General features: G+C 44.5%; 1 long non-coding RNA gene across 1 annotated transcript; it reads left to right on the top strand.

The window, feature by feature from the left end:
- Nucleotides 1–31,047: 31,047 nt before the first annotated feature.
- Nucleotides 31,048–60,568, top strand: LOC140468753 (uncharacterized). The gene is made up of 4 exons (XR_011955820.1): nt 31,048–31,204; nt 37,250–37,376; nt 59,039–59,173; nt 60,175–60,568. It is a non-coding gene; the product is annotated as an uncharacterized lncRNA (long non-coding RNA).
- Nucleotides 60,569–72,089: the final 11,521 nt, after the last annotated feature.

Raw genomic sequence — 72,089 nt, 5'->3', positions numbered from 1 at the left:
TGCAAATGCTGGGAAATCAGGAACAAAACCAGAAATTGCTGGAAAAAGTCAGCAGATCTGGCAGCATCTGTTGAAAGTGAACCTTTGGGTCCAGTGACCGGTCAGGTGACAACCTGCAGCTGACCATTCTGCTTTTTTCTGTAACACTCTCTGGAATCGATTCTGGTGCGAGGGGAATGAGACAGTCAATAACAACTGAGAAAATAGGAGGACGTGCTCAATCAGAATAAAACACATTTTGGTCTTTCACTTTTAATTCAACTGCAAAAATTATTCATTATCATTTCAGAAATAAGATAATAGGCCAGAAATCATCTCTTCATGTCATTGGGTCTGAGAAACTGTTAATTCTGACCTGGTCCAGCCTACATGTGAATCTAGACACTGAGTAACGTGGTTAACTCTGCACCATCTCTTGGGCAGTTAGAATGAATGACAAATGCTGCCCCAGCAAGTGATGCCGTGATCCCACGAACAAACAAAACAAATCCAATCGCTGTGGTTACTTGTGAACTCGCTGGTGTTATTGGAAGAGGACGAATGGGAAGTTTTATGGGGTAAAGGGAGAAGAATGGCATTCAGTGAGGTGATCCTTTGGAGAGCTGATGAGCCAATCAGCCTCCTTTTGCGCAGTAACAATTCAGTGAATATTTCATTCTGAGCCCTCTAAGGAAATACAGAGCAGGGTTTGTAAAGAGGTCAGATTGAATGAGTGTCTCGGTGAACACAAGTGAGGCACAGGTACAGAGAGGTTTTGGGATGGATTAAATTATATTTTAAACATTTGCATAGTCATCAACTTTACAGCAGTTAAAACTGGGAGTGTAATTAGAGCAGCAAATAAATCTTATACATTTATGCAGCTAAAGGGGATGCTGGGTAAAGATACCGTAGTTACTGCTTATTTTATTCCAGGCACACCAGCCTAGGAGCACATCCTTCCTGTATCTATCCTCTCAAGCTCTTGAAGATTTTTGTTCCTTTGAAGTGTTTCATGTTTCGATACTCCAGAGAAGACAGTTTCAAGCTCCTCAATCTCTCCTGCCAGGGAAATGCTGCTGTTAGAATTCAATTCACTGGTGCATGTTCCTGGCTGCTTCATGGACTGGAACTGACAATTGAGACTGAAAGGTTACTGTATAAAATATCTTCAATGGTATTACCAGAAGTGAGTGGTTTTAGGAAAATGACCTTGGCTTACAGGCATTGAGTGTCAGAACACTTCCTGTTGTGGGGCATCCTGTTTAGATTCAATCTATTGATAACTATTCGAACTGACTTGCACTGGCTCCGTCAAAGTGGTCAGAGCATTATGGCTGTCATTGAAGCTGGTAACAAACTTTCCATGGGTTAAAAATCGTAAATGATAGAGTAGGTACGAGGTCTGATGACACTGTTGGAGTATTGATGTTATTGTTAATCACATTAACTCGGCTGGAGTTGACTGAATTTATATTGGCTCACTCTGAATCTCAGGATATCACTCTGGGCAGTAAGTCTCCACAAACAGCAACGTGACAGTGAGCAAGGATCATCTGTTTTGATTTAAATTGGGATTATAGCACTGCTGCTTCACAGCACCAGTTACAAGGTTGGAGTCCAGCCTTGGTCAACAGCCTGTTTGGTGGTCCCATATTCTCCCCAGGATAGTGTGGGCCCCCTCCAGGTGCTCTGGTTTCCTCCCACAGTTCAACGGTTTGTGGGTTAGGTGGATCAGTTGTGCGAAATTGTCTACAGTGTCCAGGATTGTGCAGACTCGGTAGATCAGCCATGGGAAATGCAGTGTTACAGGGATGGAGTGCTCCAGGTGGGATGCTCTTTGGATGGTTGGTGGGGTTTCATGGGCCAATGCTCTCCTGCCACACTTTTGGGATTCTATTCTATGATTGAGGATAAAGGCTACACAGCAGGGTGTCCTTGGAGAAGGAGCATGTCGTATGTATCAATGTTCGCGATGCCTTTAGATAGGGGTGGGCATTGCAGGGGATACAGTGCTTTATTTCCACTGCTGCTCCCTCTCCCCCAACTCTACTTTGATTTGGTCCCTTCCCACTCTGTCATATGTAATAGTTTGCTTTGCCCGTAATGGGCTTTGTTTGTAAATATTCAATTGGTTACATGGTTTGCTTACTGCTGGTGATTATATATTAACAAAACCCAAAATGGTGTAATGAGTATTTTGATGGTGGGAAAGTTGCTCAGTTGTGTGTGATAACATGTCTGGGTAGGAGAAATGGGGGGGAAAGGACACTTCACAGCTCAGAGAAGAAGAACTGAAAAGCAGTTAAATCAAACCAAAGGTTCAGACAGAGAGGGAATATTTCCCTGGAGTTTGAGTAACTGGAAAGTGGTGGTGTCCGGGAATAGACAGGATTTTGTTTTACAGGGCGTTTGAAATTTTTTAAAAAACTGTTATATTCAGATAGTTTGATTTCTTTTCTTTCAGTTTTATTTATTGTGGAATAAATAGCTATAATATTTTAGAACCAAATTAACTAACCTTCTTTTAAATAAAATCCATCAAACCATCCCTCACTGAAAACTGATGTGGAGGTGCAATCTCCTGTAGAATCCCTGTCCACTTCTTCCAACCCGGGCTCTATGGTTATATACATACCTGGGAGATAGCAGCAGGAGGCCATTCGGCCTTTCAATCCTGCCTCACCATTCAGTGTGAGACAGCTGACTAACCAGCTCAAGTCTCCTGTTCCTGCTGCGTTCCAATCCCCTTTCATGACTTCACCTCAAAGAACTATATCTAAGTCCTCCTTTGGTTTCACTGCCTTTTGCTCTAGTGATGTTGCTGTGTTACTGTGTGGGTGTAGGCGGGGGTAATGTGGTGGTGCTGCCTACTGGAGGATGTACTCAGTATCCCTCGTCATCCTGCAGTAACATCAATTGGGTTTCAGCAACTAGAGATAGAAACCGTTTCCAGGATATGGGCATCACTGGCTCAGCCAGCATTTATTCCCCATCTCTCGTTACCCTTGAGAAGATGGTAGTGAGCTGCTGTCTTGAACCATTCACAGTCCATTTGGCACAGAGAGACCGACAATGCTGGGATGGAGAGTGTTGCAGGATTTTGGCTAAGTGATTCTCGATCTTTGGTTCTTCAAATGCTGGTTAACTTAATCACAATCTGCACATGATTTTGAGATTTCGGTCTGCAAATCTTCACATTCTAGCACCCTGAATAAATGAATATGTATAGATTAGAAATTCAGAGCAGACAATCCTGGTTTTGCTGGAATATCTTTTTCCCCTTTCTTCCCCCAAAGCTGTAACCGTCCAGCCCACTTACTTTCTCCAACCATTCTGACTCTGCTACCCCTAATGTACACCCTCCCCATTCTCATGGAGTTGTTGATAAACAGATCTATGCCACCACTTCCTGTCCCTGGTTAGACTCTGCACCCTTTCTGGTTTCATTTCCTTTCCCTTCAGTTGCTGCAAGTCAAAATGTAACAGCAAAATGAAACAAAAGGAAACAGAAAGGCAGATAGCAGATCCTGGACAGAAGAGGAACCTTCAGTTTGGGAGAATGGGTCACATCCTTTTTTGTTTCTCATTGGTCGATTCCACTGTTAAGACAAGTTGGGAATGGAACTTGGTCCCATGTGGGCGTGGTGACACTTTGACCCTCTAACAGATCAATACTACAAGCAAATACGTTCCTCCTCCAGACAATCACAGTGTGAAATACTTCCCAGGAGTTACCCCAAAGCACACGCTCCAAAACCCACCCACATTCCGTACATGTGCAGTGCCAGGTTTCCCCACAGATGTGCGGTTCCTACCTCGGAATTTGGGAGTTGCAGTCGTCATGCAGCCACTGGAGACATGTCTCTGGAACGTGAATGAAAAGTGTGGGGTGGAGGATGTTGTGTATCAGATCCCCATTCAGACACACGGGACATGTGGGCCGTCACTGGGATTTACTGAGACATCCGCTTAGACAACCTGATTTCTGACGTAAGGAATATAGATTCAGCCAATTGCGGGATAGGGAGGTTAATAAGGCGCAGTAGGTTTTAAGCAGAGGTGGCTTAGTGGGTAGCACTGCTGCCTCACAGCGTCAGGGACCTTAGGCGACTGTGTGGAGTTTACACATTCTCCCCATGTTTGCATGGTTTGGTGCAGTTCTCCAGTTTCCTCACAGTTCAAAGATGTGCAGGGTAGGTGGATTGCCCATGCTAAATTGCTGATAGTGTCCATGCACATGCCGGTTAGACAATTAGCCATGGGAAATGCAATGTTACAGGGAACGAGTGGGTCTGAATGGGATGCTCATCATAGGTTGCTTTGGACTCGATAGATGAATATCCTGTTTCTGCACTATAGGGATTCTATTGTATTCTCATGAAGAAGAATGAACCTGTCTCGATGTGTTGTGAATCTATCGAATTCCATATTCGAAATGTAGTGGATGCCAGGACAATGACCAAATTTAATGAAGAGATACAGATTTTTCATTTGCAATGAATTGAAGTGTGAGAAAGAGCAGGCGGGAAAATTCAGCTGAGACCGAGGTGAGCTCAATCATCACCGTATTAAATGGTGGAGCTGGTTCATAGGGCTGTATTGCCTCTCCTGTGCCCAGTGATTATCTTCTTACGGTAATAACTGGAAAGCTGAATCCAAAACTCACCACCTTCAACAAAGGAGATTTTCGTTAAAAGCAGGATAGTCAGGTGGATTCGCATTCCAATCTTAGATAGTGAGGAAGTGTGTAGGAGATAATGATTTTGCAATTTTAAACTGAGGGGAGACAGTGATTTATGGTTTTAGATTGCGTTGTACTTTTACACCGTCCAGAATACTCTGTTGTGAATATATATCCTGTACTTTATTACAAAGCCAAGGTCTCTGACAATGAAAACCCAAACACCCAGGAAACATCACCTCACCTCATAATCTGATAAAAGACTTGTGATAACTCTGGTTGAATTTAGAATTCAGATGGAAAGTGGGAAGATTAAATCCAATCCGGCAGGGTTCAGGAATATGAGTACACAGCAGTCAGTCTTCACAGTGGAGGATATGAAGAACATGCCAGTAATTGATAAGGAGACTAAGGAAGGTGAGTACCAAGAAATAACCATTATCACAAAACCGTTAGAGCTGGGCAAGCTAATGTATCTAAAGGTAGACAAATTTCCTTGCCTTTATGGAATACATCCCAGGGTGCTACCAGAGATAGTGGGAGAAATAGCAAATGTACTTAAAATTATAGCGTCCTACTGCAGAGACAGGCCCTTTGGCCCAAACTGATCCATGCCGACCAGAATGTCCATCCACGCTAACCCCATTTCCCTGCACTTGGCCCATCTGCTTCTGACTCTTTGCTATCCATGTATTTGTCCAAATGCCTTTCACATGTTGTTAATGTTCCTACCTAACCACTTCCACTGGCACCTCATTCCATGCATGTAGACCCTCAGTTGCCCCTCAGGTTCCCTTGTATTCTTTCTCCTCTAACCTTAAGCTGACGCCCCCCGTCCTTGATACCTTGGGAATAAGACCGAGTGTATTCACCTTACCCAAGCCTCTCATGGTCTTATACACTTCTATAAACGATCACCCCTCTGTTTCCTCTGCTCTAAATAAAAATGTCCACGCTTGTCCAACCTTTCCCTATAACTCAGACCCCTGAGCCCGGGCAACATCCTTTTAATTTCTTCTGCACTTTTTACAGTTAAATAACTGAAACCTACACTGCATTCATCACATTTCCAGGGTTTCCCCACGAGGCTAGAACCGACGTGACAACGCCAATGGATTACAAGCCAATGATCAATAATTCACTCCTTTACAAAATTCCCATTTTCATGGTTTTTCCATGAGACAGGTATCGTTGTGTCTTTCTGGTTGCATGATTAATTAAAACCTTGTCCGCATACAAAATAAATCTGAGGCTTGACTGTTCCTGGGAAATGTGCCATGTTTTTTCAAAATTTTACAACCAAATGAACTGTCTCTCCACACTCACCATACTAACATGGACTTTTTCAGTCACACTGATATTTGAAATATTTGCTCATGCACAGAATAACCATTTCATTTGGAAGGAAAGGTGCAATGATATTTACTTGATCCGTGCCGATCTGAATATCAGATATGAACATGACGTTCAATCTGAATTTCTCAACCGCAAATTCACCCTTTCTGTACCCAATAACAGAGAAAACAAGTCACCACTGTTAATACAGGATTCGTAAGATAATTGCAATATTAAATTGTAGATTCCTTGTTCCCCTAAAGCTTTAAATGACAGTGTCAACTGCTTTCTTCCATGAACTGAAATCCAAACCAGTCTCCTCACGCCTTTCCTCCACACCCAGTTTTCTCTCTCTCTCTCTCTCCTCTATTTGAATTCAATTTCCTAGCTCCTGTCTACAGGCTATGAACCAAATCAATGATTCTGACTCGGAGCCTCCTGGGTGTTGGAGAATCCTGCCCCCACCTCCCAGGATTTCCTTCCTGGTCAGACCGACATTGTGGAAAAAGAACAATCTGGAACCTCTTACTTATTTTCCCCAGCCCACCTCTGATGAGAACCATCCTGCACACACTGGCCAAATCATATCTGGTTGAACTAAAATGAACTAAAATTAGCACTCTAATTGCATGCCCATCCTTATCCTTTTCCATTTTATTCCTGAATATTCACACGAGTTCTGATAACTTTCTGAAAAATGCTCTCCCACTGATACTTTGACAATTCGTCAGGATACCAGGAGAGGGGCCATTCCTCTGGGTCCTGCTCTCAGAGGGAGCTGCCAATGACAGATTAATCCCACACGCCCAGAGCCTCCCTCCCTGGCACTGAGCCAAACTGCACATACGCCAATAATTGCGCAGCACTGCGCCCGTGCACTGGTCTCCCCTCCGACAGCACATGCTCCAGATCACACAGGAACCTGGGTGATTGACAGCAGCTGCTGCCCAATAGGGTGGATGGGGCGGGGCTGGACTGGGGCAATGGGATTGTAAACAATGAACGAATGAGGAGGACATTGGGGGATGGGCAAGTCAGTGAGGGACAGGATCAGTGCAGCAGCAGGAGGGGATGTTCTCAGTCTCACTCATATGGAAACTCCATGAGCTCCTCCCACTTTCTGTCTATGGTGGGGATGGAGGAGACAGAGCAGGTGGGAGGGTCTAGGGATATAGGGACTTCCTTTCAAAAGGAACTCACCTGTGTTGGCGATAATAACAAGACTCAAGACACAGTCACTAACACAAAGCTGGTGTATGTGAACTTTATACAGAATAATAACACCTATGCAGACCCTAATATATAGAGTTCAGTCCTGGATATTCATAACAGCTTTGTGCGTGGAAAATCATGTCTCATGAACTGGACTAAGTTTACTGAAGAGGTAACAAAGGATTGATGAGGGCAGAGCAGTGGACATGATCTACATGGACTTCAGTAAGGCGTTCGCAAGGTTCCTCATGGGAGTTGGTTAGCAAGATTAGATCTCATGGAATACATCGAGAACTAACCATTTAAATACAGAACTGGCTCAACGGTAGAAGACAGAGTGGTACCATAGGGATGCTTTTCAGGCTGGAGGCCTGTGACCAGTAGAGTGTCACAAGGATCGCTGCTGGATCCTGCACTTTTCGTCCTTTATATCAATGATTTGGATCTGAATATAAGAGGTATTGTCAGTAAGTTTGCAGATGACACCAAAATTGGAGATGTGGTCGACAGTGAAAAAAAAACCTCAGAGTGCAAGGGGACCTGCATCAAATGGTGCATCAACTGAGGAGTTCAGTTTAGAAAAATGTGAGGTGCTGCATTTTAGAAAAGCAGACCTTGGCAGGACTTATTCAGTTAATAGTAAGTTCCTGGGGAATGTTCCAAAATAAAGAGATCTTGGCGTGCAGGTTCATAGTTCCCTGAAAGTAGAGTCGCAGGTAGATAGGATAGTGAAGAAGGCAGTTGGTCTGCTTTCATTTATTGGTCAGCGCATTGAGTATCGGGGTTGGAAGGTCATATTGCGGCTGTACAGGACATTCATTAGGAAATTTTTGGAATATTCCACGCAATTCTAGTCTCTTTCCTATCAGAAGAATGTTTTCATACTTGAAAGGGGTCAGAAAAGAATTACAAGGATGTTGCCAGGGTTGGATAGGGTGTTTTCCCTGCAATGTCAGAGGCTGAGCGGTGACCTTATAGCGATTTATAAAATCAGGCAGGGCATGGGTAGTGTAAATAGACAGTCTTTTCCCTGTTGTTGGGGAGTACAGAACTAGGAGACACGGAGGGGAGGGTAGGTAGAGAGATGTGGGCAGAGCGTGTGTGTGAAGAGAGGGTTATGGGGATAGAGAGGGAAGGCACAGAAACGGGTGAGGGGAGAGAGGAGGGAGACAGGCACCAGGGGACAGGCAGAGGAGTGGGGAGGGCGGGGACAGAGAACGGGGAGGGGGCAGAGGACGGGGGTTACAGAGAGTGGGGGGGAGAACAAAAACCGGGGCAGGGGACAGAGAGCGTGGGTGAACAGATAGCTGGGCTGGGGAGAACAGAGAGCGGGGCAGAGAACAGAGAGCGGGGGAGGGGGGCGAAGAGTGAGCAGGAGAAACACAGGGGAACAGAGAGGGGGAGGGAGGGCTGTTTTCTCCTCCTCACCTTCAATCCCTCTGAAGGGCTCAGAACAACTGTACAGTTCCTGAAAAGTAGAGTTTCAGGGAGTTTCAGGGAGATCAAGTGCTGAAGGTGGCATTTGGGACAGTGACGTTTATTGGTCTGTGCACTGATCAATAAAGGAACCTGATTTCAATTCCACTCTGTGTGGTGTTTGCACATTCTTCCTCTAAGTGTCTCTGTGGGCTTCCTCTGGTTGCTCTGATTTCCTCAAACAATTCCAAAATCGTGCAGGTTAGGTGGATTAGCTGTGGGAAATGTTTGGTTACATGGTTCAGGTGGGATGTTGTTCCGATGGTTATTATAGTCTCATGGGCTGAATGGCCTGTTTCCACGTTTTAGGGATTCTGTGACTGAGTATAGGGGGGTAGGAGGTCATGTTGTGACGGTATAGGGCATTGGTGAGGCCTGTTTTAGAGTACTATATTCAATTCTAGTCTCGCGACTTCAGACATATATTACCAGAATAGGACTCAACCCCATAATGACAAGTTCCTGGGAAGTTAGCACTGCTGCCTCACAGCGCCAGAGGCCCGGGTTCAATTCCCGCCTCAGGTCACTCTCTGTGTGGAGTTTGTACATTCTCCCCGTGTCTGCGTGGGTTTCCTCTGGGTGCTCTGGTTTCCTCCCACAATCCAAAAATGTGCTGGTCAGGTGAATTGGCCATGCTAAATTGCCCGTAGTGTTAGGTAAGGGGTAGATGTAGGGATATGGGTGGGTTGCACTTCGGCGGGGCGGTGTGGACTTGTTGGGCCGAAGGGCCTGTTTCCACACTGTAAGTAATCTAATCTAATGTAATCTAATCTAATCTAATAAAAAAAATAGACCTTGCAGTGTGGGTTGATAGCTCTTGAAGGTGGGGTTGAAGGTAGACAGGTAGGTGAAGGTGGTGTTTGGTATGCTAGCTGTTATTGGGCAGTGCACTGAGGATAGGAGTTGGGAGATCATGTTTCGGCTGTACAGTTTATTGGCTCGGCCATTTTTGTAATGCCCAAACTGCTTTCAATTCCAGTCTCCCTGCTATAGGAAACATGTTGGGAAACTTGGAAGAGTTCAGAAAAGATTTACAAGGGTGTTGCCAGTATTGAAATATTTGAACCATAGAGGAGGGGGGGGGGGGGGGGGGGGGGGTTGAGGATATTTTCCCTGTAGCAGTGGACACTGTATAATGCCATCCCACAACTTCTTCAAGGCTGCAATGTTTCCTGCATCTGTCACCACTTCAGATGCTGCCCGACCTGCTGAGGATCTCCAGTGCTTTTTGGTTTTTTTGCAGATTTCCACCATTTTGCTGAAGCACTTGGAGACAGAGAGCTGTACAGCTCCAGGTTTTGTTGACTCTGATTCCTGGGATGGCAGGACTGATGGATGAACAAGTACTCAATCCTCGTTTAATCCTCCTTTCCTTTGGCTTTCTGAGCTGCTGACAACCTCAGTAATATTCTACCTCCCATTCCTTGTCCTGAATCTGACCCATCTAAGCCTACACTTTAGTTCCCATCCCCCTGCCAGACTAGTTACAACCTCACCAATGGAACTGCAAAAGCCCTCACCAGGATATTTCTCCCAGCTCTGCCCAGGGGTAACCGGTCAGACTGGTACAGGTCCCACCCAGAAACAGTCCCAGTGCCTGAAGAATCTAAACCTTTCTCTGGTACACCATTTCCCCAGCCACATATCCAACTGATCTGCCCCCTTATTCATGCTCTCACTAGCACATGGCACTGGGTGCAATTCTCGGGTTATTACATTTCAGGAGCTACATTTTAATGCATCCCTGGTCTCCTTGTATCCAGCTTTCAGGTCCTCATCCCTTTGTTAAGCGATGTCATTGTTATCCCTGTGTTCCACCACCACTGGCTGTTAAACCTCCAGCTCCAGAATGTCCTGCAGCCACTCCATGATATCGCGGATCCTAGCTTCAGGAGGTAATGTACCATCCTGGATTCATGTCTGTGGCCACAGCAGTGCCCGCCCTAACCCTGACCATTGAATCCCCTGTCACTACAGCAGTGTTTCCTCTCTTTCCGCCCGCTCTGTGCAGCAGAGATCTCTGTGGTGTCATGAACCTGGCTGTTGCTGATTTCCCGTGAAGACACTGGAAGCGTCCCTTATTTCCCACATTGTGCAAGAGGAGAACACTACGGCTCTGAGGTGCACTGTCACAACATCTCTCTACATTCATCTAGTTACTCCCATTAAGAGAATTTAAATGAGTGAGTAACCTTCCTTCACTTCAAACATGGCCATTATAATAACAAAAAAATCTTTACTTTAGCTGATATGTCATACTTTAAAAACTTAAATACTCCGCAGGTGTCACCTACAAATTAGCTATTCCCATTGGGACTGTGAATTTCTGAAAGGCCTGAACTAAAACTGAGTTTCAGCTTCACCTTCTCCCTGTCTCACCTCACTATTTCCACCGAACTCCAAAACACTCTCATTGAGCCAAGCAGCACTCTTGGTGCAGCTCTGCCATTTTCATTGTCTGCTCACACCTACACTTCCCTCAGCCTCCTGTACTGTTACAATGCATCTCAATGGGAGCTCAGGACCAGCATTGCATCTTTCAATTCAGCCCTTTGTAACCCCAGATTCAAAATGGACTTCAGCAGTTTCTGAATGAACAGACAGTTGTCAGAATCTGGAACGTTCCACCTGAAATGGTGCTGGAATTTGAGTCCACAAGGAATTTCAATGAGAAACTTGCAGAGAATTGGAAGTAGGGAGTTTACAGATTAACATTATAAATTGGATGATTGAGACTAAATCTGACAGTTCCTGCAAAAAGACGAGGTGTAATTTGAATAAATCTGTGCCCTCTCTCAGGCCAATACCTCCTTCCAGAGTTTCAGGGCCAAGAATTGAACACATACCCCAAGGGTGATCCAACGATGGACTTGATCATCTTTCTGCTTTTGGCTTGACAAAAATATTGAAGATATTTTCCCACAGACAGAACAGACAAACCTTTCTCCTTCCACAGTTAAATGCCAATGATATTCAGATCCTGATGACTCCTCTGACTGTAGAAACTTGTTTTAGAGATCCCAGTCAATTCATCTAACCTACAGATCTTTGGACTACAAGAGATAGGGGTTAAAGAGTAACTAATAGGTAGGGAGAGAGCCCAAAGAGACACAGGAACATTTGGAAACATAAAGGAGTGGGAAGTTGGAAAGCTGTTAATGGAGGAGACAGAAACTTTCGAGCATCTCAGTGGCGGTGGTGGAAATGGCGGCTGATGATCTACATTGTGCCTGCAAAAAAGACCCTGAGCTTCCAGTTGCCAGCTCTTTAACACACAAGACTTTTCCCTGTCCAACATCTCTGTCTCATGCTTACTGCAGTGTTCCAGGGAAGTTGATGCAAGCTGGAAGAACACTTCAGAACATATCAAATGGCTTCCTATTTCAAGAACTGCAATGTCCCCTCCCATGCGGTCAACAATGCCCTCCAGTGTATCTCCTCCACTTCCCACACCACTGCCCTTGAACCCCACCCCTTCAAATGCAACAAAGATGGAATTCCACCATCCTCACCTCCACCCAGATACAACGCATCATCCTCTGCTATTTCCACCATCAGATCCAACCACCTGAGATATATTTCCCTCCCCACCCCTTTCATTTCCACAGAGATCATACCTTCTGTGACTTCCACGTTAGATCCACACTCCCCACCAACCCATCCTCCACTCCAGGCACCTTCGCTTGCCACTGCAAGAGGTGGAAAACCTTTGCCCACACCTTCCCCTCGCCTCCATCCAAGGCACCACTGGATCCTCCCACATCCAGCAGAGAATTCCCTGCCCACCCAAACACCTCCCCTATTGTGTCCCTTGCTCTCGGGACGCCAAATTGTGGAGTATTTCAGGGAACATTTCTGGGACACATGCACCAACCAACCCCACTGCCCTGTATCTGACCATTTCGGCTACCCACAGCCCCTCCGCCACCACGCTGCCAAGGACATGCAAGTCCTCCATCCCACAAATCCGAGCCACCCGACACCTGGAGGAAGAACACCTCATCTTACACATTGGGAACTTTCAACGACACGGCATCAAGGTTTCCGCATCTCCCTCAACCAACTTATCTCAGATTCAACCCTCCAACTCGGCAAAACCCTCTTGAACAGTCCGACCTGCCCATCTTCCTTTCCAATTGTCCATTCCACCCTCCATCTACAACCACCTATTGCCTCCCTAGCTCCCTTCCCCCCAACCCCAAATACCCCTCCCTATTTATCTCTCAGATGTATTCCACCACCCACATTTCTGATGAAGTGCTGACATGCCCAGTACATCAATTCTCCTGCTCCTTGGATGCTGCCTGACCTGCTGTTCTTTTCCAGCGCCACACTTTAACACAAGCTGGAAGAACAACACCTCATCTCCCACTTGGGGACCTTGCAACCCTCTGGCTTCAACATCAAATTCAATAATTTTAAGTCCTGAACTCTCCCACGTCCTGGTGTCTTTGCCCCCTACCCCACATACCAGGCCTTGTTATTACGTAGCGTGCCATTACACACTACATTATGGGTAGCCACTAACAGTCCCCATAAACAGCTATTCACCCTCCCCCCGTCAGATCGTTATCCACTCCTTTGTCCAACTGCTCCTATCTCTCTCTTTGGACTCTATCCCCACCTATCATTTACTCCTTAACCCCTACCTTCTGCATAAAAACGGACATTTTTTTCTCAGTAACATCAGTTCCTGAGGAAGAGTCACTGGATCGAAAATGCGAACTGATTTCTTTTCACAGATGCTGCCAGATCTGCTGAGCTTTTCCAGTACCTTCTGGTTGTTGTGTGTGATTTACAGCATCCGAAGTTCTTTTGGTTCTACTTTACTCGGAGTATATAATTCAGGTCCAGCAGACTGAAACAGTGTTTATCAACCTTCCCAGTCCACACTAACACCATCTCTCTCCCAGTATCTGCTGTCTCTCCCACTCCTTCACATTCAGTCCCCCCTCACAGTGACACAGCGCCTGCAAAGCTGATGGTCGTGTGTTGGCCTGCTGGACCCACCCCACATTCACTCCCACTGGCTGCAGGATCACGCCAACTCTCCTATTGGTTTGAAGCTGTGTCAATCAGCCAGGCCCCATTGTGACCTGAGTGGTGGGATCCTCCCAGGTGCATCAAAGGCTGAGGGGTGACCTCATAGAGATTTATAAAATCATGAGGGGCAATGGTAGGATAAATAGACAAGGTCATTTCCCTGGGGTCAGGGGGTGCAGAATGAGAAGGCATAGGTTTAAGATGTGAGGGGAAGAATTTAAAATGGATCTGAGGGGCATTTTTTTCCCACTGAGGTTGGTGCGTGTATGGAATCTTCTGTCAGGAAGTGGAAGATTTTGGTACAATTATACCATTTGGCATCTGGATGGGTATATGAATAGGAAGGGTGTAGACTGATATGTGCCATGTGTTGGCAAATGGGATTAGATTAGGTTGGGATATCTGGTCAGCATGGACTAGTTTAACCAAAGGGTTTATTTTCATGCTGTACATCTCTACGGCTCTGCCCTGTGATGAGCTTCATCATTCACAGTGAATGCGTCAGTATCACAGAGCACAGGGGCTGGGGGCTATTCAGGCCATTGGGCTGTACTCTCTCCCTCTGGAGATGGTGCCAGTCTATCCCAACTCACCTCCCATTTGGACATAGCCCTCCAAATCCTTCCTTAAAAAAGTAAAATTTCAAATTTGTTTTGACAATAACTACTGAATCTGCATCCAGCTGTCGGTCAAACTGTTCCAGATGCTCAGAACTTAGTGAGTAAAATAATCTTCACATTTTTAACCTGTATTATTTGCCAGTTACCTGAAAATAGTTACTAAAAATTGTGATGTTAAAAATTTCTCACTGTCTCTCTGTAAATGAAGTACCCTGGAAACAAATCAACTCCTGGTTGAAATCACTGCTTAACCTTCTCAGCTCCAAGGAGAATTGTCTGGCCTTCTGCTAACTCTCCATAAAAGAGAAACCTATCTTAATTTTAATTTATTAGTGTCATCGAGATGTACAGCACAGAAACAGACCCTTCAGTCCAACTTGTCCATGCCAACCAGATATCCTAAATTAATCTCGGCCCATAGCCTTCTAAACCTTTCCCAATCACATATCCAATGAAATGCCTTTTATATGTTGTAACTGTACCAGCCTCCACACTTTCTCTGGCAGCTCATTCCACACGCACCACGTTCAGCTGGAAACTTTACCCCAAGTATCCATTTTCAATCTTTTCCCTCACACCTGTGCTTTCTAGTTTTGGGCTCCCCTAAACAGGAATAGGACTCTGGCTGTTTACCCTATCCATGTCCCTCACGATTTTAATCAACCTCTATGGTCACCTCTCAGCATCCGATTCTCCATTGAAAACAGCATCAGTCTATTCAGCCTCTCCCTATAGCTCAATCCCTCAACCCTGGCAACATCTTTGCATTATTGCTGAATCCTTTCAAGTTTAACAATATCATTCCGATAGCAGGGAGACCAGGACTGAAAGCAGAGTTCCAGAAGTGGCTGAATGAATGTCCTGTACAGCCGCAAAATGACGTCACAACTCCTGTACTCAATGCACTGACCAATAAAGGCAAGTACACCCAACACCTTCTTCACTACACTGCCTATCTATGATTCCACTTTCAAGGAACTATGAACCTGCACTTCAAGATTTCTTTGTTCAGCAACACTCGCCACGACCTTCCCACTAAGTGTAGAAGTCCTGCCCTGATTTGCTTTTCCAAAATGCAGAACCACACATTTATCTAAATTAAACTGCATCTGCCACTCCTCAGCCCATTTGATTGGAGTCTCATTGTACTCTCAGGTAACTTTGCTGTCCACTGCACCTCGAATTTTGGTGTCTATTGTAAACCTACTAACCATAGCTCCTATATTCACAGAGAAATCATTTATATAAATGGCAAAAAGCAGTGGACCTAGTACCCAGACTGACAGCATATTGCTCATCACAGGCTTCCAGTACAAAAAGCACCCTCCACTATGACACTGACTTCTCAGCAAGGTTAAAGCTCATGGCATACAGGGAGAACTCACCATTTGGATACAGAACTGGCTCTTCAGACTGGAGGCCTGTGACTAGTGGAGTGTTACAAGGATCACTGCTGGATCCACTACCTTTTGTCATTTATATCAATGACTTGGATGTGAACATTGGAGGTATACTTAGTGAGATGACACCAAAACTGGAGGTGTCGTGGACAGTGAAAAATATTACCTCAGAGTACAATGGGATCTTGATCAGATGGGTGAATGGGCTCAGGATTGGCATTTTGGAAACTCAAATCTTAGCAGGACTTATACACTTAATGGTAAGGTCCTGGCGAGTGTCACTGAACAAAGAGACCTTGGAGTGCAGGCAGATAGGATAGTGAAGGCGGCATTTGGTTTGCTTTCCTTTATCGGACAAAGTATTGAGTACAGGAGTTGTGAGGTCATGTTGTGGCTGTACAGGACATTGGTTAGGCCACTTTTGGAACGTTGTGTACAAATCTGGTCTCCCTCCTATTGGAAGGATGTTGTGAAACTTGAAAGGGTTCAGGAAAGATTTACAAGAACGTTGCCAGGGTTGGAGGATTTCAGCTAGGCTGGGGGTTGAATAGAGGTTGAATAGATTGGGGCTGTTTTCCCTGCAGCGTTGGAGGCTGAGAGGTGATCTTATCGATGTTTATAAAAACATGAGGTGCATGGATAGGATAAATAGACAAAGTCTTTTCCCAGGCGTGGGGGATCCCAGCACTTGAGGACATAGGTTTATGGTATGAGGGGAAAGACTTTAAAGAGATTTGAGAGGCAACGTTTTCAAACAGAGGGTGGTATGTGTATGGAAAGAGATGCCAGAGGAAGTGGTGGAGGCCATTACGATTGCAATATTTAAAAGGCATCTTCATGTGTATATGAATAGGAAGGATATGAGCCGGATGCTGCCAGGTGGGACTAGATTGCATTGGGATATCTGATCAGCGTGTACTGGTTGGACCGACGGGTCTCTGTTTCTGTGCTGTCCATCTATGACTGTTTGACCTTCCAGCCAATTCCGTATCCAAACAGCTAGTTCCGCCAAAGTGGTATGGTATTGAACCTGCTAACCAGTGTATTATGTGAAACTTTGTGTCTTTCTCAAGTCCAAGTTACGAATTTAAATGCACAAAGGCATGCTGACTCTCCCTAATAATTTCTTGCCTTTCCAATGACATGTAAATCCTGTCCCTGAGAATCCCGTCCAACAACTTCTCTGCCACTGACTTCAGGCTCAGCAGTCTATAGTTCCCTGGCTTTTCCATACCACCTTTCTTGAATAATGGCACCAGTCTTCCAGCACCTCACCTGTGGCAATCGATGATACAAATATCGCAGCGAGGGTCCCAGCAAAAGCTTCCCTAATTTCCCACAAGGTTCTGGGATACACCTGATCAGATTCCAGGGATTTATCCACCTTTATGCATTTTAAGACATCCAGTACCTCCTCCTCTATAATATGTACACTTGCCAAGTTATCACTTTTTATTTCTCCAACATCTCTAACTTTCATATCCCCTTTCAGTAAAAACTGACATGAAATACTTACAGAATCTCTCCCATCTCCTGTCGTTCCATGGACAGTCTTGTTGATCTTTGAGGATCGCTATTCTCTGCCTAGTTATTCTTTTGTCTTTAGTGTATTTGTAGAATCTCTTTGGATTCTCCTTCAACCTATTTCCCAAAGCTATCTCATGTCCCCTTTTCTGCCTCCTGGTTTCCCACGAGTATATTCCTACTGCCCTTATAGTCCCCTAGGGACTCACTCAAACCCAGTGTTCTGTACCTGCCATATCCTTTCTTAATTTTTTTGACCAGAGCCTCAATTTCTCAGGCCATGCAGTATTCTCGACGGCTCCCAGCCTTGGCCTTAACGGGAACATACTATCTGCGAACTCTCATTGTCGCAGGCCTATGGAGGCAATGGCAGATGATGACAGAGAAACAATCATTATCAGTAAAGAGGTCATGTTGGGAAAGCGAACAACTCATCCTTATCTCTATAATTCCTCTCTAACCTGAGAACTATCACTATCTCTGCATCAAAGACATCTCAATCTATGCAACATCCTCCAATCTCTAATCTCCTCCAGTCTCAACACCCTCCCTATCTCTAATCTTGTTCACCCTCTCAAATCTCTGTGATGTGCCTTTCTTTAATTCCAACCTTCAGGATAACCCATTTTTATTTCAGATTCCTGCACCCAGAGCTCCACAATGTCCCGCTTAACCTCTGACACATTTTCCTCCAAAAAACATTAAACAATCACGTATCATCTATTCTAATATCACCTTCTCTAACCTGGTTTCTATTGTGGCTTGCCATATTCCTATATTATGCATCTGTGGTGACAGAAAAAGGTGTTGTGGTCCATTGGGTTTATGCTGTAAAGGAATCTCCCAGCTAACTATTTTAATCCCATTTTCCAGCACTGAGCCCATAGATCTGTCAGCCTTGCCATTGCAAGTGTGTTCCTAAATAAAATCTGAAATGCCATCGGGATTTCTGTCTCTCACTCAATTCCAGACAGTGAGGTTTAGTGCAACTGTTGCTCTATGATATCTCCCACAGAAACACAGAGCAGCTAGGTCTGTGCAAACCAGAGATCGCCCACACATTGGGAAGGATGGCAGGGACCCTGAGATGAGGGTACAGGAGATTTACTAGGATGATTCAAGGAATGAGGGATTTTAGTTGCAGAATTTGTGGGGCTGTTTTAACATTAATTACTCATGTGACATGTGTGCTGCTAATACACATCAAGAATAACCATCCACAATTCATGGACTCTCCTTTTCAACCTATCCCCTTGCCTGCGCTGTGGTAACCTTCAGGTTAATCACCACCAGACATCTCTCTCCAATGACAGAGTAGTCCTATGGTCTGGGAGGACAATGCTAACTTGATCTTTCACACAGTAATGTTACTGTCCCTCGGGGGTGGGGAGAGGGAATGCTGAAGGTGGTGGATGGGAAACCACTCAGGTACAGTGCTTTACCCTGGAGGATGTTCACTTTCTTTAATATTGTTGGGGGGTGCACTGATGCAGGCAAGTGGAGAATGTTCCAACACAAGCCTGATGTGTACCTTATAGGTAGCAAACAGACACTGTGGAATCAGGGGTTTGGAAAAACTGAGAGAATTCTCCTTGTAGCAAAGGAAAATGTGGGGAACTGTGACAGAGTGGTTTACTAAAATTACACGTTATAATAATAAACCTTGCACCCGTCAGCTCATTAAACAAGGATGGCAAGACACATGTTGAAAATTTGGGAAGATCTCTTGATCGGATGGTTTGATTCAAAGGAGAACTTTTATTCAGCAAATGGTATTGACCTGGAACACAATACTCTCACTCAATATGAATATCCAGGTCCTGATGTATTGAGTAATTCTGTCAGAGTTTGGCGTTACAATTACTGAGATCACCATCTGAATGTCCACCTGTAATACAAGTTTATAAAATCCGTCACTGTCAGTTCAAGTTTGAAACTCATACAATCCCCTCCTCCTGGCCCAGGTGGACTGTTCACATTACCCCTGGTGGAGGTTAGCAGGCAATTCAGGGGCAAATCCGTGTGGGTTTCTGTGAGTTTCCACCTTGGGACTTCATGTGACTGAACATGGGACAGAATGATCCAAGATTCAGTCAGATATGGAGAGCAGGATTTGCTTCCTTTTCTTTCTTCCGTGCTGCCGCTGTGTCTCATAAATAAGACATGGGGTGCGAAAGGCTCATTCAACTCGATGGGCAAGTTGTCTCCATTCTCACCAACGGGCTGCAAGCTCCTCCCAGTCATTAAACAGAATATCCATGAAAAGATAGCAACTGAGCATGCTTCCCACTGCCCAGTGCTCCCAGTAAATGTTTCGAATAATGAGGGGGGAAATCTCCTAGAAAAGGCATAACAGGCAAGTTCCAAGAGGATTATAAACAGTTTACAGAGAGATATTCACTGGAAAAGTGGGCAAAATTTGGCAAATGGAGTATAACTTGGGATAAACTGTAGAAAGCTGCACTAGAAAGGGACCAGGGGGGAAAATGAGCAGGAAACACAGAAAGCTAGCACACAGTTACAACAGGGAATCAGGAAAGGGAATGGAATGTTGTCCCTTATTTCAAATAGATTGCAATATAAGAGTTTGGAATGTATACCTTTGGGCAACTAAACAAATGGCGAGTAAGATCACATCTGGAGTAACGTGAACAGATTTGGTTGCTTTCGTTAACGAAATAGAGCAGTTTATTGGAGGCATTTCAGAGAAGATTCATTGGGATGATCCCTGTTTTGAAGGGATTATCCTGTAAGCAAAGGCTGAACAAATTGGGAATCTACTCACTGGACTTTCGAAGAATCAGAGGTGATCTCTTTGAAACATACAGGATTCTATCGAGGTTTGACAGGGTAAATACACAGAGGATGTGTCACATTACGGGTGAGTCTTGAACCAGATTCTGGGTCAGTCGCGAAATCTAGGGTTCTGTTTCAGATTTGTCAAGATAAAGGCAACACCGACACAGGTTAGGGTTTCAGTAGCAATGGAGCTGGGTGAGGAGGAGACAAGCAACATTTTAGTGATTGGAATTCCTGGTATTTGTGATTGTTTAGATGTCTGATCAGAAGGTCACTTTGGGGTCAGATATGAAAGCAATATTGTGAAGTATGTAGTTCTGCCTCAGACACTTCGCAGTGAGAGGGAGAGACACAGCAGGAAGGGAAATGAATTTGGAATAGCAACTGAAGGCTATTGCAGTGTTGCATTGGAGTGAATTGCAGCTCATCGAAGTGTGGTAAGCAGTTTGATAACTGAGTAACAGTGGAGTAATGGAGATGGATGATGGGGAGGGAGAGCTGGACATTGTCAGTGTACATGTGAAACCTAACACAGTGCTTTTGGGCGATGTTACCTCCTGGCAGTATATAGGTGAGAAACAGGACAGACCAAGGATCGATCCTGGAGGGACACCAAATACAGTGAATTCAGAAAGGAAAGGGAGAGTGGAGATGGAGCAAGATTTTCCAATGACGGTGAGGTCAAATATTAGTTTTTAGCAGAATGGGAGAGAAGGACATAACCAGAAAAGACAGACAGATCATGGAACAATATATGTGAATTGGCAAGGGGAGGGGGGTGGGGTGGTGACATGCAGGGGGATGAGAGAGAGATTTGGAATGTCCATGATTTAGCTACACTAGGGTAAATGGTCAAGATGACCTCTAATAAGGCTTGACAAGGGACTCTAGGAAATGCAAGTTTAGGACTAAAATGAAGAGGACCCTTGTGAGGCAGTTTGGCTCGGTGGGCTAGTGGAGAGTGAGGGAAGAAACAGAGGCAGCTGATCGGATTATCTCAATGTTATTGACAGAGAAACCCCATGTGCTCCTCACTCTTGTTGTAGGAGGGGAGGATGGAGGAGACTGGATAATGGACATTGTTTTCGGAATTATAAAAAACAAAACTTGTGATAGTGATTCTAAAAATAAGTGAACAAACCTGTCGTATTTATCATTTATCAAGAATATTAAAATATGCAACTGAAGTTCAGGTTTGAATCGCAAATTGGTAGAGGGTTGCTCTGAAGTCAAGAAAAAAAAAAGAAACTGGAATGAAGACTCTACTGTTTGCCATGGAACCATTGGGGATGTTCTTCCTGCATTGACAATGTCCTTGAGGAAAAGAAACACGACAATGGCCCATCAAATCACTCATTGTATTAATCACTGCACAGTCTCAACAAAGGACGGCACGGTGGCACAGTGGTTAGCACTGCTGCCGCACAGTGGTTAGCACTGCTGCCTCACAGTGCCACAGACCCGGGTTCAATTCCTGCCTCAGGCGAGTGACTGTGTGGAGTTTGCACATTCTCCCCGTGTCCGTGTCTGCGTGGGTTTTCTCCGGGTGCTCCGGTTTCCTCCCACAGTCCAAAAACGTGCAGGTTAGGTGAATTGGCCATGCTATATTGCCCGTAGTGTTAGGTCAGTGTGGACTTGTTGGGCCGAAATGCCTGTTTCCACACTAAGTAATCTAATCTAAAAGGAATGTACTAGCAAATACAACAACACAATCACAAATACTCCAACCCAATCTGAAATCTCATGGCCTAGTATATCCCCATTCAACCATTAACATCAAGCCAGGGGAATCAACCCTGGTTCAATGGTGAATGCAGGAGGGCATGCCAGCAGCACCAGGCAAAGCTAAAAATGAGGTGCAAACCTGGTGCAGCGTCCAAACAACACAAGCAACACCAAATAGAACTAAGTGATCCCATAAACAATGGATTAGATCTGAGTTCTGTCACACCTAGTCAAGAGTAGTGATGGACAATTACAGCATCACAGATATCCCCACCCTTACTGATGGAGGGGTCTCACACATCCATTCAACAGATAAGAGGACAGCATTAGCAGCGATTTTAGGCCAGCAGTGCCAAGTGGATCAGCCTTCTCCATTGGTCCCTGACATCACAGATATCAATCGACTTGGTTTATTTCAAATTGAATCATTTCAAATCATATCAAGAAATGGATAAGTAGTGTAAAGGCTATGGGCCCTGCCAATATTCTGGCAACCGTACTGATGGCTGTGCTTCAGAACTTGCTGCCCACCAAGGCAAGTACTTCTCCAGCACTGGCACCTACCAACTTTGTGGAACATTGCTCAGGGATGTTCCAACACAAAAACACAGGGCAGATGCAACTTAGCCAATTCCCCTCTATCAGTCCACACTCGCTCAGCAGTGAGGTGATGGAAGGTCTCATCGACAGTGCTGTCAAGCACCTGCTCAGCAATAACCTGCTCAGCGATGCCCAGTTTGGGTTCTGCCAGGGCCACTCAGTTCCTGAGCTTGTTACAGACTTGATTCACAAACTAACAAACAGCTGAATGAGGTGAGGATGACAGGCCAGACCCCCTCCAAGTCCACTATTTCGACTTCAGTGCTATCAGCTGACCTCACCACAGTCTCAGCTCATTTGCTGAAACTCTCATTCATTCTTTTTGTTGACTCTAGATTTCATTATCTAAACCCACTCATGGCCAGCATCCCACATTCACCCTCCCGATAATCTCAAGAATATTGAAAACTCTACTGCCGAAATGCTCACTTGTACCAAAACGAGCTGATCAATCCCATTTATAAGCAACAACAATTTACTTTTGCACCTTTGAATTAATTCCTGGCTGTAATCATTCCTATCTCCCTGCACCACACACCCTTTCATATCTCAATAACAACTCATTTTAGTTCAGACTCTCAATGATGTGTTTATTTTTGAGTTCACCTGTGTGACTGTTTCTATAGACTCCAAGGGAACATGGTCTGGAATCCCCACTCTAACCCTTCTTCCTTTTAGGCATTCTTGAAAAACTGCTTATTTGGCAATGGTTTTGGTCACTGGACACAGTATTCTCCATCTGTAGCCTTATGTCAAAAGTTTTCAATAATATGTTTGTGAAATTAAAACCATGATGATTTGTACAGACATCTTCTACTCTTCAATATCACAGAGTGAATAATCTGTAATGTCTCTTACCCAACCACCTTCACCATACAAACTTCAGCAGTACAAAGAAGCCAAACATCACCCTCTCCACAGGCAACAAGGCTTTGGCATTGATCACTGGTTTCTGTGGAAGGAGAAATACACACTTGATGTTTCAGGGAGTGCAATATGAATTACAGGGAATGAAAATGGTGCAGAATTTGACTGTCAGAATTTGAAGGAAAATGCACTCGCTTATTGGAAAAAAAGAATTCTTGACTGTCAAAGATATTGTGGAAAAAATAACCTGATAATGGAACAGCATATCGTCAGGAGCCAGGCAGCAGTGGACAATTCATTTATATTCCTGAAGAAGGGCTTATGCCCGAAACGTGGATTCTCCTGCTCCTCGGATGCTGCCTGGCCTGCTGTGTTTTTCCAGCTCTACATTTTTCAATTCATTTACAAAACAACTTTAAAAGTAATATTAAAATACTATACACAGCAAAAATACAACCATGAGAGACTGAGGAAGCGAGATAATGAACAAGTGGACATCAGAGAACCCAGACCAGACTTCACTTTTATGATCCCACAAAGATGTCTAGCACAGAAACAGACTTTTTCGGTCCAACCTATGCCAACCAGATATCCTAGCTTAATCTATCTAAATTAAATCCTATCTGCCACTCCTCAGCCCATTGGCCCATCTGATCAATATCCCACTGTACTCTGAGATAATCTTCTTCATTGTCCACAGTACCGCCAATTTTGGTGTCACCTGCAAACTTACGAACTATACGGCCTCTATTCACGTCCAAATCATTTAAATGAATGATGAAACAAATCCAGAAAAAAAGTCTATTTCTCTGGGTTTGAATGTGCTCTGTAAACATCCTGCCCTATGACTCTTTTTAACCAGGGAAGGTTGCACATAAATCCCTCTGAACTTTGCCCCCTTCAAAGCTGGCGGCCGCGCACGTGTCCAGTGAATCATTGCCCCGAATAAAGATGGCGGCGCTCACTCGGGCCGATTACTCAACGAGGCATTTTCCCGTTTGCTGCAAAAACGGGACTGTAAGTTTCAAATTTGTATTTTCCGATGTGTACCAAATGATTATAAAACCTCTCAGACCATACCAACACAATTTCCCTCCCGCTTCCTGCTGTTTATTTCTTTCCTTAGCAACAGCACTCTGCACACGCACATTCCGAACATCCGCACCCAGCGCGAGGATGATCACGTGGTATAGTCTAGTCCCGCCCTCATTCACTGATTGGCCGGAGGACCAACTGCTCCGCTCGGTCCTCCAGCTCCTCCCCTGCCTATGCATTGTTCCGCCGCTGACATCAATCACTTCTTCGGTCCAACCTGTCGATGACAACCAGATATACTCACCTCATCTATCTAAATTAAATCCTATCTGCCACTCCTCAGCCCATTGGCCCATCTGATCAATATCCCACTGTACTCTGAGATAACCTTCTTCATTGTCCACACTACCAACTGTTGGCTGGAGCTTGCACACTGCTTCGTGACTTTTGTTGCTATTTCTCATTTACAAAAGTGAGGAACATAGTTTAAAATCACACAACCACCTGATGAAGGACCAGCAAAGTAGTGCTTCCAAATAAACCTGTTGAACTATAACCTGGTGTTCTGTGAATTTTAATGTTGTCCATCCTAATCCAACACCAGCACCTCCAAGTCACGAGTGAGGGAGGAATGCATAACATATGAACAAAAGATTTTGGAAAAGGAGAAGGCCGTCCTGCCCTTCGAGCCTGCTCTACCATTCAATAAGATCATGGCTGATCATTTCGTGGATGCAGAACCATTTATCCATGTTCTCACTATATTCCTTAATTAGTTATTTCTTTTTTTTAAAAAACTGACTTAGCTTTAAAAACCTTCATTGAACTAGCATCAACTACTTCCCTGGGCAATGCACTCGCATCAAGGTCAAGACGTTCCTTCTCAATTCACTCCTAAATTTGCTTCCTCAAATCTTGTGGTGATGCCCTCTTGTCCTGGCTTCATCTGCCAGTGGAAACATCCTCTCGACTTCTATTTTATTCATTCCATTCATTATTTTATATATTTCCCATTCTTCAGAATTCCAATGAATATAATCCCAATCTACTCAGTCTCTATTAAGCCAAACCCCTCACCTCCGGAATCAACATAGTTAACCTCCTCTGCACCCCCTCTAGTGCCAGTACATCCTTGAGCACGTAAGGAGATAAAAACTGCATGCAGTACTCTAGGTGTGGCCTCACCAGCACCCACTATAGCGAGAATATAACCTCTGCTTTTAAACACAATCCGTTCAGCAGTGAAGGACAAAATTCCATTTGCCTTCTGAATTGATTGTTGTACCTGGTGACCAACCCTCCTGCAGAAGGATGTTCAGGTGCCTCTGCATAGCAAATAATGTAACTTTTTTAAAAAATTCAAGTAATAATCTTTTTATTAATGTTACTCCAACCAAAGAGTATGACTTTACATTCATTAACATAATATTCCACTTGCCAAACAATTGCCCACTCACTCAATGTCTCTATGTTCCTCTGCAAAGTTTCCCAGTCCTCCACACACTTTGTTCTGCTACTCATCTTAGTCTCATCTGCAAACTTTGACACCCTACATGTGGTCCCCAACTCCAAATCATCTGTATCACTTCTAAATAATTGCAGTCCCAACACTGATCCTAGAGGCACACTACTAGTTACTGATTGCCCGCCAGAATAAGGCTTATTTATCCCCACTCTTTGCTTCCTGTTAGTCAACCAATCTTTTATCCATGCTAATACTGTATCCCATGCACCCTTATATAATGCAACAGCCACTTGCGTGGCATCTTGTTGAAGGCCTTTTTGAAATCAAGGTACACCACATCCACAGGGTCCCCGTTGTCCACCTTGCTTGAAATGTCTTCACAGAATTCCAAACGATTTGTCAAGCAGGACCTGCCCTACATGAATCCATGCTCTGTCTGCCCAATGGGACAATTTCTATCGAGCTTCCCTGCTATTTCTTCCATGATAATAAAACCAAGCATTTTCCAACTGCAGAGAATAAACTAAATGGTGTAGAATTCCCTATCTTTTGTCCACCGCCTTTTCTTACAGTCCTTCCTTTTCACTGGAATATGCCTTTGCTGAGCACTTCCTAAAATGTCTTTGAAACTCTTTCACTTCTCATCAACTGTCCCAGCATAAAATCTTTGTTTTCAGTCTACTTTATCCAGGTTCTCCCTCATTCTATTTTAGTTCCCCGTGTTCAAGCACAGGACCAAGATATTAAATTTTATCTTCACACTCTCCATATGTACTCTAACTTCAACCATACAGTGATCATTTCTTCCAAGAGGATCCATAACTCTGAGGTCATTAATTATTCCTGTCTCATTGCACAGGGCCCTGATCTTTGATAGTTTGCTCCTTGTCGGTTACATTTCATACCGTTCAAAAAAACTATCATGGATACACTTAATGAACTCCTCAAGGCTACCCTGACTGAGCTGGTTTGACCAATCTACATGTAGATTAAAATCACCCATGGTAATAGACATGCCATTTTTACAGGCATTAGTTATTTCGTTGTTTATTGCCCATCCCAATGTGATGTTATTATTTGGCCTACACACTGCGCCTATGAGTGACTTTCTGGTTAGAATTTTGAAAGCATCATTCCTGTTTCTCCTAATGTACAGCAATACCAACAACTACTTGCATTGTATGGAATCTTTCACAATGGCAAATCTCCTATGGTGCTTCATGGATGATCAAAGCATTGATTAAGGAGAATGATTTTAAAATACATCTTAACGGAGGATAGAGAAGGTTAGGGAGGGTATTCTACAGATTACTGCCCTTGACAGCTCCAATTGTGGAGTGATGCAGGTGGGGTGGTTTGAAAAGGGAACGTGCAAAGGGGAAATGGAGGAGCGTAGGCAGTGCATAAGGTCTTAAGGATAGAGGAGGTTCCAGACTGAGTCTGTCTGTCATAGACAGTATGGCTGCCTCATGGAATTTGAAGCACCACAATGGGCCCATTCATGTCATGTGAGTCACGGATAGTATAACGGTGGCTGCGAGAACATTTGATGAGGACTTGTTTACTGAAGTAGTGTGGGCTGAGGTTAGAAACAGGAGAGGGGAGGTCACACTTCTTGGATTTCTTATAGGCCACCACAGAGTTCCAGGGAGGGGGAAGAGATGATTAGCAAAATTACTCTGGGTAGGAGTGAAAGTAACATGGTGGTCATTATGGGGGACTTTAACTTCCCCAACATTGACTGGAAATGCTATCACTCTAGTACATTTGATGGATCAATTTTTGTCCAATGTGTACAGGAGGGTTTCCTGACACAGTATGTCAAAGATTCGACAAGAGGGGAGGCCGCATTGGATCTGGTGTTTGGTTATGATCTGGACTAGGTGTTTGATTTAGTTGTAGGTGAGCACTTTGGAGAGAGTGATCATAATTCAGTTATGTTTAGTTTGGCGATGAAAAGGGTACATGCCAAGGTGAAGACTTATTGATGGGGCAGTGGCAATTATAATGCGATTCAGCAAGAATTAGGATGCATAGGATGGGGTACCGAAATGCAGTGGATGCAGACAATGGAAATGTGGAGCTGGTTTAAGGAACAGATATTGCTTGTCCTTGATAGGTATGTCCCTGTCAGGCAGGGAGGAAGTGATAAGGTAAGGGAACCGTGGCTTACCACGGAAATTGCATCTCTTGCTAAGATGAAGTAGGAGGCTTCTGTTTTGATGAGGCAAATGGTACAGATGAGGCGATGGAGACTGACAGATCAGCTGGGAAGGATTTAAAGAGAGTTAAGAAGAACAAAGAGAGGACACGAGCAGTCTTTAGCAAATAGAATAAATGAGAACCCTAAAGCTTTCTATAGGTATGTGAGGAATAAAGGATAGCGTAGGAATCGGGCCAATCAAAGACAGAAGTGGGAAGTTGAGTGTTAACAGTGTGGAAATCGGAGAGGTGCTAAACGAACATTTCTCATTGGTTATATGTCAGAAAAATTAGAATATTGTAGATAATAATGAGGTAGAATATGTTAGACTAGAAAGGGTAGAGGTTAGTTACGAACAGGTGTTATCAATTCTAGAGTGATTGAAAGTAGACAAGTCCCCTGGTCTAGATGGGATTATCAGTGGATTGTCTGGGAAGCTAGGGAGAAGATAGCAAAGACTTTGGCTATGACATTGAGCTGTCATTGCCTACAAGTTCAGTACCAGAGGACTGGATGATTGCAAATGTTATGCCCTTGATCAAGAAGGGCAGTAGAGATGACCCAGGTAATTATATACCAGTGACCCTTACTTTTGTTGTAGGAATGGTTTTGGAAAGGATTATAAGAGACACTATTTGTAATCATCTGGCAAACAACAATATGATTTCAGATCGTCAATATGGTTTAGTCAAGGGCAGATCGTGTCTCACAAATCTCATTGAGTTTTTTGAGATGGTGACCAAGCATATAGATGAGGGTAGGGCAGTTGACGTGGTATACATGGACTTCAGGAAAGCCTTTGATAAGGTTCCACATGGTAGGCTGTTAGATAAAATGCAGCGACATGGAATTGAGTGTGATTTAGCAGTTTGGATTAGAAACTGGCTTTCTGAAAAAAGGCAGTGAGTGGTGGATGATGGAAAATAATCAGCCTCCATTGCGGTTATTTGTGGTGTGCCACAAGGATCTGTTTTGGGATCACTGCTGTCTGTCATTTTAAAAAAAGTCTTAGACGCAGGCATAGGTGGATGGATTAGTAAATTTGCAGATGACACCAAAGTCAGTGGAGTACAGGTCAGTGTGGAATAATGTTACAGTTTGCAGGGGGACTTGGATAAACTGCAGAATTGGGCTGAATGTGGCAAATGGAGTTCAATGCAGCTAAATGTGAGGTGATGCACTGTGTGAAGAATAACAGGAAGGCAGAGTACTGGGTCAATGGAAAGATTCTTGGTAGTGTAGATGTACAGAAGGATGTTGGAGGCCATGTACATAGATGCCAGAAAGTTGTGTGTTCGATTTCATTCGTAGATGGATTGAGTTCTGGAGCCGCAATATCATGCTGAAACTGTCCAAAACACTGGTGCAGCCATATTTGGAATATTGTGTGCAGTTCTGGTGCCCATATTTCTGGAAGGATGTGGAAGCATGGGAAAAGGCACAGAGGATATTTACCAGGATGTTGTGTGGTCTGGAGGGAAGGTCTTATGAGGAAAGGTTGAGAGACTTGAACCTGTTCTCATTGGCAAGAAGAAGGCGAAGAGAGGATTTGATAGAGATGTACAAGATGATCAGAGGCTTAAATAGGATAAACAGTGAAAGTCTTTTTCCAGGATGAAGACATTAGTGTGTATAAGGGGGCATATCTACAAATTGAGGGGTGATAGATTTAAGACAGATGTCAGAGGCAGGTTCTTTACTCAGAGACTGGTTAGGGCGTGGAATCCACGACCTGCTAATGTAGTTAACTCAGCCACGTTAGTGAGATTTAAATAATCCTTTAGATAAGCACATGGGTGAATTTGGGATAGTATCGGGGGATGAGCTGAGAATAGTTCACAGGTTGGTGCAAATTCAAGGACCGAAGGGCCTGTTCTGCGCTGAACTGTTCTCTGACTATTGTGCTTCGAGAGATTTTTACTGTCTTAAACAGAGTGATGGATCGTGTATTGTGGGCTTACAAAGTGTCACTGATCTCTACCAAACATGTACGAGGTAGAGAATGCTTCCTGACCTGCTGCGCTTTTCCAGCAACACATTTTTCAGCTCTGATCTCCAGCATCTGCAGTCCTCACTTTCTCCATGTCCGAGGTAGAGTCAGGGCAATAATAAAAGGCTGCAACAGGAGGGGGACAGGTAGCTCCATACAAAACCCGACTCCTTCTCAACTGTTTTCAGCACAAAAGCCGAGCGCCTTCCAGAAAAAAAACCTCTATATCCCACCACTTTGCCCTACAATCGTGGTATTTGGCTGTGCACGAAGAGGAGTGCATCAGTCTGTTGTGGGACCCTGAAACGCTTGGTAAAGAGTCAAATCATCTGAGCATTGAAAGCCCCACCACATTGCATGCATTTTCTCTTGTTTTCACTCTGTTCCTGACTTCCCTTAGTTTTCATAATGAACTTGCTAAAGTTGTTATTACACACATCTGCACAAGCTGTGAATTGAACCCAGGCCTCTCATCCAAGATTCGGGATATTTTCACCGCGTCACAAAACATCGCTTTGTCCCTTGCCTGCTAAGTAACGCCTGAATCAACTCTGCAATTGGGAGGAAGGGGCGGAACAGGAGGACCGAGTAGCGGCCGGTCCTCTTACCAGAGTGAGTGAGGAGGGGGGTCAAAGCATTCTCGGGAGTGAACGCTTCAAGATTGGTCAGAGAGCAAACTATTTTGCAGGATTGATCATTCTCACTACATAGCGGAGCTTTAAACGTCTCTCATAAATCAATGTGAGATTTTTTAAAATACTGTAGTTGAAATGTAAATCTGATAACGTATATATTTCCAATCGATTTACACTACTTGAGGAAGAAACGTCTTTCCAATCTCCCAGAACAGTTGGTAATTTACATACCTGGCCGGTATGGTTGATTTGGACCAGACAAATTGCATGTTAGACATCTCTATGACTATAACTCGACAAAGCAATTGTTAATGACTAACATTTTACCCATCAGTCTGTGCAGTTATGAATGTTCTCTATAAACTCACTGATAACCTCAGACGCACGCGCAGTTTGGTTTCTATGCAGAGCATGCGCAGTGTCACATTGGTCAGGACAGAGAGAGTGAGAGAGAAATGGAGCTGATTTTTCCGGTAGCGGCTGCGATCGGCTTCAGAGAGCGGCGATCAGAGGCGGTATGTGGGAGCCTCGCCGGGAGAAAGGAGCGGAGAGAATTCACAAGTCCCGAATAAAGGTTAAAAAAAAAACTCGGAAAAGACCCTCCAGGCCCGGGTAAGGAGGTGGCGGTCTCTGATCATGGAAGCGGTCCAGGGTCACGGCCGCCATTTGTTTGAGGGAAGAGGGAGCGCGGGCCTCAGGGCCGCCACCTTGAGAAGGTCAAGGTGCAGGAGGGCGGGGCTCTCGGGGTCTGTAGAACAATCAGAGGAAAGGGAAGACCCATTGTTATTGATTAATTCCACGAACACAGCTTCACTTGGCGATCCTGCAGGAATATCCTCTCTCAGTCCTGCTGTGATGTTTCACCCAGTCAGAACCAGCAGCTCTCCTCCTCTCTCAGCTCCCCTTCTGTCCTTCCTGCAGCATCTGTCCCCTGGAACATTGAGCTGCCTGTCCTGTCCCTCCCTAAATGTGTTTCTGTAATATCTGTGATATCCCGGTCCCATCTTAGATTACTTCACTAAAGACAGAAATGCACCCGATAGATTTTTCTTAACATCAGTAATTGTTTAATACTCATTTACAGGTTTTTAATTAATCGTTTTTGAAGCATTTAATTCACATTTAATCATTTGCAATGGTGGGATTTGAACCTGTGTCCAGAGAACATTTGCTGAGTTTCTGTATAAATTGTCTCAGAATAATACCACTAGGCCATCACTTCGCCTGCTCACCGGATGCGCATCCCAGTGTAACATGAATCAAAACCCTTTCTTCCCGCACAATTATTTGATCCTGAACTCTGGTGATATCACTCAGTATCTCTCCATGTGGGATCCATCACTGTGTGGGTCTAATTGATCCCTCTGTCAGCGTCTCTCACTCTTGCAGCTACTCCAGATCCTTAGCCAACAGAATTCTCCACTATAGAGAAATGAGGCAGCACAGGCCAGGATTGGAGACTGGGATTTTCCAGATCTCTGTGGGCTCAGTGCCATTCTACATCTGTAGTCCTCACAGCATCAGTCTAATTTCCCATTCTGCTTATTTCTGTGTCCTCTACAGGTACTCATGGAGTTCCTGACTCAATAGACTTGCCAACTGCTGGTTGGGAAGATGATTGGTCAGCCAGAGAGACAAAGGTCAGGGAGGTCGGGAGCCTTTAATAAATCCTATCACCAGAGCAGAGAACAATGAGAGGGCTCCAAACATTAGCTAACAGGTCATGACATAGACATAGTGCTGGAGGGGGAGCACAGTACAGACACACCTCAGGGTCAATCACCACCCGTACTTTAAGTTTTCTTGTACTGAGACAGCATCGGGAGTTCCCAGTTTTCAATCCAAGCGTTTGCTGTCTTGGTGAGCACCAGGATAACAGAGGGGAATGCAGGCCTGCAATGAGAGGGTAGTAATGCTGCCTGGGATCTTTCTGTTCCCTATTCCCTCTCCAACACTGTATCTATGGCTTGTCTTGTGGACCAGTGTCTTCAATCATTCTAACTCCTATAACAGTTCCTATCTCTGTCATCCCCTCCCCTCTCACCAATTATTTGTCACATTTGAAACCTCCACTCCAGACGACTATCCATATCGCTGTAACTTGCTTCAGTCTCTACAATATGTCTTGTCTCAGTAGTCTGCTCCTCCAGCAACTGGAGACATAGGGTCTGCTTCCGTCCTGCATGACTTTTTGTGTTGAGGTTTCCTAAATGGAATGAGTTGCATTTGCCTGTGTTTGGCCCATATCCCTTCAAATCGTCACCTCTCCGCGTACCTGCTCAAGTGTCCTTTCCATGTTGTAATTGAACTTGTTTTTACCATTTCCTCTGGCAGTCCATTCCATCCATGCACCATCCTCTGTGGAAAATGTTGCCCCTCAGCTCCCTCTTTAAATCTTTGCTCTGTCACCTCACGTTTATTCCTCTAGCTTTGGACTCACCTACCCTTGGCTATTCACCTTACTTAGGCCCTACTTGGTTTCATAAACCTTTATAACATCACCCCGTGGCCTATTCTCCCTAGGAGAAATAGTGACGGCAATGTTACAAATATCTCCAACTTATGTACTCAACGCTCTGGCCACTGATGGCAAGTGTCCCAAATGCCGCTTTCCCTACCCTGACCAACACTAATGCCACTTCCAAGGAACAATGTAACTGCACTCCTTGGTCTCTCTCTGTTTGACAACACTGTCCAGAGACCTACCATTAACTGTATTAGTCCTCCCCGGTTTGTCTGAACTAAATTCAACACCTGAATTAAACTCCATCTTTCATTCCTTGGCCCACTGGCCCAGTTGATTAACATCCCCTTCAATAACTATTTTCCCCGCCCACTCTTCCACTAATCTTGGTATCCACAAACATAATAACAGGGGCTCCTAAATTTTCACTCAAATCGTTTATGTAAATGGTGCACAACAGTGGTCCCAGCACCGATCCTTACAACACACTGCTGGTCAGAGGCCCCAGTCTGAACAACAACCCTCTCGCACCATCCTCTGTCTCCCACTGTCATCCCATTTTGTATCTAGTTTGGCTAGCTCTCCCTGATCTCTTGTGATCTACCCTTACTAACCAATGTATCATGCTACACCCTGAACAAGGGTTTGCTGAAGACAGAAACAGCGTCTGTTGCTCTGCCTTCATCTATCTTCTTGGTCACACCTTGAACAAACTCCAGTCAAGTTTGTGAGACATGTTTTCCCACGCACAAAACCGTGCTGGCTGTTCGTAATCAGTCCTTGTCTTTCCAAATGCATGTAAGTCCTACCTCTCAGAATGACCTGCAATAACTGATCCACCCTGAAGTCTCCTCATCAGTCTGCAGTTCCCTGGCTTCCTCTTGCAGCCTTTCTTAATTAATGACACATTAGTATAATCATAGTCAGTGAGTCATACCGCACTGCTTGGTTAACGCTAACCATACTCTAAAACTGATCTCGTCCCACCTGCCTGTTCCTTTATCATATCCCTTCAAACCTGTACTAATCCTAATGTCTTTTAAACATTGTAATTGTCGCCAAGTTCACCCCTTCCTTGGGAAGTTCATTCCACACACAACCCACTCTCTGTGTAACAATGTGCCCCTCATGTCTTTTTTTAAAATGTCTCTCCTCTTACACTTAAAAATGTAGCTCCTAGTCTTGAAACTCCCCTGTCCACGGGAAAAGACAACTCCCATTACTTCTATCTATCCCCCTCGTTATTTTATACACTTCTATGAGGTCATCTGTCAACATTCAGGTTTCAATGAAAAAATATCCACCTATTCAGCCTTTCTTTATAACTGAAAACTTCCATAACCAGCCACATCCCAGTAAATCTCATCTGAACCCTCTCCAACTTAATAATATCCTTCCTATAACTGGGCGGCCAGAACTGGACACAGTCTTCCAGAAGAGGACTCACCAATGGCCTGTATAATCTCATTGTGACTTCCCAACTCCTATATCCAAAGGACAGAGCAATGAAAGCAAGTGAGGCAAGCACCTTTTTTAACCATCCTACCTCTCCATGTTGCAAACTTCAAAGAATTATGTTTCTGAACCCCGGGGTCCCTCTGTTCTACAACACTACCGAAGGTCCTACCATTAATTGTCTAAGCCCTGCCCATGTTTGTTGCACCAAATGCACTACCTCACATTTATTCAGATTGAACTCCATCTACAGTTTTTCAGCCATTCACACATTTCATCAGGATCCCTTTGTAATCTCAGAAAACCTTCTTCACTGTCCACAATGCCCCCCTCCAGTCTAACAGCCTATCACACATAGTACAGATATCTCGGCTAGGGGTCCTACAATTTCTTCACCAGCTTCCCACAATGTCCTGAGATACATTTGATCAGGGCCTGGGGATTTATCCACCTTTGTGTTTTAAAACTTCCAGCATCTCCTCTTCGATAATGTGGACTCATTCCAAGACATTCAGTCACGGAGATGTACAGCACGGAAACAACTTCAGACCAACTCCTGCATGACGTATCCAATCACTTTTGCCATTATCCCTCTAAACCCTTTCTGTTCATATACCCATCCACATGCCTTTTAAATGTATTTCTATCAGCCTCCACTATCTCCTCTCGCAGCTTATTGCATAGACTGTGCAGGAGCCAGTTGTCCTTTAGGTCTCTTTGAAAAGTTTCCCTCGCACTGTAAAGCTATGCCCTGTTGGTTTGGAATCCCCCAGCCCTGTCGAAAAGACCTTGTCTGTTGCCCCTATCGATGACCATCATGATTTTAAACACCTTTATCAGGTAACTCCTCAGCCTCCCATGTTCAAATGAAAACAGCCCCAGCCTATTCAGGCTTTTCCCTGTAGCGCAAACCCTCCAACCCTGGCAACATCCTTGTTCATTTCTTCTGAAACCTTTCATGTTCTACAACATCCTTCCGATGGCATTGAGACCAGAATTGCACACAGTATTCCAATAGTAGACAGGCCAAACACTGTTTCGTTCCCTGAGCGCCCCAGTCTTTATCCACAGTAAGTTCCAAAGTGAAATATTTGTCTCGGATCTTGTAGTTTCACACATCGTTGCCTTCATTGATCATTAAGGAGACCGGCTTTGTCTCGAGCTCTTCTTTTGCTCTTAATACACTTGTAGAGTCTCTTTGGTGTCTCCTTAACTTTATCTGCCAAAGCGATCTCGTGTCCCCTTTTTACAAACCTGATTTCCATCCTAAGTGTGTTTCTACAGCCCTGATGCTCCTGAAGGGATTCGCTTGAGTTAGCCAGTTATATCTGACATGTGCCCACTTATTTCTTAACCAGAGCCTCGAAACTCAGCCAGTGTTTCCTAATTCTGTCAGCATTGAGCTGCACACTAACAGGAATATGCTAGTCCCTCCCATAGCAGCCTGGGATATATATTATTGTTACTGGGAATTTCGCCACCTTTTTGCCTGTGAATACATTTAACGCCTCCTTCTCATTGATCTTAACATGTTTGAGAACCTCACCAACCCAACTGAAATCCCCAGCTACAATGTCTTTTTCCTGTTTGAATACAGATGGAAAGTATTAATTGAAGACGTCACCTACTTCCTCTGGCTCCATGCACTGATTGTCCCATTGGATTCTATCAGGCCCCACTGCTTAGTTGGGGATCCTCTTACTCTAACTTATTTAATATCTTGTGGCTTTTCCTTAACATTATCTGCTAAGAATATTTTGTGACCATCGTTTGCCTGTTCATTTTTAAGGAGCCCCCACGCTTTCTATCTAATGCCTTTGTTACCCATTATTGTTAGCGTCATCCATTTTGCCTGAGTTTCCACGAGGTTTTGAACCTTCCACCTTTTGTTCACCCTGTAACCACATCTCTCTGGTGTCTAAATCTCTTTCATCTCTGTGTCACAAATTCAGCTACCTTATTGAAGAGACTTTGTCGATAGGGAAAATAAAAGTTCTGTACTCTTTTCCACAATATCCTATCACAAACCAATTTGCTAATGGAGAGTTTTAGTTAAACCTTATCCCATCCTGTTCCTTTCTGCTTGTCTTCAGCCACATCCCCACGCTGCTCCGATGCATCACGTTTTCTATTTGGATTTGGAAAACACTTTGCTGTGTGTATGTCGTGCAGACCACGTGAGGATGGGCAGATGTCCTTCTCGAAAGGACAGGTTTTTGGGGTTTTTTGCACATTAGCAATGGTTTCATACATATTTATGGATTGTTAATTATTATTAAATTATTGATTTGAAATTCCACCATTTCTGATAGTGAGATTCAAACCTGTCTCCCCTGAACATTGGATGACGTTTTGGATACATGCCCTAACATTAATATCACTAGGATATCACTTCACGTGTTCACACGTTGCTCATCCCTGAGCACAGATACATTTCTCCCCACACAACTGTTTCATCCTGACATCTTCCTGCATTCTGGTAATATCACTCAGTATCTCTCCATGTGGTATCCCTCACTGAGGGTCTAATTCCTGCCTCTGTCAGCACCTCTCCCTCTTGCAGCGACTCCAGATCCTGAGTCAACAGAATTCTCTACTCCAGAGAGATGCAACAGCACAGGCCAGGGATGTAAACTGGGATTTTCCAGATCTCTGTGGGACACAGTGCCAATCTCCATGTGTAACCCTAACAGCATCAGTCTAATTTCCCATTCTGTCTATTTCTCTGCCTCTTGCAGGTAATCAGGAAGGTCCTGACCCAATAGACTTCCGAACTGCTGGATTGGTCGTCCATCACCTCATCGAATGCAGTTGGTCAGCTAGAGCGCAGGGAGATCTGGAGCCTTCAATAAATCTTGTAGCGAGGTAATATCACTCACAGTGACCAGAGCAGAGGACATTTAAAGGGTGAGAATCTTCAGCTCACAGGACATGTTATAGATACAGTGCTGAAGGGCAAACACAGGTCATAAAGCTCCCAGTCGCAATCCCCACCCTCTTGTAAGAGGATTATTTTCCAGCTCTGCTGTCCTGAGCCTTCCTGAGACAGTACAGCGAGTTCACAGTTATCAATCCAGGCCTGTGCTGTCTCAGTGAGCATCAGTACAACAGAGGGGAAAACAGGCCTCCCTTTTGCAAGTGGTATTGAAGCCTAAGATCCTTCTGTTCCCTGGTCCCTCTCATACATTCTCTGTTGTCCTATCATCGAGTCATACAGCACGGAAACTCACCTTTCAGTCTACCTTATCTGAGCCAGTGCCCTGAATGCTTCTTACTCTGAGAACAGTTCCTATCTCTGTAACCTCCTCCCTTGTCTCCAATCCCACTGTATATTTAAAACCTACTCCAATGCTGAATATTCTCCCTGTCTCTGTCAACTGCTCCAATCTGAATAATGTTCCCAATCCCAGCGATCTTCTCCTTTAGTCATTACAATAATCCCTATTACTGTCAACTTGCACAATACCCACAGCCCGCCCTGTCTCTGTAACATCCTCCAGACTTTACCAACCACTCCCATCTGTGTACCTTCCTCCAGCCCCTACAGCACATCATATCACTATCACCTTCAATCTCTAAAACATTCCTGCCTCCTGTCCTTCATCACCACATGGCCCCTGAAATCATACTATCCGAACAGACCTCCCTATCTGAGTAAACTCCTCCAGTCCCTTCAGCCTTTCCTGCAAGTGTAACCTGCTCCAATCCCTGCAACCCTCCCTGTGTATAGTGTTCTGAAGCCAATTTAACCTTCCCCATGTCTGCAACCGCATCCATCCTCTGTGATATCGTCTGTCGCTGCGACCTTCTCCCATCACGACAATGTTTCCTTACTCTACCTCCTGCCATCACTACTAGCCTTCCTGACTCTGTAACCTCGTAAAGCCACTAATACCATCCATGTACCTGAAACATCCTCTTTACGGCTGTATCCAAGCCCACTCTGTACAGCTCCCTCTTTCTGTAACCTCCTTCTGTCTGAAGAACCATCCAGTGTCAACACCCCTCTGTATTACTAACTTCATCCAACCTCTTCCAGCTCCTCACTATCACTGTACGTCATCCTATCCCTACTCGCCTCCTTATCACGTAATTTCATCTCTGCAAACCTCACGGTCATAATAAATCTCTTCTATCTCTACAAAATAGTCCAAATCTCAGTAAACTCTCTCTTCCTATTCCCCTGCCTGTGCATGTAATCTCATTGAGTCTTTAGAAACTTTTGCCTATTACCACTTCTGGAAAAGACGACAATATATGTTTCTCCAATGAACACTACATCCTATAATCCTCCGTGTCACAGTAACTTTCTCCAACCCATTCACACATTTCTTTTCAGTCACCTCCTCCAGCCTCCACAGGATGATTGACCATCCCTATCTCATTAAATCTCGGTCAGACTCCAAAAGCCCCCCCTATCTCTGTAACCTCCCATAGCTAATCCATCCCTTTCTATTTCTGTAACCGCCTCCATTCAATCCCTGCCTCCCTATCTCTTTCACCTCCCCCAGTCACTCCTTCTCTCCCTTCTCCTTAAACTCACCAAATCACTCCATCCACAACCTCCACAAATGGCGGGCCAAAGGGCCTATTGCTGTGCTGTACTGTTGGATTTTCTAATTTCCTGGCATCTACCTGGCAGAGCCTCTCCGAATCCTAGATGTTCTGTTCAATTTCTTTGCGATTTTTTGAAATGTCAATGGTTAAACCTTAGTCTACTCCACCTCTTTCTATGAGAAAATCCCACCATCTCCAGGATCAGCTGAGTGAACCTTCTCTGACCTGCCTCCAATACAAGAATAGCTTCCCTTCGGGAACTCTCACTGTTCATACTATTCTAGGGGTGGGCTGACTGGTACCTTGTATAGTTTTAGAAAGAAATCTATGTATTTTGACTCCATTCCATTTGTAATAAATGGCAGCATTTGCTTTATCTTCTCAATTACCTGCTGACCCTGTAAGCTACCTTTTTCAGATTGGTACACAATGATTCCCAAAACCCTTTGTGCAGTCAGTCTGAAACCAAACAGTGTTAGCCTGACAGTAAATCAGGAACGTGCTGGAGTGTATTATAAAGGATATGGCAATAAACGATAACTGGAGACTTAGAAACAATTGGAGATGCATGATATTTTAAAAGGAGTATATTTTTAAATCTGTTGGATTCTATATTTTGGTGTCACCATAAATGGCAGAATAGGTAAGGGTGGGGGAGGCTAGTGGCAGTAGGGGGATATTTCAAATTTCAGAAGCATTTTGACAAGTTTTAAGCAGGGGTGAAGAGTAGTGAGAGAGAGAATAGGGCCCCTGAAAGGTCAATGGGGCTGTCTCTGAGGAATCACTGTTGATGTGGAATATCCAAATCAAATATTTTGCGTTAGGATTTACAGTGGAGAAAGATATGGAAGCTCGGAAACTTGGGAAAATACATAGTGATATCTTGAAGAGAGATTACATTTGAGAACAGGAGGTGATGTATGTCTTAACATGCAAAAAGTTAGATAAAACCTTGGGACATGATCAGATGTATCCCAGTGCCTCGTGAGAAGCTAGGGAGGAATTACAGAGCCCTTCGCAGAGATATTTGTATCAGTGACAGCCACTACAGGCCAGTGAGACTGATGGGAGGGTAATTTGTTGGACTAGATTCTGAGAGAGGATCATCATGCATTTGGAAAGGCAAGAACTCATTAGCGATAATCAACATTGCTTTGTGGGTGGAAACTGAAGACTGAGTGTTTGTGGAGGTAGATAAATAACAGATCAAGGCAGAGCAATGGATGATGTCTCCATGGACTTTAGCAAGGCCTTTGACAAGGGTCTGCATGGCAGACTTGTTATTATGTTTAGATCACACATAACTAGGGAGCGCTAACCAACTGGATACAAAACAGGATTGACGGTAGGAGACAGAGCATGTTCAGAGAGGGTCACTACACAATCTGCAGGCCTGTGACCAACGGTGTGCCATGGGGTTCGGTGCTGGGTCACTGTTGTGTATCATTTATATAAACGGTTTGGATGATAATACAGGAGTCATGGTTAGCAAGTTTGTGAGTGAGACTGAAATTGGTGGCAAAGTGGACAGCGAAGAGGGTGATCTAAGAGTACAATAGGGTCAACAGTACTGCTAGACCAATGAGTTTAGGAATAACATGTGGCCAAATGCAAGATGTTGCGTATTTCTAAGGCAAACCAGGCTGGACTTGTACAGTTAATGTTCAGCCCCTGGGTATTGTTATCAATCAGAAACCCAGGGATGCAGATACACAGTTTTCTTTTGAAAGTGGTGTCACAGGTAGACAGGCTGCTGAAACAGGCATTTGGGATGGTTATCTTCATTGGTCAGAGCATTGAGAGTAGGAGTTGGGATGTCATGTTGTGGCTGTACGGAACATTAGTGAAGCCACCATAAAGCATTATTGATTATGTGGAAAAGCACAACTGGTTCACTTATGTCCTTGAGAGAAGGACATCTGACATTCTAACCTGAGGTGGTCACATGTGACTCCAGACCCACAGTAATATGGCAGACTCTGAGCTACCTCTGAGCAATTAGCAGTGGGGTAATGTACACTGGACCAACCGGTGACATCCTCAGCCCATGAAGGAATCAATGAAAATACATGTCCATCTCTACCTCTGCAAACCACTCCAGCTGCAACAATTCATACTGGCTTGGTAACGTTGTTCAGGCCTTTGCCTCTCTCTGTAACACTGTTACTACCTCCAGCGCCTTCAACTCTCCCAGCTCCTATCATCTGATTAAACCCTGACAATGTTTCCTCTTCCTCCTGCACTCCTCCTGCTAGTCGACCCCTAGTGATCCCTTTTAAAAAAAATCCATATTTCTAAAGCATTGACTTCTTCAGAATTGTTCGGTTATTTTTGGATTCTCAGCAGCTCTTATTCAAATCTGGTAACTCCTGGGAATTACTGGGTCAAGACTGTCCGAAGTAGGGGAGGAGCATTGGTAAGGTTATGAACACCTCGAGACTTGCTGTGGGGAGAAAGGGGAATCGAGAAGAAAACAGCACAAGGAGCGTGCTGTCACACCAACATCTCACCCACCCCCTTCCCATGGCCACCTTCTCCCCTAAGTATAACGGAGTTTGTGGAAGGCCACATTGGTCTGTACAGCCACCTACAGACTCCCCCTGAGAGTGGGAGAGAGTCAGCCTCGTCTGTGACCCATCACCAATAAGATGGTGAGATAGGAAAGTTGAATTCAGTTGTCCTCCTGCCTTTGTTACAAATTCCAATAATTCCCCGTCCAATGCCATGCCTTACAATGTAATGCTGTAAAGGGTCTAAACTCTGTCCTTCCAATTTTGTGTTCTGACTCTTATTACCCAGAATTTTGTCTCCCAATGATTGATAATCTGAGGCCACAAATTTTCTTGATCCTCCCATTGTTATCCCTAGCGATGAGAGTTTCCCATCCTCCTTCCCATTCTGCCTGACTTTCCACAATATTGTGTAGCCGTGAATATTAATGCCCCACCTTTTGTTCACCCTGTGACCACGTCTCCCTGATGGTGATTAGATAGAAATCACAGTCACACGTGCATATCCCTTATTGCAAATACTTCGTGCATTCAAATTAATAAATAGTAATTTACTCTTTAAATCACAATTTCCTGTCACAAACTTATCTGCTGATGTACAATTTTCGTTAAACTAGGCCTCTTCTTGTTTCTTTCTGTTTCTCCTCAGCCACAGCCCCATGCTTCAATATTTCAATCTTCCTCTATGGAATTGGGAATTTCCTTTCAGCTTTTCCAAGTCCCTCCTTGTCTGTGTTAGTTTAAAGCACTCTACATAATCCTGGTCAACTGTTCCCAGCACTGTATCATCCCATTACAATAGCTGACTCATCCCTGAGTACTGGTAGCAGTGCTCACTGCATCAGAACCACTTCTTTTGCCACCATGGTTTCATCCTGAAAACTTCCTGCACTCTGGTGATATCACTCAGTATCTCTCCATGTGGTATCCCTCGCTAGGTGGATCTAATTGCTGCCTCTGTCAGCGCCTCTCGCTCTAACAGCTGGTCTGAGATCCTGAGCCAAAAGAATCCACCGATCCGCAACAGCACAGACCAGGGACGGAGACTGGGTTTTTCATGGTCTCTGCTGGACTCAGTGCTACTCTACATGAGTTATCTTCACTGCAACAGTCTATTTTCCCATTCTGTCTTTTTCTGACTCATGCAGGGAATCAGGGTGATTCTAACTCCTGTTTCATCGGTCACCTCATTGCAAATGCTTGGTCAGCCAGGGAGAGGTGGAGGTGGAGGTGGAGATGGAGATGGAGAGGGAGATCTGTAGCCTTCAGTAAATCCTGAAGCCGGTAAGATCAATGACAGTAAACAGCACAGGGTGGAGGTAGTAGACTTCTATATTCAGACCCAAAAGACAGTACAAAGATACACTGCTGGGCTCCATTCTAGGCTTAATTCCCACCATCTTGTGGGGGTCCTGCTTTCCCATCTGCTGTAACGGTCCTCCCTGAGACAGTACACGAGGTCCCAGGCAACAGTCCTGGCCCATGCTGTATTAGTGACCTCGCTAATATCCTCCAGTCCCAATAATCCTTACTCTGTTTGGAATCTTCTCTAGTCCACACAATGCTCTCTATCTCTGTCAGGTTCTCCAATCCCTAACACCCTAATCCTTAAACTTCTCCAGTAGATACTAAATTCCTTCATCCCTGTAAATGCTGAGTCCTGTCTATCCCTGTAAGCTCCTCCTATCAATGCCACCCTCCATGCCAATGTGTTTTGTCTCTAACCTCTCCATCCATCCCTATCTGGGTAAATGTCTCCAGCTCCTACAACCCTTCCTTATCTGTGAAAAATTGTAACCTCGTTATCGTTCTCCAATTCTTCGATCTTAATCTATTTAAACTTCACCGGCACCCCACCAACCCGCCTGACCACAGGAACCTCTTCCAGTTTGTGCAACCCTCCCCATCTGTGTAACCGTCTCCAACCCAGCAACCTGCATTTTCTAGAGCCTAGAAGTCTTTTTATATCTGTGAACATGTTCAGTCACTACAACCTTCCATATCTCTGTTAGTATACATAATACTCTTCTCCCTGAAACACCCACTGTCTGTGCCTCTCACTCTGTCTGCCTCTCCCTACATCCATTCCTATCTCCAGAATATAACCCAGCTCTCTCTATCTCTGTAAATTCCTCCAATTACCCAAGCCCCTTTGTCCCACTGACACTCTTGACCAGATGTAACTCCGTTTAACTCTAACATCCTTGAGATCCTGTAAGACTCCCTATCTCTGGAACCTCTACCCATCTGTTAAAACCACAACTATTGAGGAATGACTCCCTCCATTCGCCATCAGGCAGATGGAATGACAGTGAACAGATATGATCGAACTGTCATGCCGGAGATGTAGATCCAGAAAGACCATCGCAGGGAACTGAATATTGAAAGGTTGTTGGGATCTAGGCAGGACAGGCAAAAAGCCAACAAGTTGTGAAGAAAGGGTGAGGTTAATGCATCAATGAGATAGCCACGTGGAACTGAAGTCCAAAATTTGGAGGCTATTTGGGTGGAGCTGGGAATGAACAAACAGCAGCAATCATTAGCCAGAATTCTTTTATAGGGACCAACCACTAATGGTAATGTAAATATCGTTACAGTCAGGACACTGAATGTAGTTTAGCAAGGGCAGTACAGGAACTGTGTGTGACTGTGGTCTCCATCCCGAGTGGATAACTAATGAGTATCAGGGCTGTGATAGATGGAATCGTGGATTGTATACGAGATGGTTTTCTACAACATCATATCAAGGAGCCACCAACAAAATTGTCTATTGTAGATCAAATGCTGTGTAATAATAAATATCTAATAATGCCACGATAAAGGAGTGTTGTGAACAGAGACCCATAATGTTATGCAGGACATATTGAGTTTGAGCTCAGACCATGAGATGTAGGGGCGAAGTTAGGCCATTTGGCCCATTGCGGATGCTCTGCTCTACAATCAGATCATGGCTGATCTGATGACCTTCAACTCTAATTTCCTGCCTTTTCCCAAAACACTTATTTGCCCGATTCATTAAAATCTCACCAAGTCTGTTGTGAATATTCTTAATGACCCAGCCTCAACAGCCCCCTGCAGTCAGGAATTCCCAGAGAGTCTCTACCCTCTGAGTGAAGACATTCCTCCTCATCTCCATCTTAAATGGGTGAGACTTTGCTGGGATTTTCTGCCCCCTGGTTACAGATTCTTACACCATGAAACGAAAGGAAGTGACAGAGATAATTATTGCAGATGAAATGAAAATTGATGGAGTTGTGGTTAATGAGCAAGGTGATCCAAGGTTGCAGGAGGTTAGAGATCGGTAGGAAAGATGTGCAGAGAAATGACAAATAGAGTTTAATCTGGACACGTCTGAGGTCATGTCAAATTCAAGAAGAAAGTTAGCATCCTGAGGGACATTGATATATAGATGGATCTTGGTGCAAGTCAGTAACTCCCTGAAAATGGCAACAGAAGTGTTTCAGATGGGAAAGAAAGCAAAGGGAACACTGGACTTCATCGGTCACAACGTTGGGTATAGTGATTTGCATCTGATGCTGTAACTGTACAAAACTTCTGTTTGGCCACATTTGGAGTACTGTGTGCAGTTCTCATCTCCACACAATAGGAAGGTTGTGGAGGCTTTGGAGAGAGTGCAAAAGGGGTTTGTCAGCATGTTGTCTGTGCTAGGATTTTGAAGGGAGTGTTAGGTATAAGAGGAAATTAAAAGAAGTTGGATTGCTTTGTGAGAGTATCAGAAGCTGACAGGCGACCAGTTACAGGAAAATAAATTTATGGCAGGGACAGATCATGTGGATAGTCAGAATCTCTTTTCCAATGTGTAAGTTTCAAATAGTAGAGCACAGAGGTTTAAGCTGAGAAAGAGGAAGTTTAAATGAGATGTGTGACGCACGTTTTTAACGTAGAGAATGAAAGTTACTGAGGGAGGTCGGAGAAGCAGAAATATGAACAAAGCATTGAAGTGGCATTTGGACAGAAACATGAACAAGTAGAGAATAGAGGGATATGGTCTATGTGCAGGGAAATGGAACTAATTTAGAATAACATCATGGACAACACAGCCATGGTGGCCAAAGGGCCTATTACTGTGCTGTACTGTTCTGTTTTCTAACTTCCGAGCATCTGGGCAGCACGGTGGCACAGTGGTTAGCCTTGCTGCCACACAGCGCCAGAGACCCGGGTTCAATTCCCGCCTCAGACAACTGACTGTGTGGAGTTTGCACGTTTACCCCGTGTCGGTGTGGGTTTCCTCCGGGTGCTCCGCTTTCCTCCCACACTCCAAAGATGTGCAGGTCAGGTAAATTGGCCAGGCTAAATTGCCTGTATTGTTAGGTAAGGGGTAAATGTAGGGGTATGTGTGGGTTGCGCTTCGGCGGGGTGGTGTGGACTTGTTGGGCCGAAGGGCCTGTTTCCACACTGTAAGGAATCTAAACTGTCAGATCCCCCCAGAATCTTGAATGTTTCATTCAGCTTCTCTCTCATGTTTTCTGAATGTCAATGGGTTCAACCTCCATCTACTCCACCTCATTAGAAAATCCCTCCATTCTCAGGATCAGCTGAGTGACCCTTCTCTGGCCTGCCTCCAATGTGACAATGTCATTTCTTAGGGCACTCAGACTGCTCATAATATTCTAGATGTGGTCTGACTTGTACCTTATCCTAGATCTCCCTCTTTTTAGATGCCATTCCCTTTGTCATAAATGTCAGCATTTGATTTACCTTCTCTATTACCTGCTGACCCTGAGAGCTACCTTTCTCAGATTAATAAACGAAAACTTCCGCAACCCTTTTCGTCGTCAGTCTGAAACCAATTACTGTTAGCCTGACAGTAAGTCAGGAGCATGCTGAATTGTGTTAGAAAGGATATGTGGACCTTAAGAAACACATTTTATACAAGAGACTTTGTTATTGAGCCTGTTGGATTTTATTTGTTGGTGTGGATATAAATGGTAGAGTAGATAAGGGTGTTGGAGATGTGGTGGTACGGAGGTTATGGATTATTTGAATTTTCAGAAGCCTTTGAACAAGTTTCAAGAAGGGCTAAAGAGTAACCTGGTAGAGAATAGGGCCCGTTTAAGATCAAGGAAGTCACCTATGTGTGGAATCAGGGGAGATGGTGAGATCTTAGCAAAAAAAAAATCTTGTCAGTATTTACTATGGAGAAAGACATGGAAATTCGGGAACTTGGGGAAATAAATAGTGATGTCTTGGAAAGAATTCTCAACAGAGAAGAGAAAGTGGTGGAGTCTTAAAACAAATAAAGGTCGATCAATCCTCAGGAGCTCATTAGGTCGATCCTGGAACATCGTGGGAAGCTAGGGAAGAGATAGCAGTCTCCCTAACAGAGATATTTACATTATCAACAGACGCAGTGAGGTTCTGGAAGACTAGAGGGCGGCTAATGCTGTTCCATCACTTCAAGCTGAAGGGAAAAACCAGGAAATTACAGCCCGGTGATGGGTAATTTGTTGGAGGAGCTTCTGAGAGAATGGAGCTACATACATTCGGAAGGGCAAGGGCTGATTAGAGATAATCAGCATGGCTTTGTGAGTGGATAACAGTGTTTCACAAACTGGATTGACTCTTCAAGGAGGTGGAGACAGTGAGGTCTGCAGATGCTGGAGATCAGACGTGAGAGGGTTTTGCTGGAAAAGCACAGCAGGTCAGGCAGCATCTGAAGAGCAGGAAAATCAACATTTCAGACCGGAGCCCTTCAACAGGAATGAGGAGGTTACCAAGAGATAGATGAATGTAGAGCAGTTAATGTTGTCCACACGGACCTCAGCAAATAATTTGACAAAGTTCCAAGGGATGTAGAACGTCTAGTCAAGAGGAAGAAGGAAGCTGACTTAAGGTTGAGGAAGCAAGAATCGAGTAGAATGCTAGAGGGTTACATGGGGCAGCACGGTGCCTCCGTGGTTAACACTGCTACCTCCTAGCACCAGGGACCTGATTTTCATTCCAGCCCCCGGCGACTGTATGTGGAGTTTGCATGTTCTCCCATCATCTGCGTTTGTTTTCTCCCAGTGCTCTGCTTTCCACCGGCATCCCTAAGATGTGCAGGTTAGGTGAATCAGCCGTGCTAAATTACCCGTAGTTTTCAAGGATGTGTAGGCTTGGGCATTTTAGTCAGGTTAAGTGTAGAGTAATATGGTGGGGGAATGGGTCTGGGTGGGATACTATTTGGAGGGTTAGTATGGAGTTGTTGAGCCAAATTGCCTGTTTCCACACTGTAGGGATTCTCTGAAGGTACCAGGAAGGAACTGAAGAAAGGACTTCGGACAGCTTGAGGGGCCATTAAAAAGCTTTGTTGGGAAGGATTAAGGAAAACTGTAAGGCATTCTCCACTTACATGTGGAACAAGAGAATGGCCAGAGGGTAAGGCTGATTAGGGATAGTGAAGGGAACGTGAGTTTGGAGTTGTAGGAGGTAGGGGAGGTCCTTAATAAATACTATGCCTCAGTATTTACGACTGAGATGGACCTTGTCATTTGTGAGGACAGCATGAAAAGGACTGATACATGTTTACAGGTTGATGTTAAGAAGGAGGATGAGCTGAGAATTTTGTAATACTTGGAATAGATAAGTCTGTCGCACCCGAAGGGATATGTCCAAAGTTACGACAGGAAGCGAGGGAAGAGATTGTTGTACCTTTGGCGATGACCTTTGCATCCTCACTGTCCACTGGAGTCATACCAAATGATTGGAGGGTGGCAAATTCTATTCCCTTGTTCAGGAAAGGTAATAGGGATAATCTTGGGAATTACAGACCTGTCATCCCGATGTCTGTGGTGTGAAGATTATTGAGGAGGACTCTGAGAGACATGATTTATGATTCATTCGAGATAGTCAGCATGGCTGTGTAATGGGCAGATCATGCCTCAAATCTTATTGAATCCTTCAAGAATGTGACACAACACGTTTTTGGCTAATTCAGAAATCACGGAGGCATGGGATACAGGGAAACCTGTCTGTCTGGATACAGAATTCCTGGCTCACAGAAGACAGAGGGTGATGAAAGATGGAAAGCATTCATCCTGGAGCTCGGTGACCATTGGTGTTCTGCAGGGATTTGTTCCGGGAACCCTGCTGTTTGTGATTTTTATAAATGACTTGGATGTGGGTGTGGACGTGTGGGTTAGTAAGTTTGCCACTGTCACAAAGGTTGGTGGAGTGGTGGATAATGTGGAGGGCTGTTGTAGGACATTGACAGGATGCAGAGCTGGGCTGAGAAGTGGCAGATGGAGTTCAGTCTGGAAAAATGTGAAGTGATTCATTTTGGAAGGTCGAACTTGATTTTTGATTACAGAGTTAAAGGTGGGAACCTTGGCAAAGTAGAGGAACAGAAGGATCTTGGGTTCCATGTCCATAGATCCCTCAAAGTTGCCACCCAAGCTGATAGGGTTGTTTAGAAGGAATATGTTGTGTTGACTTTTATTAGCTGGGGAATTGAGTTTTAAAGCCATGAGGGTATGCTGCAGCTCTATAGAGCCCTGGTTCGACCCCACTTGGAATATTGTGTTCAGTTCATCTTCCCTCATTACAGAAAGGATGTGGAAGCTTTAGAGATGGTAAAGAGGAGATTTACCAGGATGCTGCCTGGACTGGAGAGCATGTCTTATGAAAAAAGGTTGAGGGAGGTAACGCTTTTCTCATTGGTGTGAAGAAGAGTGAGGGGTAACATGGTCCAGGTGAACAAGATGGTGTAAGGCGTAGACAGTGAATAATGCGAGATTCATTTTTGCATGGCATAAATGGCTATTATGAGGGAGAATGATTTTAAGTGATTGGAGGATGGTTAAGGGGAGATGTCAGAGGTAGGTTTTTTACACAGTGGCTGGTGGGTGGAATGCACTGACAGCTGTGGTAGTAAAATTAGATACATTAGGTACATTTAGTAGACTTTTGGATAGGCACATGGATGATCGTAAAATGAAGGGTACATAGTTAGTTTGATCTTACAGTCGGATAAATGATTAGCATGGCATCATGACCAAAGGGTTTTGTGCTGTACTGTTCTGTGTTCTACCTTCCATGTAGTAAACTGGGTAATAAGCTCAGATCAATGCAAAAGGATAAGGCATTCAGGAGGAGCTAGTCAACTGGATACAAAATTGGCTTGATGGTAGAAGACAGAGGGTGATGGGAGACATGTTATTTTTCTGACTGGAGGCATGTGACCAGCGGTGTAGTCGGTCCACTGTTATTTATCGTTTGGATAAATGGTTTGGAAGGGAATATTGATTTCCTGGTAAGTAAGTGTTTTTGGGTGACACTGAAATTGGTGGTAAAATGAGTAGTGAAGAAGGTTATCTATGATACAACAAGATAAACAATACTGCTGGGATAGTGGGCTGAAGAATAGCAGATGGAGTTTAATTAGATAAATGTGAAGTGTTCCATTTTGGTGAAACAAACCAGGGTGAGACTTGCACAGTTAATGTTCGAGCCGTGGGTCGTGTGGTCAATCAGTGGCCCAGGGGTGCAGGTACACAGTTTTTTGAAAATGGTGTCACAGGTAGACAGGCTGGTGAATCAGACGTTTGGGATGGGTACCTTCATTGGGAAGAGCATTGAAAGGAGGAGTTGGGATGTCATATTGTGGATCCGTTGCTCCCGATGCAGTCTCCTCTACATTAGGGAGACAGGACATCTCCTAGCAGAGCGCTTTAGGGAACATCTCTGGGACACCCGCTCCAATCAACCACACCGCCTTGTGGCCCAACATTTCAACTGTGGTTGTCAGTGACAGAAATATCTCCGTGAGGGACTCCTTTAATTTGGTCCCTAACTTCCTCCAAAATCCAGGGACAAACTTGATTAGTTCCCAGAAATTGTCTTGTTTTTATGGATTTTAAATCCTCCAGCACCTCCTGCTCTGTAATGTGGACTCTTTTGAAGATATCACTGTTTATTTCCCTGTCCTCCCAAGCCTTTGTCCACAGTAAGTTGTAATGTGAATTTTTTGTTTAAGATGTCACCCATCTCCTGTGATTCCACACATTGATGGTGCCATTGATCTTTAAGGGGCCACAATTTGTCCCGAGTTAATCTTTTTTTATGAATATTCTTGTAGAATATCTATGGATTTTCCTGAACCTTGTTTGCCAAAGCTTTCCTGGGTCCCCTTTTGGCCCTCCTGATTTCCCTCTGAAGTTTATTACTACACCCACAATGTTCTTCAAGAGATTCACTTAATCCAGATGGCTATATAATGATGTGCCAATTTTTTCTTGACCATAACCTCAATATTCCCAATCATCCAGTATTTCCTACTTGTGATCAGCATTGTCCTTCACACTAACAGGAATACGATGGCCCTGAACTCTCATTTTCTCTCTTTTGAAAGCTTCCCACATGTCTGAGGTCCCTTTACATAGCCTTTAAATATCAACTTTTAAAATCTCTTGACTAATACCTTCTGGATTGGGGTAAGTCCAATTTTGATCTTTAACTTGTGGACCAGGCTTACTAATTATCCATAGCTATTTTCGAACTAATATAATTGTGGTCACTTTTCCAAAATGCTCTCCCACTAACACCTCAAGCACTTTTTCCTACCTTGCTTCCCAAAGGGAGGTCAGGTTTCATCTCTTTCTCCATTTGGGTCCGTTACATACTGCCTGAGCCATTTTTCTTGAACATACTGAACAAATCCCTCCCATCCAAGCTCAGAACATTTTGTCAGTCTCAGTCTCAGTTTAGAAAGTTAAAATCCCTGACCGTTACAGCCCTATCGTTCTTACAAATATCTGAGATGTCCAGAAAAATTGCTGCTCAATTTTCCGCTGACTATTGGGGGCCTGTAGTACAGTCATATCAAACTGATAACCCATTTTTATTTCTCAGTTCCACTCGTATATCTTCACTGGGCGATCCCCAGGAATATCTTCTCTAAGTGCTGCAGTAATGTTTTCATGAATCTAAACCTCCACTCCCCCTCCTCACTTGCCTCCCCTTTTATCCTTCCTGTAGCATCTGTACCCTGGAACATTGAGCTGCATTCCTGTCCCTCTCTCAGCTGTGTTTCTGTAATACCTATGGTATCCCAGTCCCATGTTCCCATGCATGCGTTGGGTTCATGTGCTTATACTGTCAGGCCTTTTCCATCAAAATAAATGTGGCTTAGTTCATCATTTTCCCTCATTGCCTGCTGTGCTCTTACCTGCCTTGTCGACTGAAATTACTGTATTGAAATTCTATCCAAGCCTCAATCTTCAGAATGTAGCCTGAGACCATCCCCCTCACGGTGGACAACATCCTCACCTTCCATGCCATCTGTAAACCTGATAATGATACCTTCTGCTTTCACATCCAACTCATTAATGTACAAAATAAACAGCGATGGTTCCTGCACAGATCCCTGTGGTACACCCACTGGTGAAAGGCTTCTGATCACAAAAACAACCCTCCAATTTTGCATCCAATTTTCCAACTTGCCTTGGATCCCATGGGCTCTTCCCTTTTGGACCAGCCTTCCATGTGGGACCTTGTCAAATGCCTTAATGAACTCCATGGAACCCACATCATCTGCACGGCCCTTATCAATATTTTTAGACACCATTTCAAAAGGCTAAACTGAATTCCTCAGACAGTATCTTCCTCTACCAAATTCGTGATGACTTTCCCTAATCGATTCCTGCCTTTCCGAATGTTGTTACATCTTGTCCCTCAGGATTGTTCCCAATAATTACCCTCCCCCCAAGCTGTCAGACGATCTGCTCTGTAATTTCCTGGCCTATCCCTGCTGCCCTTCTTGAACAAATGAACCACATTAGCGAACCTTCAGTCATTCGGTACTTCACCTGTGTCCAGCAAAGTATTAAGTATATCCACCAGGGCCCCAGCAATCTCCTCCCTTACCTGCCATAGCAGCCCCTGTGATACATTTCACTGGGCTCTGGGGATTTCTCCCCCTTTATGCCTGTGAAAACATTTAATACCTCCCCTTTATCGATCTTAACATGTTCTCGAACCTCCCCATCCCTACTGAAATCCCCGGCTACAATGCCTTTCTCCTGTGTGAATACAGGTGGGACGTATTCATTGATGACCTCACCTACTTCCTCTGGCTCCATACACAGATTGTCCCTTTGGTTTCTAACAGGCCCCACCATTTCCCCAGTAATCCTCTTACTCTCACTGTACTGGTAAAATACCTTGTGGCTTTTCCTTAACACTATCTGCCAAGGATATTTTGTGACCATTGTTTGAACCACATTTTTCAGGACCCCCTTGCACTCTCCACACTTGTGAAGGGCTTCACCTGTTTTTATTACACTATATTCTCTTTATCAAACTCACGATATTGGTTGATGAGTATTTACTGGATTTCCTGCCTTTGTTATTCCATCCTCATGCACGCACCGGCCCTGAATTTTCTCTCTATCACTTTAAAATGCTCCCATTTTGCAAATATAGACCCAAACGCAGATTGTTCTTCCCAGCCCATGTTTGCCACATCCTGTCCAATGATTGTGATACTGATAGGAGACTCAGTTGTGAGGGGAACTGACAGGAGACTGTATGGCTGCACAAGAGACCGTAGGATGGTGTGCTGCCTCCAGGGAACCAGGGTCAAGGGTGTCTCTGAAGAATTGCAGAACATTCGAAACGGAGGAGGTGAACAGCCAGAGACCATTGTGCACATTTGTATGATTGAGCAAGATAGACAAAGGATTGGGGTCCTGTGAAATTAGTACAGGGATTCCAGTAAGAATTTAAAAAGCAGGACCTCAAGAGTAGTCATCTCTGGATTATTCCTGGTGCCACATGCCAGAGAGGATAGACAGAGAAAGTTAGGCCGGATGGATGTGTGGCTGAGGAGCAGGTGGAGGGGGCAGGGTTTCTGGTTCTTGGATCATTGGGATCTCTTCTGAGGTAGAGGTGACCTGTAAAACAGGGATGGGTTGGACTTGGACCAGAGGGGCACCAGTAACCCTGGAGGGAGATTTGCTAGACTTACCCTGGAAGGATCCAAACTAGTTTGGCAGGTGTTTGGGACTCTGAATAAGAAAGGGGCCATTTACCATTCAGCGTAAGATACACCAGCCACCAAGAGCAAGCTTCCTATTCAGGATATCCGGGGGTACAGTAAAGGAAGGGAAAAGATTTCTGGTTTAACGAGCATTTATTTCAACACACGAGACCTGACTGGTAAGGTAGAGGGGCTCAGATCATGGAATGGCTTTTGGGACTGGGATATTATAGCCATAACAGAAGCATGGCTGAGCGAAGGGCAGGACTAGCAGCTCAGTGTTCCAGGATACAGAAGTTACAGGCGTGAAAGAAGGTCAAGTAAGTGAGGAGAGTGTGCTGCCCTTTTGATAAGAGAGGACATAACAACAGTGTTTAGAGAGGATACTCTTAAGGAGTTATAAAATGAGGCCACATGTTTGGAAGTTATAAACGAAAAGGGGATGGTCAAACTGTTGGGACTGTGTTATGACCCTCAAAAAGCCAGCGGATACTCGAGAAACAGATGTGTTGAGAGATTGGTGATAACAGTAGGAATAATAGAGTAGTATTGCTTGGAGATTTTAATTTCCCCTAGATTGACTGGGCCACCCAGAGAGTAAAAGGCCCGTACGGAGTGAAATTTGTGAAATATGCCGAAGAACATTTCCTCAATCAAGATGTAGACGGCCTAACTCTACTCAGGCGGGTGCACCACTGGACCTCCCATCAGAAAACTAGGTCAGACAAGTGACTAAAATCTCAGTTGGACAGTACTTTGGGTCCAGTGACCACAATTGTCTGAGAATTCACATAGTTATGGAAAAACAGGTCCACAGACTAAGATGCTAAACTGGAGCAGGGCCATTTTTGGGGCCATTAGGCAGGATCTAGCAGAGGTCTTTTGGGTGAAGCTAAAAATCACACAACTCCTGTTTATTGTCCAACTCGATTTGGAAGTGCTATCGATCATTCCAAAAGATGAAAGATTTAATCTAAATTTGTTTGATATTACATTCCATGACACGGGTATCCTGTTGCTCTAAATTCTATGCCTTATGACTGTGCTCCACAACCACCGATGAAGAAGCAGTGCTCCGAAAACTAGCGCTTCCAAACAAACCTGCTGGACGTGGTGTTGTGTGACCTTTAACTTTGCCCACCACAGTCCAACACCGGCATCTCCAAATCATGACTACCATCAATTGGGTGAGTCTGTTTGAATAAAACGAGCGACTAGCAAATGGGAGGATTTGAAAAGTGTGATCTCAAAAATCCAGCGTCAGTTTTTCCCTGTTAGGGTGAAGGGCAAAGCTGGCAGGTTCAGGGATCCCTGGCTGATGGGGGATAAAAAGGCTCTGTTCAGGAAAAAGAAGATGCCTTACATTGGCTTTAAGGTTTCTGTATCTACATAACCTCTTCCAGTCCTAAAGACATAATCAATCTTTGGAGACTCTACAATCCTCTCAGATCCCTGCAGCACTCTTGATCTGTAGTACTCAATCCAATGCCTTTGTCTCTCCCGATCCAGTTCCCACAAGACCCACCGTCTGTGTTACATTCTCCTGCTGTTCGCACACACTCTGTCAATGTAATCTCCTCCAGTCTCTCCATCCATCTACTCTTCTCCATAACCTTCTCCAGCTCTGACATCCCAATCTGTATAAATGTCACCCTCCTCTACAACTCTTCCCTTGACCAAACTGCAAGAGCATACTCATGCTCCCTTTTTTCTGTGAAACTGTCTCCAACCAAAATTGCTATCCTCATCTCTCAGAAAATCTGTCAGACCCCACACTCTCCAATCCAAAAAAACTCCAGAACCTTAGCCTTCCTATATCTCTAAAATTCTTTGGTCTGAATACTCTGCATATGTCTGTTTGTTCTTTCAATTTGTAAAACCCACTTTATTTCCTAAAGCACTCCTTGTCTGTGTAAACCACACATCCTCCCGACAGCCTTATGCCTGTAAACTGCTCCATCCCTCCTAACCTCCCCAGCTCCATGAACACCGGTAGGCCCTACAGCACTCCACATTTCTGTAACCTCCTGTGGCTCTACGTTCCTCCTTCCTGGTGAAATCACGTCTAATCCCCAGAACCCTCTGAACCTGCATCGTCTGCTCCTGATCAGACCATTGCTGTCTCTGTTACCTCTGACATTCCTCGTAACCCTTCCTATTTTTGTCTCTTCCTCCAGATCTCATCCTCTCCAGCTTTCTGAAACATCTGCGTGCCATTGTAACCCGCCCTATATAGAACGCAGGACATAGAACAGTTCAGCACACTACAGGCCCTTTGGCCCTCAAGGATGTGCCGACCTATTATCCTACTCTGTGATCAAATTATAATCTACAGACCCTACATTTTACTATCATCCATGTGCCTATCGAAGACAGTCAGAAACTTTTTCCCCGGGTACAACAGAGTGTTACAAGGGGACATAAATTTAAGGTGAAGGGTGGAAGGTATAGGGGAGATGTCAGGGGTGGGTTCTTTACCCAGAGAGTGGTGGGGGCATGGAATGCGCTGCCCGAGGGAGTGGTAGAGTCAGATTCATTGGCGACCTTTAAGCGGCATTTGGATAGGTACATGGATGGGTGCTTAATCTAGGATAGAAGTTCGGCACAACATCGTGGGCCGAAGGGCCTGTTCTGTGCTGTATTGTTCTATGTTCTATGTTCTATCCCTAATGCAACCGACTCTACTACCACTGTTGGCAGTGTATTCCACTCACCAACCACTCACTTTGTAAAGAACCTACCTCTGACAACAACCCTGAACCTTCATCCAATCACCTTTAAATTATGCCCCCTTCTGATAACCACTTTCACAGTGGGATAAATCGCCGGCTATCCACTCTATCTCAGACTTGCATCATCTCATGCACCTCTATCATCCTCAATGAGACAAGCCCCAGCTCCCTCCGCCTTTCTTCATAAGGCTTGCCCTCTAATCCAGGCATCATCCTGATAAATCTCCTCTGCACCCTCTCTGAAGCTTCCACATCTTTATGATAATAATGCAACCAGACTGAACATGAAATTCAAAGTGTGGTCTAACTAGGGGTCTATACAGCTGCAGCATAACTTTGTGACTCTTAAACTCATTCTCCCTGCTAATGAAAGCCAACACACCATACACCTTCTCAAAACCCCTATCAACTTAGTTGACAACTTTGAGCGATCAATGGGTTGAACCCCAAGATCCCTTTGTTCCTCCACACTTACCAAGAATCCTGCTTTTAACCTTGTCAAGGTTTTCTGTGAAATCCTTCCAATCTTAAACCCTCCCAATCTTTGTAACTTCCTCCAGTGCCTACAACACTCCTAAACTGTGAAATCTCTTCACGTCCCTGCAATCCTCCTTAGCTCTGTAACCTCCTTTATTCGCATCAACACTCAAAATACCTGAAGCCTCCTTTTGCCACTACAATATTACTAATATCTGCATTACCCTCCTGTCCTGATATCCCTCCCTGTCCACATAACCCCCACCATCGTCCAGTGCCCTTCTGGGGAACATTGCAGAGGAGGGAAGAGTTGTAGAGTACGGGCCATGTTATGGATGTAGGAAGGGCTGCCGAACCTGGAGGGTGGTACAAATGTAGGAAGGGACGTGGATCCTGCAGGAGGTTAGAGTTAGCAGGATTTATAGAACCTGCAGGATGGGACCAAGTTAGAATGGGTTGTGGAACCTGAAGGATGTTCCAGTTTGAATGATGGATTTTATTTTTGATTGGATCACTGTAAAATCTTGTTGACCTAATTTTTGAGATGTCTATCAGAACGGCTGAAATCCTTCAGGTTCCCAGGCTGGGAGATGGGAGTTCAGATGTGAATCTATTTACCCATTCTGTCTGTGTGCCTGACACTGACCTGGTGCTGCTCATGTGCCCTCCAGATCTGCATGACTGACCAAAGCTCAATTCAACACAGCATTCGATTGGAATGATTTGATTTTCCATTATATTTCAGCGGCAGTCTCACGAGATGCAGGAATTTGAGAGCTTTGATTTTGAGAGAATGAAAACTTTATCATTAAAAAAATGGGAAGCCTTCAAAAATGACATAACGAGAGTCCAGAGACAGTATACAGTGTTCCTGTTAGGGTGAAGGAAAGGCTGATAGGTCCAGGGAATGTTGGATTACTACAGAAATTGATGTTTTGGTTAAGAAAACGAAGGAAGCATATGTCAAGTACATATAGGAGAAATCCAATGAATCCTTACAGTATAAAGGCAGTAAGAGTATCCTTAAGAGTGAAAAGCAGACAGGGGATAGCTTTGACAAATAGGGTTTAGGAGAATCCAAAGGGATTTTATACACACACGTAAATGACGAAAGGGTAGAAACTTTGTCCGTTCTAAACAAAAGCATAATTCAAACTTTCCCACAATTTCCTGCCACAACCATATTCACTGATGTACAGTTTTAGTTAAACTTTGTCCCATCCTGTTTCTTTCGGCTTGTCTTCAGCCACATCCCCATGGTGTTCCGATGCTTCACCTTTTCTATTGGGATTTGGAAAGCTCCTTTCACCTGAACCCTGCCCCTGCATCCTCTCTGTCAGTTTAAAGCCCTGTCCATACACCTACCAACATGATTTGGACAGGACACTGCTCGCAGCATGGTTCCAGTGGGACCATCCTAATGGATTATTTTTTAAGACAGGTATGGGATGTTGGTGTCTCTGACTTACCAGCCTTTCTTGCCCAGCCCTAGCTGCCCTTGAACTGAGTAGCTTGCTCGGCCATTTCAGAGGGTCATTGACAAGCAAACACTTTGCTGTGGATATGTCGTGCAGACCACATGAGGATGGGCAGCTGTCCTTCTCGAAAGGACAAGTATTTGGATGTTTTGTACATCAGCAATGGTTTCATACTTATTTGTGGATTGTTCATTACTATTTTTAAAATTGTTGGTTTCAAAATTCTCCATTTCTGATGGTGGGATTCAAACGTGCCTCTCCTGAACATGAGCTGAGGCTTTGGATACATTCTCTACAAATAATACCACTAGGCAATCACTTCGCCTGATCACCGGTTGCTCATCCCTGAACACTGATACCAGTGCATCATGAAGGTAAACCCGTTCTTCTGACCCAGTTGTGTGACCCTGACATCATCCTGAACTCTGCTGATATCACTCAGTATCTCTCCATGTGGTTACCCTCACTGTGTGGGTCTAATTGACACTGTCAATCTTTCTTTCTCTCTCTCTCTTTCTCTCTCTTTCTCTCTCTTTCTCTCTCTTTCTCTCTCCTTCTCTCTCCTCCTCTCTCTGTTTCTCTCTCTCTTTTTCTCTATCTCTCTCACTCACACACACTTGCAGCTATTCCAGATTCCGATCTATTAAAATTCTCCACCCCGTTGAGACAAGGCAGCAAGGAACAGGAATGGAGACTGGGATTTTCAGGATCTCTGTGATACTCAGGACCATTCTCCATGTGTAACCATCGCTGCATCAGTCTAATTTCCCATTCTGTCTATCTCTGACTCCTGTAGGTATTCAGGAAGGTCTTGACTCAATAGATTTCCCAGCTGCTGGGTGTGTCGTTCATCACCAAATTGAAGATAGTTCGTCAGCCAGAGAGACAAAGAGTAGGGAGAGCTGGAGCGCTCAATAAATCCTGCAGCGAGGTAAGATCACTCGCAGTGCACAGAGCAGAGAGCAATAAGAGGGCTCCAAACATCGGCTAACAAGAGCTGACATAGGGAGAGTGCTGGAGGGGGAGCAGAGTGCAGGCTTACTACCCAGTACTAAGGCTTACTACTCTGCAGCACTGCATCTATGGCATGTCTTGTGGACCAGTTTCTTCAGTTATTTTCAATTCCTATAATAAGTCTTATCTCTGTAACCTCCTCCCTTCCTTATAGTCCCTCCACATAATTGAAATTTACTGATTTCCAGACTACCATCTCTCTGTCTCTAACTTGCTTCAATGTCTGCAACATGCCTTATCTCAGCAGTCTCCTCCTCCAAAAATTTGAGACAGAGTCATGCACCACATAAATGCTTCCTTCGATCCAACTAGTCAATGCTGATACAGAATCCCTGAACATTTCCTGCAGTTGACCCAAATCCCTTAAAACCTCTCCACTCCACGTAACTGCCCAAATGTCTTTTGCATGTTGTCATTGTATTTTTCTCTCCCATTTCTCCTGGAAGCTTATGCCATACCTGCACCATCCTCTGTGTGAAATATATTCTCCTCAAATCCCTTTTATGTCTTTCCTCTCTCCCTTCATATTTATGCCCTCTAGAACATAGAACATGACATTGCAGGAATGGCCCTTCGGCCCTCGATTGCAAGTCTTCTAACTCTGTATCAGCCAACAGTGTCCAGTACATTACAACGCTTCCTGGCTGTCAACTTGCATTAGTTGAAGTCTTTCTATCTCTGTAAGCAGTTCACAAAAAGCCCTTTAGACTCGACAAAGCTCCGTCAACTTACCACCATTTCTCGATTTCTTTTGCCTCCCTCAGTTCCTGCAACTCTCCCTGTATCTTCCAGTAACCTGCTTTAGGCACTGCAGGTTTGCCTACTTCTCCAGATAGCCTGTTCCATCTCTTACAGCTTGCTCAATCACTGTAACGCCCTCTACCCACTCTAATCCTCCTCTTTTTCACTGTCTTCCAGGCACAACGACGATCCTGTGAGGGAGCAGTGCGGAATGGGATAATATTTATCTCAGCTCAGGCTTGAGGAATAAAGGCAGTAATGGAGTGGGAGCTGGAGGACTACACGTACCTGGGAGTCACAGAGACGGTGACCCTGTGCAGGAGCAGAGTGGAGTGGGAGCTGGAGGAGAATACGTACCTGGGAGTCACAGAGACGGTGACCCTGTGCGGGAGCAGAGTGGGAGCTGGAGGACTACACATACCTGCGTGTCACCGAGACGGTGACCCTGTGAGGGAGCAGAGTGGAGTGGAAGCAGGAGAGACATATCTTTCTGCTGCTGTGACCCCCTGCATTGATTTTGAAAGAAACATAAGCGTCTTCACAGAAGAAAAAGTGAGTTCATTTGCTCATAATAAACCGTTACTTGCTGTAAATTGCAGCAAATTGACAGTTTCTTTCCTGGAAGCAGGGCTGAAGGCTGATATATCAGGAGTAAATGAAAGTCTGAATCAGTATCATAAAGAATCTCAGTCATCTACAGGCCGATAAGCGAATGCATGTTAAACGTATGCCACTGATATTAACTTTACACAACGTAATTCATTGAGTAAGACTAAACACGTTTCAGCTTAAGTCATGGTAGTGCCGGTTGGTCAAAGGAATACGTTTTCTGTTACATTGGGAAGTCATAGACCCTGCTGGTGTTCGAGACAAACACCGGGTCATTTAATGACTGGAGATTCTGTAAGACATCTATGATGCTGAGAGTTAGGGGGATAACACAGACAGGGAGGGGATCACACTGCTGTCATAACGGCCTGTAAGAAGGAAGGGAATGGGTGATCATTCAAGAGATACAGTCTGGGAATACAGGATTACCCTGGGCGGAGAGGGGAGGTGAGACTCCCTCCCAATTCAGTTTCCCAGTTTGGAAGCTGATGAAGGTGCTGGCTGCTCAGGGGAGGACAGTCAGACCCATGTCTGTGATAACACAAGCGGCCTGACTGTACAGGAGGGGAGGGAGAAGGAAGAAGGAGCAATAGGCACAGGGCAGTCAGGAAATTGAAGAAGGTGTCAGTGTTTCTGTGACTGTCGATGTAATTGCAGGATAGTGGGGTCAAGAATGTCACTGTGTCCATCAAGTCTGCTCCACCATTCAATTTTGACTGATGGGTTTTTCAAGCCCGTTTTCCTTCTTTCCCCCTTTGATCTCATGGCGATCAAGTATTTTCTACATTTGTTTTAAATCTACTCAATGACTTTGCATCCACAGCCTTCTGTGACAATGAGTTCCACAGATTCCCCACTCTCTGGGCGAAGACGTTTCCCTTTATCTCCGATCTAAAAGGTTTTCCCTTTACTCGAAGGCTGTGCCCTTTGTTACTCGTCTCTCCTGTCAATGGAAACATCTTCCCAACGTCCACTCTGCCCAAGCCACTCAGTTTCTGTAAGTTTCAATCAGAACTCCCCTTGTCCCTCTAAACTCCATCATGTATAGTCCCAGAGCCCTCAAACATTCCTCATCTGTTTAGCCTTTCATTCCTGATATTTTTCTTGTGAACTTTCTTTAGACCTGCAACAGGTCCAATGCATCCTTCCTGATGTATGGGGTCCAAAGTATAAGATATTCAGAAATGATATAAAGGAAATAAAAGGATGAATTGTAGAAGTATTGGTTCAGGATAGTGTTAGTTAATGAGTCTGAGAGAAAGGGGGTGCCTCCAAGTTCAGAATGAATTTTGCGGGAGCTATGGAACATAAAGTATAAAGTTATGTGGTGAGGGACCATCTGTGGGCTGCCATCTAATGGAAAAGGTACAGAGATGGCAGCGTGATCGTGTTGAGAAACTTGCATTATCCAGATACAGACTGGGATACTGACCGTGTCTGGGCAGTGACGGATTGCATGGAGGAGAGCTTACTGCAGGAGTATGTGCCAATCCAAGGGAAAATGTACAGTTGAACCTTGGAAAAGTGGTGGGGAAAGTGGAACCAATATCAGGTAGGAATATTTTCAGGCACGATGATCATTTTATTGTAACGTTTAGAATGACGGAAGAGAATACTATGCATTGACTGAGTTTGAGAAAAATCAATAGACTGGGAGCTGCCTTCAGTGGGGCAAGAATGAATCTGGGAAGTTATGACCAGAACACCAAGTTGGTCAGTAAAAGAAAAATTGAACAATGGGGTCCCTTCAATGGCTTGGGCCCGTTCGAGGAATAGTTCCTCACACAGGAAAGGCAGGGTAAACAAACCCAACGCTCCCTCGATGACAATGGAGCAAAAGGTTAAGGTGAAGAAGAACAATTGAATAGCTGTGAGATAGAGAACAGAATTGTGAACCAGGAGAAATGTTGAAGGTTTAGGGTAGGGATGGTAGAGCGAAGAAATTTATGAGGAAACAGAGAGCCAACGTAAAGTTGTCCGACCTCTAAGGGAGCATGTGAAAAGGTGGAGCAAGGCTGATCCAACACTTGAAAGAGGATTTTTACTGAGAAGAAGGGAAATGGCTGAGTGTGAGATGAATACTTCATCTCTGTCTTTACATAAGTGGCCGAACCCACCCAGGTCATGCTGACAGAGGAGGAAACTCTGTCACTAGAAAGGTACAAAATTGATGACGAATATCTTTGTGGCAAAGGCAACAAACATGTTTCACGATTTTTCCCTCGAAATGTGTGACATTAAATCATTCATTCATCCATTCCTGGAATAGAGGGGACTGTATCAATTTGGACACAAAATTGACTGATTGGTAGGGAATCGAGAGAAATGGTCACTAGATTTTTAATTCAGGCTGGAGAAAGATTTTCTGTAAAGATCCGCAGGATTCAATTTTGGGGACCTCATTCATTTTGATATGTATGAACGATGTACATCTGGTGTGCAGGGACCCTCTCAAAGTTGACAGTTGACACAGCACATAAATTGTAAACTGTGAGGTAAACCTTACAGAACTCTAAACCTACATCGCCAACTTCTTAGAAACAGTAGAGAGGTGATTGATGAAGTTTGGCACATTGAAACATGAGACAATGCAAATTTCCAGCACGAATATTAAAAGACAACATAAAATAGGCAGGAATACAGAAGCACAGGATGTGCAAAGACCATTGAAGTTTGTAGGACATTAAACATAGGTAAAGCATGCAGTGTTCCTGTCTTTATAAATACTGGTAGTTCAAGAGTAAAGAGGTGATGTTGAACTTGCATCAAACACATTCGACTTCAACTGTGTCATGATCGGACAGATATGAACACATTGGAAAGGATGAAGAACTGATCGAAAAGAATATTTCCAGGAATGAGTAAGATCAGTTATGAAGTCGACTGTTTCAACTGTTCTCACTGAAGAGAAGGTGGCTAAGGGGAGATCGGATGCATTTTTTTCAAACTCATAGCCAGACTGGATAGATTAGATTGGATAAAACTGTACCCACTCACAAAACGAAAGGACACAGATTTCAGGTTATGTAAAACAGGAGAACTATGACAGAAGTAAGAAACTTTTCACTTGGTGAGTAGTTAGGATACACTTGGATGTGTTGTAAATGGATGTTCAATGGAAATGTTCAAGAGGGGATTAGATGATTATTGCGACTAAAAGAAATGTGTTATGCTATGGGGGAAAGCAGGAGATCACTATTCTGTAATGAACTCAGATAAAGAGCTAGTGCAAACATCATGGGTCAAATGACACCCTTCTTGCCTTAAGCTTTCTGTGTGGATTGGTGCGATGTCTCAAGAGTTCTCCAACTCTAATAATACTGTGTCTCCATAACCTCATTGATCCAGTGTGATCATTTTTTACCTCTGAAACCTCTGTCAGTCAAAGCACCCCTCCTTATCTTTGTAACTCATACAGGCCATTTTATAAACCTTCCTTCTCTACAATCTCCTCTAAATACTCCCTCCCTATGTAATAAATCTCAAGGCCTAACAGCTCTCCCTTTGTCTGTAATTACTCAAATACATAGAAAGATCCGAATCTTTACAATCTCCTCCAGCTCACGCAATCATCAGTCTATCAATGTTACTAATTCCCTCCCGCCTGACAAAACTCATGATCTCCAAAACCTCCAACAGCCATTATGCTGTTCATTATTCAGTGCACCTTTCTCCGTCTCTTACAACTCTGCCCATCTCTTAAACTTCCTCAAGTCCCTACAATTTTCCCTGTTGTCTAACGTGCTCCAATGTGTGATCTGCTGTGTAAAATCCTCGTGTCCCTACAGCACTCCCGATTCTGTAACCACCTTCTGTCCCTACACAGCTCCCTATCTCTGCAGCGTCCACATTCTAAATCCCACCCTATCTGTGAAAACACGTCCAGCCCTCCTTATCTCTCTAATCTCCAACAGGTCAAAAGAACCCTCTATATATCTAGAATCTTCATTAGCACCTTCAAATTTCACTGTCTCTGAAATTCCTCCAGCTACTCTCTATGAAATCTTCCAAGAAAAGACACATTCTTTTCAGGAGAACCTCATCTTATTAATCTCCTGCAGTGCCAGTACAAGGTTTTCTTTTGTCTTCTTCAAGCTCTCTATCTCAAACCCCTTCACCTATAACGTCCTTACTATCTCTAATCTCATTCACAAACTTGATCGGCCTGTATGTCTGTGACCTTCTCCCGGAGGAGAATGGCTTTTCGTGAGTAGGGGTACATTTTGTGTTTGGAGAATGTCATAAACGTATGACTGTTTGTAGAAAGTAGACGATTTGCAGAGATGGGAAGAGTGACAGAACATGAAGGATGTTGCAGAGACTGATATTTGTAGGCACAGAGAAAATAATCTGTGGTTTGCCTGTTTAGCTATAGTTTGAAGAGGAAAACATGCTATTAAACTGCAAATGTATGGGCCTATATCCTTGAGTTTGGGACCTGCCTTTTCTAACTGTGGGACACTATACTGGAATAGGTGCGAGCAGCTGACCCTGCAAAGGCTGGGCCGAGTGTGTAATCTTCCAAATCATATTTCCAAGATCAGTTCCAGGATAGGTGAGATCAGCTGTCATTATTCAGGCAGGACAGGAAGCATGCGATTTTCCTGATCTGATTGTGCGACTCATTTTGAGAATGGTTGCGAGTAGCTATGAATACCTAATGCGCTGGGCTTGTTCAGTTCTGAATGTATTTATCTATTTTGTATCCATACCTGCATGTGATTCCGAACTGCCATTGTTACAACAGAATGACTGCTGAAAGACAGCAACTCACAGGTAGGAATTCTTGACCAGGATCAACTCAACACTGCCTCAGATAAGACTAAATTCTCACTTCCTGAAATGTTACAATTGAAAATTATTTTATGAGAACAAAACTTGTTTCATCTGGTGTGAATTCAGTCTGCATCATTGAACCGAATCTCTATAGTAGGACAGATCAGCTCACCTGTCACAGTGTGGGCTCTATATGTAGGCCTTGTACGTCTTAACCACTTCTCCCAACACCACTCAGCCCTCCCACCATCTCCCACATCCGTTGTATTCTTTTTCTGATACAGACAGACACCGATATAATTTTCATCAGGTTTTTGTGGAGAGTTTCTCTTTGCAAGTTTACTGTAGACAAAATATTGATCTGGCTGGTCCAGCTCACTTTTCACTTCAACCAAAACCTGAAACTATCCTCGTCCTTGTAATGTCCTTCAGCCCCTAGAACAATCCATATCTCTGTATTGTCCCGCTGTCTTCGCACATCTTTCTAACTCTGTAAACGTTTCCCAAATTTACATTCATCATGGTTTCTGGTACATGGTATCATCTCAAATTCCTTCCTGTTTTTTCAACAAGGCCAACAGTCGAACAAATACAATGAAACAAGACAGACATGGCTGCAATGGGACCAAGACTGAGAACAAGATAATCAACGGCTTTCAGCATTTATACAAGAAGGAGAAAAAGGCCACCACAGTGAAGCATCATTGTATATAAAGGCAGGGATCAGTATTTTGTGGTGCTAATCAATTTACACACTACTCCTCTCTGTCCTCTCCCCGATCCTTTTGCATTGATTCTCTAGATATTGTCCAAATATCAGAAATTTCTACAACACAGATTACGTGCAAAATTTTGCACTCATTAAAATGAAGGTGCCACCCAGCTTCATCCTTTCAAAAAAAATTGTTATGATTTCACAGAGATTGTAGGACTTCAGGTTCAGATCTAGGCACATTTTTAAAATTTTCCAGAGTTTCTGACTCGACTCAGCTTCCAGGCATGACTCCCAGATCCCTTTCTTACTCTGGGTGAAATAACAACTTTCCTCACCACTTCTCTAATGTTTCAACCAATTACTTTAAATATTTTCTGCTGGTAACTGAGCTCTGCAATAAGAACAAGTCAGCCTTTCCCTCTCTATCCAGGCCCTTGACAACATGTGCAGGTTAATCAAATCTCCTCTCAGCATTCGCCACTTCAACCTTTCCTCATAACTGCATTATCACTTTCCCAGGATAACAAATCTCTTCTGTACCACCTCCAACAGTGCAACATGCTCGAAACATCATTTCTCCTGGCACTCTGCTGCTACCTGACCTGCTGTGCTTTTCCCACATCACACTCTTTGATTGCTGTCCCTAAATGACTTGACTTGCACTTCTCCAGTTGCTTGGTACATTCAACTGGAGCTCAAAGCTTCCATTTTTAAGCAAACTACTATGTGTTCGTTCATCAAATCAAGTAAGTCACATCAACTGTACGATTCTCTGCATGAAAACCGAACACCCAGATTAATTACATACAGCTTTCCCTGCAGCAATTCGGGCTGACAGTCCTGGATTCCTTTGGGATTTTCTAAGGGTCCATTCTTCCTGACTCGCAATTCCGATCTGTAAGTATTCAGTCAGCCCCTTGCTTCATAATAACTAAGCTACAATATTAGCAGGTCTCTGACACTTTGCCTCTATTCAGTGAGGAAAGGAAAATTAAGAACAATGAGCAAACATGGCCGGGGACTTTTCTCCCCAGCTTCTTTTAAGGATGTGAATCTCCTTTATTGGTCCTCTCTCTCTTTAAGTTTATAGCTTACAATATTTTGCATGACAAAATCTACACAAGACAAGGGCCTGAATCTTTTGACTTGGCCAATCTCATTTCTATCAGTTTCATGGAGGGTTTTTCTCCCCAAGTCTAAGTGAATGTTCTCATAATAACAACATCCTGAATCTGCCTCATTAACTACCTGCCCTGCCCCAAGTCCATTCTTTCATCTGATACGAGCCCAATGACTACTTTCTGGTTTGTTATAGGTATAAAGACTGACCACTGCCCAGATGTCCTAGAATGCACCGGATTTCCTTCTACAGATGCCATTTTAAAAAAGTCATTACACTCTTGGATTGACAATCCGAAACTGCCCCAGACATGACATCAGGGGAGGGGGTGGGGGGGGGGGGGGGGTGATTGGCAAAGGGAGTCAACTGAGGGCCCCACTTTTGGCTGAGCCCCTGAGGCATGGTGGATGGCACGGTGCAGGACAGGAACATTATCTTACTCCAGGATAAATAGACAGTCTTTTCCCTGGGAGCCCAGAACTAGAAAACAGTGGTTTAGGGTGAGAGGGGAAAGATATAAAATAGACATAAGGGGCAACTTTTTCACGCAGAGGGTGGTGCGTGTATGGAATGAGCTGCTAGAGGATGTCGTGGAGGCTGGTACAATTGCAACATTAAAGAGGCATTTGGATGTGTATATGAATAGGAAGGGTTTGGAGGGATAGTGACCGGGTGCTGGCAGGTGGGACTGGATTGGGTTGAGATATCTGGTCGGCATGGACGGGTTGGACCGAAGGGTCTGTTTCCATGTTGAACATCTCTATGACTGGCAGGGGAAGCCATGAAACCAAACCTGCTAGCTTGTCTGAGATTGACCCGTGGGCCAGTGAGGTGCCAGCCTTCTGGGTGAATGCCCAACGGCGTAGGAAGGATGTCAATGACCAAGGTAAGTGCCACCATCTGCAATTTGTGAACTTGTCCTCTCTCTCTCTGTCTCTCTCTCTCTGTTACTGCACCCACCTCCCAACAAGACTCATGTTCTCCAACTCTCACTGAATGCAGCATCTTCTCTCGGTTTCTCTCTGACGTCTTCTCTGTCCCACTCGCCAGCTCTGCCTGGTGTCTGTGCTGCCCACTCACTTAGTCAGGACACCTCCCCACCTATCCCTCAGCTCTCTCAGCACTAACTGCTGTACCAACCACTTCCATCTCCCTAATACCTCTTGATAATTTTCTCATTCCAGGAGGAACTATCCCACAATAGGGCAGAAAGAACCAAGAGGGGTATGAGAAAGCCCAACATTCAGCTCCTCACTCCCTCACAGGGGAAGGATCCTGACCCTAACAACCACGAGAGGCTGACTGCGTCCAAACTCCCAGACTGGGATCTGAGACTCCCCTTGACTCAGTGTGCTGGGCACCATGACTGACTGTGGACAGTGATATCAAGCTTTCTGAGTTTGTGTCTGTGCTAAACACAAAGGCAATACAGCAGGCGAGTAAGCCTGATAGCTCTAGCTGAGGGGAAACACTGTTGAGTGCAGGCTAAAACAAGGCAATAATTCTGTGAGCTTTCAAGTCCGCTCAAAGTGAATGTGTACAGAAACACAATGAGCAGCCCAGAGGGCCAATTCATGAGCTGGGTGGGTGTCACTGAGCACAGTGTCCTTGCGGCAGCATTGAGTGTGTACAAACACGGAGTGAGCAGGCCCAGAGGGACAGTCCATGAGCTGGGTGTGTGCCCCTGAACACAGTGTCCTTGCAGCAGCATTGCAATGAGAGTTGTCAGTGCACCCTGAGCTGCAACATTGAAGTACAGAAGCGTACCGTCAGTTCGTCGGAGATGTGCTGGATGGCATGGTGAAACTGGCATTTGTCAGATGCCAGCATTGGTGGGTATGGAGTATATGCAGCTTCTGTTCATGCAGTGTCCCCTGAGATGTTGGTGTCCAAGATAGAAGTCGGCAGGAGCGAGCGGCGAGATGGCGTCACCAGGTACCAGGTCTGACTTTCATGTCAAATTCTCCACATTGAGTTTCCCCTCAGTCGGGGAGGATATGAAGCTGCAAGTTGATGGTGGGGGGGGGTGGGGGTGGACAATAATGTGGCTTTTGATCTGCAGTAATCATTCAGTCAGCATCTCGCCACTTCCGCGCTCAAGTCTTGTCTTAAAAAACAGTCCAGTTCAGGAACAGGCCCTTCAGCCCAGCAAGCCCGCGCTGACACATGATGCCGTTCTAAAGTTAAAACAAAAGTTTTTGCTCAAATACCTTCTATGTCATTCTATTCCCAACTTACTCATACTTGTGCCAAGATCCCTCTTAAACCTTGCTATATTGGCTTCTTCCCCTCTATCAGTGTATTCCAGGCATTTTCACATTCTGTCTGGAACAGCAAAAATGCCTTATCTATCACATCTCCTGAACTTTCTCCCTTTTGCCTAAAACCTACGGTCCGGAATAATTGTTATTTCTACTCTGGGTGTGGGGTGTGGGGGAGGGTGGTGGTGGTAGTGGGGGGAAGCCTCTAACTGTCCTTCGATCTATGCCTCTGATAATTTTGTAAATATCTATCAGGTAGCCCCATAGCCAATGATGCCCAGGTGCAAACAAACCATCTTTGTTCAATTTCTCCTTCTGGCTAATACCCTCCAAACCAGACAATATCCTGGTAAAACTTTTCCATACTATCTCCAATACTTCAACATCGCGTGGCAACCAGTACTGTATACGATATCCTAAATGTACCTCGAACTAAGTTTCTCTGCAGCTGCAATATGACCTGCTAATTTTCATACTGCATGCTCCGATGCCTGTCTGCAAGTTTGCCATCAGTCTTCTTGATCACCCTATCCACCCGTGTCACCACTTTCAGGGAACTGTGGTGCTGTACACCTACATCCCTTCGGATGTTGATGCAATCAGTAATTTTTCCATCCACTGTATACTTCTCTCCTGCATTAGACCTTCCAAAATGCATCACATCACCATTGTCCAAATAAAGTTACATCTGTGTTTTCTCTGTCCAAATCTGCAGATGACCTACATCCTGCTGTATTCTCTGGCAATCATCCTCACAATCTGCAACTCCGCCAATCTATTTACAGATCTCCAGTCACAAAATCACTGTTCCACCCCTACTCTGTCTTCTATGACCAAACAGTTCTCTATCCATCTTACTAACTGACCGCGGATCCCATTTCACTTCATCTTCTGCATGAGCCTGCCATAAGGAAACATATCAAAGGCCTTGCTAAGGTCCAAACCACCAACATCCAGCCCTATGCCCTCATCAATCACTTTTGTCACTTCCTCAAAATAAACAATCAGATTTGTGAGACATGATCCTTCCCATGCAACTGTGTTGCCTGTTGCTAGTAAGTCCATACTAGAATACGGTTGGAGCTGGACTCATTCAGACAATTCCATCATATTCCTGACATGAACCTTGGAGAGTAAATTAGATTTCTTAGAGTGTGGAAACAGGCCCTTCGGCCAAACCAGTCCACGTCAACCCTCCAAAGAGTAACCCACCCACACCCATTTCCCTACAACTAAAATACTTAGCAATTTAGCATGGCCAACTTACCTGGCCAGCACATCTTTGGACTGTGGGAGGAAACCCATGCAGACACGGGGGCAATGTGCACACTCCACGTAGTAAGTCACCCAAGGCCAGCATCGAACCCATGACCTTGAGGTAGCAATGCTAAACACTGAGCCACCATGTCGCTATCGAAGGCTCCCGTAGCCTGGGAGGTATGTCGGGCCGTGATGGTTACTGTACAGTGGGGGGTATGTCGGTGCGTGATGGTTACTGTACAATGGGGAGTATGTTGGGGTGTGAAGGTTACTGTACAGTGGGAGGTATGTCGGGCCGTGGCGGTTACTGTACAGTGGGAGGTATGTCGGTGCGTGATGGTTACTGTACAGTGGGAGGTATATCGGGCTGTGATGGTTACTGTACAGTGGGGGGTATGTCGGGGTGTGAAGGTTACTGTACAGTGGGAGGTATATCGGGCTGTGATGGTTACTGTACAGTGGGAGGTATGTCGGGGTGTGAAGGTTACTGTACAGTGGGGGGTATGTCTGGTTGTGAGGTTGCAGACTGTATGAGCTGTACGGAGTATGATTCTTCAGCTGCTGATGACTTTCTGCACCTCATGGATGCATCATCATTAATTATTCAATCTGTTTAAAGTCCGTCCCATTCAGTACTCAAGCAGCTACATATCATGGTGAGGAAGGTCTGCAAAATGTGAAGATAGCCCTTGCTCCCCATTGTGCAGTGACCATTCTTACGGATATTTGAAATGCAGAGGTGTATCTGCAGATCGGTGACGATGTAGCCAATTATATGTTTTCTTGTATTGATTCCACCATAACCTGCGACAGACCAGTCTAGCAGCTACACCATTCAACATCAATGCTGAGCACTATCATTAGATTGGATTCCCTACAGAATGGGAACTGGCCCTTCGGCCCACCCAGTCCACACCGACCCTCCGAAGAGCAACACACGCCTCTCTGACTGATGCACTGAACACTATGGGCAGTTTACCATGGCCAATTCACCAGAGCTGTACATCATGGACTGTGGGTGGAAACCCACGCAGACACAGGTAGAATGTGCAAACTCCACACAGGTTCCCTGAGGCTGGAATCAAACCTGGGACCCTGGTGCTTTAAGGCAGAAGTGCTATCCACTTAGCCACTATGCCAACCTATATTGACTATTTACCAAGGAGCTGTCCCCCTCCGCCTGGCTGTGTCCTGTCAGTGAGACAGAACCTATCAGAGAGGGTGGTGATGTTGCCTGGCAAGTCCTGTTCACAGAATCCTGCTTTACAGACAATATCTGACTGTTGCTTGATTAGTCCATAGCAAATATATACCAGGTCACTTTCACATTTTCTCTAATGCAGAGTTAATA

The sequence above is a fragment of the Chiloscyllium punctatum genome, chromosome 48 (assembly GCF_047496795.1).
Source record: "Chiloscyllium punctatum isolate Juve2018m chromosome 48, sChiPun1.3, whole genome shotgun sequence".
NCBI classification, from domain to species: Eukaryota; Metazoa; Chordata; class Chondrichthyes; order Orectolobiformes; family Hemiscylliidae; genus Chiloscyllium; species Chiloscyllium punctatum.
The sequence above is the reverse complement of the archived record's forward strand: the minus strand, read 5'-3'. Positions and strand labels throughout refer to the sequence as shown.